This window comes from Myotis daubentonii, chromosome 2, assembly GCF_963259705.1.
Source record: "Myotis daubentonii chromosome 2, mMyoDau2.1, whole genome shotgun sequence".
Lineage (NCBI taxonomy): Eukaryota > Metazoa > Chordata > Mammalia > Chiroptera > Vespertilionidae > Myotis > Myotis daubentonii.
Window position 1 is genome coordinate 205,254,607 of NC_081841.1, and position 60,948 is coordinate 205,315,554.

Genomic DNA, 60,948 nt, shown 5'->3' on the forward strand with positions numbered 1-60,948 from the left:
TAAGGCTATTTTTCCCACTGATTTTTCAGAGGGAGAGGGAGGTATGGACGCAGAGAGAGAGGAAGAGGGAAACGTTGATGTGAGAGAGAGAGAGAGAGACATCGATTGATTGCCTCCCACACTTGCCCTGTGGGGCTGGCCAGGGATTGAACCTGCAACCCAGGTACATGCCCTTGACCATGGGGAATAGAAGCTGCCACCCTTCAGTGTTCAGGCTGACATTCTAACCAGAGCAATACCAGACAGGGCTACAAGCTGGTTCTCAAGGGCATCCATTTCAGACGAGGGACAAGTGGAAAATCCTGTTGGGTTGGATTCCCCAGTCTCTCTGACCGGGCACTAGAAACGCTTTTTGAGTCTTCTAGCTGAGACCTTCCATTATATGTGATGAGAACAATGTTAACTTACCCTTTTTTCTTATTTGTCATGGCCACCAAGAGTCACGGAGATGTGTTTCAGACCAAAATATGGGAGACTTTATTGCCTCCACATTTTGCCGTCAGAGATGAAAGAGCTAAACATATGGCAAAAACACATTGCCAGTTTAATCATTCTTTTTTATTTCCTGAAACACAAGAGTCAAATGATCCTGAGTGAGCTCACACACAGCCCTGTAGAGCTCTGTGCTGGACTTGTACAGAAGATTCCAGTCCGATGGCTTCTTGTTCCAAAATTACTTTAAAGCTTTAAAAATGGATGTAGTGGCAACTTCATGTGGTGAAATAACATGGGTATGAGACAAGAAATGTAAGAGTGATTATGAATTATAATAATATTAGCCACCATGTAGTAGCCTTACCAGGCTCCAGTTTCCTACTAACTGCTTTGTATACCTGCTCCCCAAGCCAAACCTGACGCTCAGTCACAGTGGTTAGCTGGTCTCAGGGTTAGCACATCTGCTTCTCCTCATTTTTCTGCTTGCTGTATTTATTTCTACTTTATTAGTCTTAACACATATGCATGCTTTATCCTAACCCACTTCCAATTTCTCTTAGAAAGAGGCAGCATTCTGATTCATGAAATACATTTTCGGAATGCTTTTTATAAAGAGTGGTTAAATAAGAAGGCTTCAGTCTGTCTTAAATTATAAAGAATTAGAAGGAAGGAAGACAACAGCCCTTCTTCCCTCTTGGCTTCTAAGCAGTTAAACGATATATATTACGCATCTACAATGGTGCCAGCCAGCCCTAAGTCAAAAGGAGACGTTTTAGGCACAGTTACAGGGTAAGTTGGAAGACCTAGAACCATTCTTTCATCTAATAGGCTGAGACACATTATAGGTGATTAAGTTCTAAAAATCTGCTGTGTTAACAATGAAGTACATTTACCCGGAGATAAGGGACACTCTGGGTAATCTTTAAAATGTGAGGTTATCCATTTGCAAGTATGTGAGCCATTGGCAAGTGTTGTGGTCCAGGCAAGTCATTGCCCCACACCCATGTCTGTTTGGCAGCTCCTGGATTTTACTGAAGGAGCTCTCTTCCCCCATGTAGTCAAAATCTGTAGTTGGTCAGTTAAAGTAGGGAATCTCAAAATTATAATAAATATCCTTACAACTTCATTTTTATTTTAAAACATACACAAGTCCATTCAGCCATCTTTCCTTTGATACCAGGCTAAGGCCTTTTCTTTGAATGGGGACTGCACATAAGACCTCCCTTAACACAGCAAGGAGCATTGTTCACTTCAGCTTCAGTGGGGTGAGGACTTGAGATGCTTGTAGAGCAAACTGCGGGGAGAATTCTAGATTTTGTTTTGTTTTGCTTTGTTTTCAAATGAGTTGATTTAATTCCAGGTGGTATAGAATTCGGGATAGAACAAATCCCGAAGAACACACTTTGCCAGGACTCTGGGCTGGGTTTACTCTGACCTCACAGCTAATGTTGAAATGGCAGAGCGAGAAGAACTGAAGAGATGAGCCACTGCATGATTATTATTAATCATACAAAGTTCATTCTTAAGTGTGTAACAGGCTCCAAGACAACACGTTACTCTAGCTATAGGTGACAAGAGATGTTACGACAGGGAACCCAGACTTTAAAACGGGAATGGAACTAAGGGTCACCATTGCCCAGGCACAAGGAACAGCTCACTTTTTGCCAGATTTCTTCATTCTACCTGTGGCCAGGAGGCCCTTCCCCTGGGCCTTCACTTTTAGCTCCTCGGTTTTCTTCTGCTCCACTTTTTGCTTCTGCTTGAACGTTTTGTCTCATCCATCCCCTTGGCCTCCTTCTTGGGCTGCTTCAGGGGTTCTTCTTGCCACCTTCATGGCCGAGCATGCCACCTGCCGCCCCTTCCCCAGACTCTGCCAGGGAAGCTGACAGAATTCTAGATTTTCACAACCCTGTCTCGGCCCAAACTTTCACGTGTGTCGACTCATACCTAATTCCATAGCCTTTTTCTTTTTCCCTTGATAAAGAACTGGTTTTATCATGTTGTCTCCAAGCATTCAACTTATTTTCATAGAGATTACCATTCTCTTTATACTCATGTTTACATGGTTTTGGTAATATTGACTTAAATTCTATAATAACTAAATACAATTTGAATGAACAAGTTTGGGAACAAATAACTGACTTTTGGAAAACACACAATTCAATTAGGGAGAAAAGTAGTTAAGTCATCAGGAACTGGCCTACTTCCTAGTTGTAAAAATTGGGTGGGCCTCGAGCTACAGGCATATTATTCACACAGAACAGAGAGTGGTTCAAAGGTCTGAACCATAGGAAAGGTGAGTTCAACAAAAAATTTAAATTCAGCACTCAAATGTACATGAAGGTAGTGCTGAAATTCTTCTAGGAAGAATGCTAACAAAAGGATTTGAAGGAACCCTTCTTTGCTGAGTCTCTAGTACAGCGGTTCTCAACCTGTGGGTCGCAACCCCTTTCGGGGTTGAACGACCCTTTCACAGGGGTCGCCTAAGACCATCGGAAAACACATACATAATTACATATTGTTTTTGTGATTAATCACTATGCTTTAATTATATTCAAGTTGTAACAATGAAAATACATCCTTCATATCAGATATTTACATGACAATTCATAACAGTAGCAAAATTACAGTTATGAAGTAGCAACGAAAATAATTTTATGGTTGGGGGTCACCACAACATGAGGAACTGTATTAAAGGGTCGCGGCATTAGGAAGGTTGAGAACCACTGCTCTAGTAGGACCAGCGATGCTTCTCTGTGGGAGGGTGTAATGCCTGAGCCTCCATGTGGATATGATTAGTGTCACTGGCTCTACTCCTGGTAAATGCTCTAAAATATTAAAATATATCTCCCTTTGAAGGAGGCAGGGAAGGAACTGTTCCTAGTTTGTGTTTAATAAAATATCGAAGCCTAAAGTAGCCTTAATATGGGTCAGATTACTAAGGATAATAAATTTCCAAAAGAACCCATTTGCTAACCAATAGGGGAAATCCTACCCTGTGTCCTGGGGCTCTCCTGTGGTAAAACAGCAGGTCTACATTGGGGATTTCATAGCTGTAAGATTAAAGTATCTGAAGAGATCTTCATTTACCTTCGTTAATGGTTGGATTGCACACAGAGAATTAGCCACCAGAATGATAAAAGTGGTGGTGCTTTGAGGGTGGGCCATGGAATTAGAAATACTTCCTCCCCACCCCCTAAAATGATCTAAAATGAAATTATATTACTTTTAGAAGTAAAAACAACAAAAACCCACCATAATTTACCTCCACAGTTCATTAGTAATAATACACAGAACCAGTTTAAAGTTTTAGGCAGAATGACCTATAGCCTCAACAGAGGACCCCTTGGGGTAATTCTTATTGAATTCAGTGGGAACACCAAACAATTCTTTTACAATTTTCCTATTGTTTTGTCTCATGCAATTTAAGAACTTTAAGAGAAGCAAAGACAAAGCAATGCAAATCCTTAGCTCTTTTCCTAACTACCATTTAGGAAGCCCACTGAATTATGGAATCTTTAGCTTAAAAGGTTTCATGAGTCTTCCAAAAGGCAGAATTGAATGGGGTTAAAACCATGAATGCTGGAGTCAAAATGCTGAGTGGCCTTGGACAGTTACTTAACCTCTCTGTGCCTCAACTTCCACATCTATAAAATAGTGATAGCTGACTGTTAAGAGAATTAAATGAGTCAATGTGTAATTAATAAGTTATGTATAAACTGCTTTTAACAGTGCCTGGCATGCAGTAGGTTCTATACAAGTTTAATGAAGGGGTGCAAATTTTAAAAATATCAGTAAGTTTATATATTTTAGCGTTAAGAATAGTTTTTGTATTATTTTCAACATTCATTTAGCATTCTTATCCTTCAAAATTTTTACTTATAATAATTGTAACTAAGCTGAGTTAAACTGATGCTTAATGAAATATATACAGGGTGTCCCCCCAAAATGTATACACACTTTAACAGCTGATAGGTTAATTCTGAAAGTGAAATTTAATAAACATTGCCTTTACAATTAGTGTGTATATACATTTTTGGGGGGACACCCTATATTTAGGGGGGAGTAATATAGGTTTTTAAGAAGATAGGGTTTACAGGTTATAAGATGAAGACTTTTGATGATATCATGGGCTATGCCCATTAATAAACAGCCCTCTTCCTGTGTGGAGACCCCTAAGAGATGCCCACAGTACACTGGGAGGAACCCAGTTAAATGGATGTATATGCTAGTGGTTTTAGAATATGAATTCTTGGATGCATCTCCTTTCAAAAGGTGAAGCCTAATCCCCTCCCCTTGAGTGTGAGATGGACTTAGTGACCTGCTTCTAACAAATAAAATGAAGTGGAAGTGATGGCGTGCAACTTTAAACACTAGGTTAAAACCTTGGATAGTTTGGACCGGAAGCTACTTATTAGCATATCAAAGCTTGCCCAGACATAGTGTTTTAGAATTGGCATAGCATTTCAAAGGCAGTTTTGTAATTTCGGATCTTTTATCTAACATAATTTTCATGATCAACAAAATCCTGAGTTGAGCACCAGGAACTGAAAATGAATAAATACCAGTTATCAAAACTAGAGTTTTATCTGATGTTCTCCTTTTTCAGACACTGTATATAGTCATAAAGTTTTCTAACTTGAGTCATAAGTATTCTTAGCAAAATCAATTCATTCAAATTTGGAATTAGGCTAATTTGTACCTGTCAGTTTCAGAAATTCAAAAATAGGTTTTACTATCCACATTTAAAGATTAAATGTCAAGAGAAAATTTCTTAGTATTTAATAGTACTGGTAAATACCTATTGATTCAAAAGTTGAAAAGTATGTTTCATTAAATGTGTGCACTTGAACTATTAAAAATACTTGGAATTACAACAAAATCTTCACTGTTTTTCCCATTTTGTAATTAAATAGAATTATTATGATATAATTAGTAATATGCCAAAGTAATTTCATAAATATATCAAAATCTCTTTTGGTTTCATTGTCCTCAGAAAACTAAGAAAACTATGCAATTAATGGTCACTTCTCATTTTCATCAGACATCATTCTTTTTGACTCTGCATTCTATTGAATACTATATCTTTTCCTGACCATTTTTGTTTTGCTAAAAAGAAAAAAAAATATTTTTTTTGGAAACAAAGTGAATTAATTAAATAGTTGCTAAAATTTCACCTGAAATTTTAAAAAGCTACAAATCCACCAAAGGAAAAGGCAAACACATTAGCTTTAACACAGCCAGTACATAATAGAAATTAAAGGAGTTATTTGGGAAAGTTAATGTAAACAGAACAATTGAATAAAATATGCTCACTAAAAGTCCTGTCATCAACATTTTTTATTTAGTTTAGTATGTGGCAGAATATAAATACATAACAATATGTCGTTTCTTATTGCGGGTAGTCTTTTGTGTAACTAAAATTTGTAGCTAACATTTTATATAACAAAAGAAACAAAATCTGTAAATTATCAGAAAAGGAACAGGGATATAGGAAAATAATACATTTTAATTAAATTATAGAGGACAGTTACAATGAAAATCCATCAGTTTCCTTTCTAAGTTTGTTTCACAAAATAAAATCAACCTGTATTATGCTGTGACCTGCTAAGAGGGCATAAACACTGTGGCCCTTTCAAAAGACAGTGGTCAAAGACAAAATGTTATCTTGATGTCACAGCTTGTTCTTAGTTTTTAACTGGAGTTGAGCTTCCTTTCATAGTCTTCTTTAAGTGGTGATAGTTTGGCAAGATTTTCATCAGGAAATCCAGCTGTAGTGTCTGGGGCTGAAATGAAAAGATCATTAAGAACTAACAGAAAGCAAAGTGAAGAGTACAGATAGAAATGATGACCACCAGGTCATGGAATTAGAGATGATGATCACTGACTTATTACTGCTTACCCCCTTTTTAAGAAAATTTACAATGAACATATATTAAATTTGATAATTAGAAAAGCCAAAATATTTTATATATAAGAATATGTGTATGACTCAGTTTTCAATGCTGGCCTCTAAAATGTTAAAAAATTCCAGTTACAGAAGACAACATAAGTAAAATACCCAGAGTACACAGCTTTCCACAAGACCTACATAACACACATCTGCAATACTCATCTGAGCTTCACTCTTCATATGCTAGCTTTGCCCAAGCTTCCCTGTTGTAGAACTCCCTAGGGGTACTTGTGAAAATATGATTTTTTTAGGCCCTTGCCCTAGACACTCTGATTCACTGAGTCTGGGAAATCATTTTTCAATGAGGACTTCTACATGATCTTTATGATTACTGAAATTTGAAAAACAGTGTTGCACACCATTGTGTATTAAATATCAGATATTCTTACTCAATTCTAATCTCCCTTCCCCAGCTCCAGCTGCATTTCTCCCTCTTTAATCATTTTTGCTGTTCTGTAGAAAGATAGTGAAAAAATATGAGATTGGTTCTTATTTCCTTTTTAGTCTACAGAAGTAATACTTGCTTCTAATAATAATCCTATATAATAAAGAGCTAATATGCTAATTAGACCGGACGGCAGAATGACCTTCCAGAATGACCAGTGGGCAGGGGCCGTGGGACCACAGGGCTGCAGGGCTGCGAGGCAGCCGGGGCCATAAGGCAGCCAGGGCTGTGAGGGCCGAGCCCCTTGCACAAATTTTGTGCATTGGGCCTTTAGTAGTAATAATAAAAGCCAAACATTACAGAAATAGAATAACCCCAAAACACTGGAATTTAAATTTCTGATAAAATATGGCTAAGAATCAGAGGCAAAGTGATAAATATCTTAAAAAATATTTTCTTTTGGAGGAGTGGAAGGAGGTTGGGTAACTAAAAAAGTATATTGAGTATGCCAGCCAATGAGGCGCCAGATTTAGATCAGAATGCCTTCTGTCAAAAGGAAGTTTCGCCGAAACCGGTTTGGCTCAGTGGATAGAGCGTCGGCCTGCGGACTGAAGGGTCCCGGGTTCAATTCCGGTCAAGGGCATGTGCCTGGGTTGCGGGCAGGAGGAGGTGTGCAGGAGGCAGCTGATCGATGTTTCTCTCTCATCGATGTTTCTAGCTCTCTATCTCTCTCCCTTCCTCTCTGTAAAATCAATAAAATATATTTTAAAAAAAAAAAAAAAAAAGGAAGTTTCAAATGCCCTTTCTTATGCATCTACTACTCTAACAAGAAACTCCAAATACATGCTCTTCGTTATTCTTGATTATTAGGAGGGGATAATTTCTCATAAGCCAGGAAATTATCCAAACACACCTGCATATTCACAAGCTGTATTTATTTTCAACCTCTGTTAGTAAACTAATCGATGGACCCCAGCTGGCTGTCCAGTGTAAATTCAGTAGAGTCACTCCTAACCCTTGAAGATTGATTTTTTTTAGGCGAAATCAATACATTTTAAGATTTCACGATAAATCTTCAGTGAAAATACGTAAGAAAATACATTCGGGAATAACATCTCTGAATTTTCTTTTCCTATAATCAGCTTGTCATTGTCATATTGTGCATATTTTTTATATTAATTAAAGAGTGACTATTTTCACTGCAGATAAATTCTAGTTTTAGGAATGTTTCTATGATGTTTTGTTGTAATCATGTGCTTTTTTAAATAGTGGACTTGCTGTCCCATTAAAACAATTATGTGGTATTTTGGGGAAATTAGCAGCTAGAAAGAACTCTCTAGAAAGAGCCTGTAGTACCTGCGGTCGCTCAGTCTGCACCCGACGAAGGCAATCTACACCATAGATCACTGTATTCTCAGGGATGACTTCAAATGTATTTAGGTTGCAACAAGCCCCAATGATGCAACCACTTGTCAATATTACGTTTCTGCCTACATATGCTGCAGGAAAAACAAAGGAAGAATTACAATTTAAGACATCAACTGACTAGAACACTCTTTTTTTCTATGATGATTTAGGTATAAAAATGCAAACTGGCTTAAGAAAAAAATTAAAGAAAACACTTCATTTCAGAATTTGTGTAACACAGAGGCAGGTAGCAGACTAGTATTCAAAACCAAGTTCTGCTGCTGATTTACTGTGTGACCTTGGTCAGTCACTGTAAATTCTCTGATCAAATTTATCAATAAATGGAAACTTTTTCATTTTCATTTTGTTGTAAGAAATAAATGGGATAGTAAATGTATAGGGCTGAGCACAGGTTTGACACATAGTAAGTATATAATAAATAGAAAATGACAATGACCATGGTAATAATAATTGGCAACCAAATTAAAATAAAACCACTAAGTAGAGTCACAAAAGTCTAATTTCATTATTTAAAAAGAGAAGCATTTTATTTCATGTCAGTGAGAACCAAGGAAGAGAAAGCATTATTCTAAAGAAGTCTCATTGTTCAGGGTCTTTCTGGACCTTCATGGGACAAGTTCTTGGAGCTGCTTCCCAGTCGTGGTGGTGGCTTCACATGAACCCCTGCCTAGCCCCATTTATGATATGTAGCTTAGATTTGTTTCTGATTGGCTAGGGTAGATGGCTAGGGTAGACCTGAAATTACAGAAAGCTATGGCCTGGCTAGAGTGGCTCAGGAGGTCACGGTTCAATTCCCAGTCAGGGCACGTGCCTGGGTTTCAGGCTCGGTCCCCAGTGTGGGGCGTGCAGGAAGCACTCAGTCAATGATTTTCTCTCATCATTGATGTTTCTCTCTTTCCCTCCCTCTCCCTCTCTGAAATCAATAAAAAAAAATTTTAAAAATTTAAAAATAAAGCAAATGGCTAGACAAACTGATTTTTTTAAAATTTCTTTATTGGTTAAAGTATTACAAATGTGTCCTCATCCCCCCATTAACCCCCAACCTCCCCCCCTCCAACTCAAGTTCTCATCCCGCTGTTGTCCATGTCCATTGGTTTGGCTTATATGCATGCATACAAGTCCTTTGGTTGATCTCTTCCCCTTACCCCCACCCTCCCCTACTTTCCCTCTGGGGATTGATAGTCTGATCGCTGTTTCTCTGTCTTTGGATCTGTCCCTGTTCATCAGTCTATGTAGTTCTCTATATATTTTAGAGAATTATATAGAATTTTAAAAATTCTACAATAACATTAACCCACTAAATTATCATTGACATTAGTGCATTATTTAGTAGAAATCTTTCTCCAAACTTTCATTTAAACTTTCCATAAAGTTCAATTCTGATTTAAATATACACAGCTGAATTTTTAATTTAATGTATTAAATGCATTACTAGATTGGATTCCTTAAAGGCGAAGAGTGGAATTAGTCTCACAGCTATTTTAGTCCACTTCCATGCATACCACTTTGCCATAGTTTGTATAGGCAAACCTTGAAAATATTGCAGGTTTTGTTCCAGACTACCACAAGAAAGCAAATATTGCAATAAAATGTCACACAAAATTTCTGCCTTTCTAGTGCATATAAAAGTTATGTTTATACTATAATGTAGTCTACTAAGTGTGCAACAGCATTATGTCTAAAGAAAAAATGTGCACACCCTTAATTAAAAAATACTCTATTGCTAACCATCATCTGAGCCTTCAGCAGGCTGTAATCTTTTTGTTGGTGGAGGGTCTTGCCTGGATGTTAATGAAAACCCATTATCTAGAAAGCGCAATAAAGCGAGGTCTGCCTGTACTTAGGTTGCATTCCAGATACCACAAAGAGAAAGGAGGTAATCACTTTTCACAATAAAACTGCCAACATAGCCTACCTTTTGATTCAATAACATTATTATCTCCCATTTTCATGGCTTGGGAATCTGTAAGCCAGAGTTAAGTAAATATTAAATATGTTACCCCCACCGCCACCCCCCAATTCACTATAACCTTATCCTGTACTGGGACGGAGGACAGGCGTGGGAAGGGCCATGCAAACTCAGCCTGGCCAAAATTCCTTGCTCAGGGGTGACTGAAAGTAACGTTTTAATCTTTCAATATAAATATCTTTAAGTATAAATAAATGACTTATATGTTTTTTAAAGAAATGAGCACCTCATGCCCCAATTCTAAGAGTAACATACTTCCATAATTGTTTTAAAAAAGTTAAATACCTATAACACAATAACTTAATGATAACACTGTTGATAGTTTGCTGTATCTTTATATAATCATGCATATTTCCCTTTATATAACTGGGCATCAAACTACAAAATCAAGCTGGATAAACTTTTGCAGTTCACTTTATTTGGTCCCTTTAAATTTATGAGCATTATTATATACCATTAAAATGGTTAAAAACATAATTTTAAGTGACTGCTTAATGGTCACAATAGTCCATTTTATGTTTTATGTAAATATTTTGCTATTGTTAAACATTTAGCTTTTTTCCCTCCCAAGTATTTTCCATTATAAAATAGTATTTTGCTGACAACATAAAAAATCTTTACCATCTTTTTGAATACAAAAAAATCAAGCGAAAGAAATGCTGACACTGGGGGGGAAACAAAGAATGAAATATTTTCATCCCCATCTACCATTTCCTTGCCTCAGACAATGTACTGTCACCCTAAAACTATAGAGGAGTCAAATGGACACAACTGTGGTTCTTAAATCAGGACAGAAGCCAGTTTTACTGTTTCCGTGTCTACCGTCACTTAGTCATTGCTACCTGTCAACAAGTTACAGGAACAGATGGTGCCTTCAAAAGGCTGAGCTAAAGGTGTGTTTGTGTGTGTACACCTGTGTAAAGCACATCTGAAAATGGCATTCTTCCTTTACTCTCCTGGGTCATTCAGTAGAAAAGGAGGAATCATTTTTCTCATACACTGCAACTGTATCTTCTCAAAGAACTGGATAGTGAAGCCCGAAAAATGTAATTAATATACACATAATAAATATATTTGATAGATAAACTATGACAATTTCTACAAAGTCTTAGGAATTAAAAAGCAGCCGGGAATGGTTTATCCTAAATTATTGTAAAGGATACAACAGCCAACTTCAAACACGTTATTGGTGCCAATGATCATAGGCTTGGGTTCCACATCCTCAGTGTCAGGGGTGATATTATCAGGGTGACTATAAAAAGAAGAGACAAATTATCAAGTCAGTCATGGAACGTGTACTTCTCCAGTTTTAGAATTTGGGTTCATTCTCTCAATTTTACCTAATCAAGCTTAAAACAAGTAACTTCTTAATCCAAGTGAGTTATTTATTCCTTATACTTAATTTGGAGTTAAAAAAGAAGTACTGAAATGGACAGAAGCCACAGGTGTATATACAGGAGGACAGCCTTCCTTTTATTTTTTAAACTCAAAGCTCAGAGGGCCTTCTCCAGGACAAGGTAAGAAAGATACCGGCTATGACTTCTAGCTTGTTGAATTGGAATCAAAACCATGCCTAAGTTGAACATTTTCCATTCTTAATACTCGTTCATAAACAGATATTCACATAAAATAATTACTTTATGCTGTCAGGTAGTTAGGTGAAATACTGGAACATAACATGTTTGTGGTCTAAGCCCTGGTCACCCGGGTGGCTCAATTGGTTAGAGGTTTCGGGTTTGGTCTTGGGTCAGGGTGCACACACACATGCACAATTTATGCTCTAAGAGGAGGAAGTCATTTTAAAATGGTGATTTATCCCTGACAGCTGAGTTACTGCAGAATATAGCTATTGTTAACTGACTCATGATAAAGGTGCCAAAATATATTTTAAAAAGAAATTGCTTAATATAGTAAGAAACTCCCAAACCCTAAGTAAGCTTTAAGACGCCCCCGCCCCTTCGCCCCAATCTCTTTATCAGTTAAATATTTTCCCAAGGTCTTTGTTAAAAATTCCACACATTATTGCTATATATTAGGTATAAGCTTGAATTTCCTGCCAAGATTTTTCTAGAAAGCTTTATAAATGCCTATGAAATTTTCATAGGTATTACAGTCTAACTCACTAAGATCATGTGCATGTTCTAATATTTTATTATTTTTTTAATCTTTAAAATTGCCTCTAGGACCCCAACTTTTTCAAATATAAATAAAACCCCTACAAAGAATATGACGATAACATTTCAGCTAGAACCAAGAAATCCAACCAAAGGACTCTCTTCAGGGTGGTCAGCATAGCACTTGGACCCTGGAGGTACTCAGGAAATGTTCGCTTAAGGAATAGAGGAGGTAGTGATATGGAAGGGGAAGATTATCAGATTGAGAGTCTAGTAGCTCCAACCCACCAAGGAGCTACCTCACTTCGGACCAGTCTCTTCTCTCTGGTCTTTACTTTCCTCATTTACTAATCCCTTGTGTTGAAAATGATCCTTAATGCTTCTCTAGTTCTAAAACAATGGGCTTTCCAGAAGTCAGTCATAAAAGGTTCCTATAGTTAGCGGAAGTTAATAAAAACACTCTCTGTGGTACTCGTTCCGAGTATGTGTAAGGGTCTTACTCACGCATTTATGATCAGCGCCTGTTCTTCTATTAGGTTACCTTCGCCGATCACTATGGGTCCGGCCTCCGCAATGATTCGTGCTTTAGGGTGGATCACTGTCCTAGGTCCTGTTAAAAGTATGGTGGGAAGAAACGATCAGTGGAGCCTATGCCTCAAGCAGCATAGGAGGGAAGGGAGGAGGCCGCTGGGAGGAACATTCTCTAAAGTATGTGCCAGGCACCACACAAGGCACTTTGCAAATGTTATCTCCTCAGCTGTTATCATTAGTAGTTAGTGCCAAATCTCAAACCAAGGTGAGTGGAGACAGCCCAGGCGTTGGAGCCAGACAGCCCTGGCTCGCCTCTCTATTTTGAAGCCCCTGTTATCTCAGTGGCGAAAGGGAGGTGGTGAAAATACCAGTCTTGCAGTTTGTTGTAAGGATTCAATGAGATAATGCTTGTACTCTGACACATAGTTGGCAATAAAAGTTAATTCTCTTCCTCCTTTCCTTCATAAAGGTGAACCACCTGACACTTTATAATACTAGTGTACTACAGGGTCAGTCTTGCTATTAAATGATGAAGAGGGAATACGGGTGGGATGGGAGTCAGAAAATATGGAAACTAACCTTAGCTTTGTTACTTTGCCACTATCCCCATTACAAGTTTACCCATGGGGAGGAAGCAGAGCTCCTGTTGTCTGCTCTAGGACATGGTTTTTAACCAGTAAAAGGCTGGAGGGACACAGTGCAAGGAGCCAGATGTGATTACTGGAGACCTGTACTCTGACACCCAGAGACCTGAGGCGGTGACTCCCATCTCAAACGGCAGGAAAGGGCTCTCACACATCCACTTCCCCACCAGCTGGTGGCCGCAGGCACCGCCCAAGCAAGGGCTCTGGAATGCCAACACACGCCCTCTCCCGGCCCTCATCTACCCACAGTCCCCACATGCTGACGATAATGAAGCCACTGATGAGCAAACAACCTCATTTTAGCCTCTCCCTCCAACACCCGCTCTACCCATCCCCAATTCCAAAGCTATTTTTATTGGTAAACCAGCAGACAGGAAGTAACGGGTTCTGAGAGTAAAAGAGAGAGCAGAGAATTGACAGAAAGTGGGGAGGGAGACATTGGCCATGAAATTCAATTGTATAAATTGCTAATTTATTCAATAATCACTATCTGCTTGTGACAGGCAAGATTCAGTGCTGTATGTTATGGGGAAACAAAAGGACATTTTATTTTTGCCCTTTGAGCTTGTCATCTTGAAAACTGGGAGCACTTCACACACTCACTCACAAGTGTCCTAGAATGATGAAGGTGCCCAAAGCCTGGGAAGGAACCTCAGCGCAGCTTACTGTTTCCCGGACAAGGAGGAGCTGGAGGCTGATAAAGGGGTTGGGGGAGCTACAACAGGATGCACAGTCGGGCACAGGTCTGGTAAGACACAACATGAGAGTGGCTTTGCTATTTCTGTCACCCCGTTATGGGAGGAAAATGTGGCCTGTCTCCCCCGTTGCTAGTGGGAGTGGGGTTCTTGGGGTTCCACTGGAATAATCATATCCGGAGGCCCCCACAGGAGGATGAGATACCATAGAAAGCTTTATTTCCATGGAATTACACCTGTGGGTTTCCAAAGTTCCTTTTCCCAGTCCTGGGAGATGTGCCGCTAAGGATTTAGTAGAACTAAAACCACAGCCAGCTCTGGCCAGTATGATTCAGAGGTTAGAGCAGCCGTGGGCAAACTACGGCCCGCTAGCCGGAATGAATAAAACTAAAAAAAAAAAAAAAAGACCGTACCCTTTTATGTAATGATGTTTACTTTGAATTTATATTAGTTCACACAAACACTCCATCCATGCTTTTGTTCCGGCCCTCCAGTCCAGTTTAAGAACCCATTGTGGCCCTCGAGTCAAAAAGTTTGCCCACCCCTGGCTTAGAGTGTCAGCCTGGGCACCAAAGGGTCATGGGGTCAATTCCTGGTCAAGGGCATGTACTTGGGCTGCAGGTTCAATCCCTAGCCCTGGTTGGGGTGCGTGTGGGAGGCAACCAATTGATGTGTCTCTCTCACATCAATGCTTCTCTCTCTCTCTCTCTCTCTCTCTCTCTCTCTCCCTCCCTCCTCCCCCCTTCCGCCCTCCCTTCCTCCCTTTCACTATCCCTAAAAATTAATGGAAAAACTATCCTTGGGTAAGGGTTAAAAAATAATAATAAACCACAGCCAGTGTCCAGAGTTTTCTTTCCATGGTGGAGCTGGGTCCAGTTCAACATCAGGCTAGTTATAGTCCATTAGTCCATTGTGTGTGGGGTCCACATGGCTGTGGGTCATGTGGGCGAAGGCAGGAAAGCAGGAGCAAAAGAGCCCCACCAGCACAGAGTAACACGAGTCCCAAGAGAGCCAAGAGCAGTAGAGAGTGAACTCCTTTTTCAGGAAATGAAGTATCCCAACTCTTCGCACACTTGCTGTGGCCACGCCCATTCTGGTCAATGACCTCTGATCCCAGGTGTGACTGACACAGCACCTTCCTTGTCACCCCAACTTTACTGGGCAAGTGTCTATCTCTCCTTTGCCCAGTCCCAGTGGTTTGCAGGGAATGTTCCTATAATGTCTGGCCTTCCCTTTGCTTCGTTCCAGTTGTTAATAACTCGCTAATTACAACGGTATCAACCCCTGGCTCCCCAAATCTTCAGCTGCTAAAGTAAATTTCCGTATTCAGGATAGAAGATGGCGTCTCTTAGATCCCTGGGAAGCTTCTCAACTTGACCATGATTGTGAACATGTGAGCCTTTTGTTGTTAAAAAATACACACAATCTGGTTATGAGTTTGATCCTCAGTGGGGGCATGTATGGGAGGTATTTGATTGATGTTTCTCTCACTTTCTCTCTCTCTAAAATCAACAACAAAAAAACATATTCTTGAGTGAGGATTAAAAGAAAATACACCCAATTTATTAAAGGAATACATGCTCATTACAAAAAAATTCAAACAAAGCAAAGAGTGCAAAGATCCTCTCATGCTAATCCCATTCCTTAAAAGTAACTATTCTTAAAAGTCTGAGGTATATTCCAGACTTAAGTACTATTGTATATAAACCATATCTCGTTAGACAGGTAAAAAGTAAATTCAGCTGGAAGGAGGAAAAATATGGATTACTAGCACATACTTAAAAACAACAACAAGGAATAGTACTTATTCTATAATTTGCTTTTTTCACTTAATAAGTCATGGTCATTTCCCATATAAGTACACCCAAGTAAATATTATTTTTAATGGCTGAATAGTATTTCACATCATATTAATATGCCATAATTTGTTTAACCAATTCCTCATAATGGACATGTAGATGTTATCACTCTGGGCGAAGAAGTGCTAAACGATGTTGAAACAAACACAGGGTCTCTTTGAAATGAGATATTCCAGCTGTCTGAACCAATTTAAACATGTAGTTTGCACAATCCTAGATTTACATTTTACTTCAAAATGCTCTCTGGTAAAGGTAATATGGTAAACACAACCTATTTTGAATTTCCTTTGTAATTAAAGCCCCAGCCAGCACCCCACCCCTTGTCTAGGAAGTCTGGACTCTAGCCTCTATCACTTAAAGGCTATGAGCTTCATCTCTCAAAAGCCTGTTTTCCCATCTACAAAAAGATGAGATCTACAACCACATCATGGGGTTGAAGTGTGAATTACTGGAAATGCTGTTTGAAAGGGAGATCATGGGGTCTGGTCAATCGTTCTTAAAAAACTGAGGTTCCATCCCTATCTGACACTGAGAGCTAGCAAATCGCTTCATCATAGTCAGCAAAATAACTCCTGGTCAGGGACACAGAAGCAAAGGGTCTGTTCTACTCCCTTACCCTGGTCATCAGGGCAATACCTCCTTTTAACCAGGAGAGAAATTTCTGCCCCTTATTTTAAGATAGTAAAAAAGTTATACAGGTATCTTTACACCAGTATTAAAAACCGCAGACAGGACGAAGAGATCATCAGGACTGTGATAAAAAGCAGATCCTTTGCCGCTCTGAGATAAGCAGCCGGAAGCACTGGATAATCATTCAGCTGGCCCTCAAGTGGTAGCTTCTGACAACAAGCAGGCTTGCAAGAAGATTCCCAAGAATGGACTAACAAGACAAAGGTACCACTGGGACCTGTGTTTCTTTGGAATTTGCTTTTTCCCCTTTCAAAGATTATATAAAACATGCTAATTACACAAAAAACAAGACCGAGAAACACAAATTTTTTAAAATTAAACTAATCCCATCTCATGTCTTCTTCTTACACGGTATTTGAAAATAATGCCTGAACTATTTTAGCCAGGTGTTTTCTTATTATGATGTTTAATCATTCTGACTAAGTTAGTAAATAACTGGAAAGCTGGTTTTAAATCTGAGAGCCTTGCCCTGGGAGTTGAGCTTTATCAAAAACTTGGGTGAGATCTGTGCTCAAGACACTACCTCCACCCGGCGGCAGCACTGACGAACTACAAGTCCTGGTGCTTCAGGACTGAAATAACATAAAAGGTCAAACTACCAACTTGGTGTTGTGAAGTAACAGCAAATGTCGTGGGCCACAATAAACTGAACAGTTCCCCTAAGCCTCTGGTAGGTCTTTTGTGGGCAGAGATTAGGAAAGTTAGAATACATGAACTTCCGTAAAAGTGACTGCTAAAATATCAGATTGGTGAACTTCTTTAATTTTTTACTGGCTGTATGCACTTATCGTATTTGGGAAGAAAACTTAAATGGTCTCTCCTGTTTTGAAAGAAAGTCCAAATTTGCCCATGTACAACATAATTTGCATGGAGCACAGGCCCTGTCTCTCCCCTACCCCCCACCCCCAAAATAGGCATGCACTAGTGAACACTTCAGGTGTCAGTCACCACCCCTTGTGTTACCAGTTCTGCAACGTCTGTGCTCAGAACTGTGGAGCCAGTCTGTGTCTGCCCTGTGTGGCATGCCCAGAGAGCAGAGCTCTTGCATGGACTGTGGAAGGCCAGTTGGAGAGATGGACTGCAAACGCAAGCATGAATTTACTGTTGTCCAGTACATAAGACTGTTTCCTTCTCACCAGTCAAACCCTGGGCTCGTGGGCGTTTCTATTCCAGCTGATAAACTGATAGCAAATATGGTATCAATTACTGTAGTACATTCGGACCAGTGACGACATGTTGGAGTGGGGAACTTCTTAAAGGAACGCTCTGACTCAGGTGAGTGATGCGTCCAATGCAACTTTGTCCCCGTGTGGTTTTGTGCTGGAGGCTGGCACCCCGACAGCGACAGCGTGCTGAACTGTGGACACAGTTCGCTTCATGCTTTTCTGAATACAAGAAGCACTTTTACCTGGAATGGGTCTGAATTCAAACCAAGTTTAAGGGTCTTGAGGTTAAAATGCTTTAAAAATAAAAATCTGTCACCATGGAAAGTTTTGGGTTTTTTTAAAACTGTTGTGAACCTTCTTGGGCTCTTTTTGGCAGAGTAGTTTGTCTATTTTCTTACCACATGTGGTGAAACCCTATTTGGCTTATCTCCTTGTTTGGATAAACGTGTCTAGAGTTGGAGCTGCCCTACTGGCCGATGAAATATTTTTCTAAATGGTTGGCTGGGCTTGATGCAGCATAGCCAGAAAGACATTCCTTGCATCAAATTTCCATTCTCCTCATATGGTTAAGGACATTTTTCCTCTCTATCCTTGCCACAGAAAGCAATCTTTGAGTTCGTTTTCATATGTCAATAAATAGCTGAAAAAGCCACAAGCTTTCTTTTGAAAATTAAAATGATTCCTTTGACCTGTAAGCTGAAGTACCTGTAAGCACTGCTTTGTAGTCCATGAATTTCTCAAGTCAAAGCCACTGTTCTGCCTTATGGAAAAAGATTTCCACAATAAAAGGGAAGCTTTTGATCTAAATTAAAAACTATAATGAAGAGAAAGACAGAATAAAGTGGGACAAAGTGCTTCCATCACAGAGCTTTCCCACTGTGCCAAGTTCTGCCTTCACATGATTATGTCCCAACCAAGCCTGGTCCTGACCCAGGAGATGGCCTTTCACCCTATCATGGGACTACAGGACTGTGCCTAGTGGTACTTTTCTGAAATATTTTCATCATTCAAAATAAAATCTACAGGAAATAATGCATGGCCCATAAATCAAGGCAGCCTAATTAAAAACAGGCTTGGTGTTATGAAACCTTATTTACCCAAATTACAATTAACAAGAGAGCTGTTATTTTTCCCAAGGTCTGTTCCTAGCAGCCTCTAATGAAGCAGCTCCAGAACAATCTGGAGTCATGGGGTTTCTGGTTAAGGAAAACACTTCAAAGCTTTGGACTAGTTTCTTTGTTTAACCAAATACCTGATTTTCTAGGGAAATAGAAGATTGGGTCCTACTACACTGAAACATAGCAAAGGAAAACAACTTTTTCCCCAAAAAACATTTCAGAATGATATAATATAGTAAGAGTATAACCAACAAGGGGATAAAAAGTTATACACTGAGTGGACAGATTATTATGACCACCCCATCAGTACTTTGTTGGGCCACCTCTTGCCTTCAATACTGCGGCGATTCTTCTTGGCATTGACTCCACGAGATGTTGAAAGGTGACGCAAGGAATCTGACACCATGCCTGATGAATAGCACTGTCCAGTTCTGTGAGATTTGATGGTTGTAGAGAGCTGCCTGATGGCTCTTTTTACTTCATCCCACAAATGCTCAATTGGATTGAGATCTGGTGATTGTGGGGGCCACCTAAGCAAGGTAAAGTCTCCCTCATGTTCTTGAAACCACTCCTGCACAATATGAGCACCGTGGCATGGCACATTGTCTTGTTGGAAGAAGCCATCTCCATTGGGATACACCATCAACATGATAGTATGAACCTGATCAGCAATGATACTTAGGTATGTTGTGCTATTCAGACATTTATAATGATCTGGCCCTCTAGCAACTTCAGCACGAAATTATAGCTAATTTGCCTACTAACATCAGGTGATCATAATAATCTGGCCACTCAGTGTATATAACATCCTGAAAAATCTATTAGTTAAACTACACTTAAGTTTATTGCCACTTTACCCAGAAAGCAGCTGTATTAAGTGCTCAAATCTCCATACCCACAACACAACAGAAAAAAGACAAACTAATTCTTCTGGAAAATTCTTCTAACAAAACAAAAACAATAAAAGCCTTAAAGTGAAAAATAAAACATGGCAGGGAAAGCGAGTTTTAATTAGATAACTTATCTCTACTCTGTGCTTTGCTTTAACTCGATAATTATAGCAGAAGCCAGGTGCACGGATTCATGCACCAGTGGGGTTCCTTGGCTTGGCCTGTAAGAATCGGCAGAAACCGGCTCTCCAACATCCCCCGAGGGGTCCCGGCTTGTGAGAGGACAGTTCTCGGGTGATGCACCCTGGAATCAGGCTCCCTCCTCTCTGGTTCCAGGTGTGTCACCCAAGAACTGCAGCTGCCAAGTCACCGCAGCTCGGCAGCTCCTGCATTGAGTGTCTGCCCCCTGGTGGCTAGTGTGCATCATAGCTAACAGTTGGAGCATCTGTCCCCTGGTGGTCATTGTGCATCATAACTACCGGTTGGACAGTCGAACGGTCGGATGGTCGCTTAGGCTTTTATATATATATAGATTGCCCAGGAGCTTTCTAATCTGATGTGTTATATCAGAAAGATGAATTAATAGTAGCTAAAGGATGCCCTGGCCAGCTACCTCAGTTAGAGCATCGTCCTGATACGTCAAGGTTGTGGGTGTGATCTCCTGGTCAGGGCATATACAAGAAGCAACCAATGGCCCTGACCAGGAGGCTTGGTTGGTTGGAGCATCCTATACACCAAAAGGTTGAGGTTTGAATCCAGGTCAGGGCACATACCTAGGCTGTGGGTTTGAACCTGGATCGGGCACATATGGGAGGCAACCAATCGATGTTTCTCTCTTCCTTTCTCTCTCTCTAAAAATCAATTAAAAAAACATATCCTTGAGTGAGGATTAAAAAAAAATTTTTTTAAAGGCAACCAATGAATGCATAAATAAATAGAACAACAAATCAATGCTTCTCTCTCTTTCTCTTTTCCTCTCCCCTTTTTTTCTCTCTCTAAAATCAATTTTAAAAATTATTTAAAAAATAGTAGCCAAAGGATGAAGATATTTTATTTTATTTATTTATTTATTTGGTTTTTTTTTAGGATGAAGATATTTTATACCAAATATAACAATGATAGAAATGACTATCTAAATATCAATTATGGAAAATTTCCATATTTATATGTACAATTAAAGGTAAGAAACACGTATAATGAAAATGAGACCAGAATTGTGGAAGATAGGACAATGGGTAACTATATCACTTCTGAATCTTTTCCTTAATTTTTAAAGTAGATATATTTCTATAAAGTATTTGAGCAAACTTTCTTGTTTTAAAAAAGTGGGTCAAAAATAAACACAACAGATATTAACTTAGATCCATTTTTTTAAAAATTATTACTTCTTATGTTATAATCCATCACTGAAAATCTGTGTTGAATTGTCATTTTATATTTTAACCATCAGAGCTGTACCCTATCAGCTAGTGGTCAAATATTGTATGGAAAGATTTAATCACTGTATTGACTTATATAATTTCAACCTTTTGGGGGAAGTAGGAGGATAATAGGGATAAAGAAAGGGGAGGAGCACAAAGTAGCAAAAGAGAGAGGGAGAAACAGAAGAGGGAGTGCTGACTCCTGAGACCCTCATGCCCCAATCCTTCGCAGTGGTCCAGTGTTGACCTTTCCTTTTCATGGGATAAAGCCTCTACTGCTATTCTAGAGAAGCTTCTGCAAAAAATAGGAGTTATTTCAAACATGAAATACACACACAAATATATATAGGCATACTTGTCTGTGCATGTATGCCTGTAGAGATATCTATAGACAATAGTAGATACTGTATACTTATTCTTTAAAAATTTTTTGTGTACTTATTCTTTAAAATGGACAAGTAGAATGAAAGGAAAAGTTTATACAAATAACTACATTATTTTAGTGTTATTGTCCTCCTAATTACAGAATATCTTGTGAGTTAATATTAGATGTTATTCCTCAAATCATGATGAAACCATAAAAATACCAGAATAGAAATAAAGCAGAAGAGTGTTTTCATAAACATATGGCCTCATAATTTTTCCTCATACAGAGTTTGCAGGTGGTTGAAGAGTTAACAAAGCACTGAAAATAAACAGGGTCACCTTCTAAACTTTGAAATTCGGTCAATTTAAGATAAATCCAACCTGGCAAATTCCTAATGATGTTCCTTAAAACTGGTACAATCTTTACTAGTTTTATACGACATGATGCCTAAATTGGTTGAAAGATTAATCTTACTAAAACTTATGGTTTTTTCCTATTAAAGAAATATACTGTTACTATAAGGGAAAAAGGCACATTTTCTTTCTAAAAATGTACTTAATTCACGTTACCTCTACTCTGGGGACCATATCCAGTAAAAACATGTAAAAGAACCTTGGGGAACTTAGTCATGTGCGTATAAGTTGTCACAGGTTGAACTGTTCATTTGTTTTAATTTTGGAATTGACCTCTAGCAAGGCTACACTGATAAGATTTATCAGTTTGATATGTTAGCTAACTTTCACTGAGTGCTCACTATGTGTTAGGCTCCAGGTAATTCACTTGCCCAAATATTCTCTTATTTAATCCTTCAAAAGCCTAGGAGGTAGGAACTCCTATTCTGCATGTGACAGTAACTGCTAGTTGCCACTGGATATCCATTCTTCCCTTTTCCTTGTAACAGAATCCTGTTTTATTAAGGGAAGCAAAAGGATGAGTTAAGACTATATTCCCCAGCCTTCCCTGCAGCTACATGTGTCCATAGGACTAAGTCCAAGGCATTAGACCACAAAGAAGGGTGACCTTTCAGAATGACATTTTAAAGGGAGCTGACTCAGCTGAGAGGTACACTCTTTTGTCTCCACTCCTCCCCTTTCTTAACGTCACACTTGATACTTTAAGTCATCACATCCTGGCCTGCAAGGCTGGGACTCCTGGACAATCAACTGACCGGCCCTGAATTGCCTACCTACCTCTCGATGTTTTTGTTTTAATCCTCACCGAGGGTATGTTTTTATTAATTTTTAGAGAGAGAGAAACATTGATGTGAGAGACATCGACTGGTTGCCTCCCATAAGCACCCCGAGAAACCTAGGTATATGCCCTAACCGGGAGTTGAACCCGCAACGTTTTTGGTATATGAGACAACACTTCAACTAACTGAGCCACCCGGTGAAGGCAAACCTTTGCATGTTTAAGCCACCCCTACACGCAGCTGAACCCCTTCTGAGACACACATGTGGAAAATGAAGGCTACTGAGGTTAAGTAATAAGTCCAAGTTAACCCAACAAGTCAAGTGCAAGGATGCTCACCCAAGTCTGTCACACTTCATGGTTCACACGTTAATAATCACCCAGTAGAATGTAAGCTCCAAAACCGGCAGTAAATTTTTCTGCTATATTCATTGCTGTATCCCTATGCTAGCACACAATAGATGTAAACTGAATAACTTAAATTGCTTCATTAGTTTATCAGATAGAAGTTTAAATAGAGACTCCATCACATTACATTCTTTTAGAAACATAAAACACTTAAGGGAGAAAAGACATTGTTTTGTCAAAAGTAGGACATCAGCGAAACAAGACAAACTACCAAATTACTGTAAAATACTGAAATTAAATCACATCACTTCTTGAGAAACAACACTAGGAAACTATTTTCTTACCTATAGTTACATCGCCCCTGATTTCACTTTCTACACACACAACTGCTCCAGGAGCAATCTTCACACTGAAGGAAGAAAAAAGGTAACATTTAGCATGGATAAGGTTTACAAATATTGTTATAGAAGCCATCCTGACACTGTGATGAAAAAAGGCTAAGAAAAAAATTGATAGATAAATGCAAAGTACATTGTAAGAGGGTAAGGTTTAATATATTATCAACTTTTCAGCTGGCATACTATACATTAGGCTAAAATCATATATGAGCCCTTATTAATTACAATGCTTGAGAGAAAAAGAGACTTTGGATCCTTTTCTTTCAACACCAGCACCAAAAATCTGAAAACATAGATATCTATTAGTAGGGGGCTGGTTAATAAATTATAGTATACTATGGACTAATATATAATCATTAAAAAGAATAATTCTTTATGTAAAGATTTAAAATTATCTCCAGACTAAATGAAGTAAAAAAATGCAAAGCCAGCCCTGGTTGGTTGCTCAGTGGTTAGAGCATCAGCCAGCAGACCAAATGGTCTTGGGTTCGATTCCCAGTCAAAAGCACATACCTTGGTTGCAGGCTCCCCAGCCCCGGTAGGGGTGCATGCGGGAGGCAACCAATCAATGTGTCTCTCTCTCCCTCCCTCCCTCCCTCCCACCCTCTTCTTTCTCTGAAAATCAGTGGAAAAAATATCCTTGAGGATTAAAAAAATAATAATAAAATAAAATAAAAGTTAAAAAGAAAAGCAAAGCCAGAAAATGGACAGTTTATATGCTATGCCACTATTTTTGTAAAAAAAGGGGAAAAAGAATGTATATTCAAATTATTTAACCAGCAAGGTAATATTAATATAAAAATCAGTGTAATGCATAAATGTTCCTATTTATTTTCTAAATGCATATAAAACTGCTTATCAAATGATATAACTTATAGTTCAAACTGTTTAAAACAAATATTGATATTCTGCCCTGATCTTTTGTTTGACACAGCTGAATCTAGCTAAATGCTGCCCTAGCCGAGTCTTGTGCTGATATAAACTGCACCAAATGACTTTTCCATTAAATTGACAGTCATTAAGTAGCTTGTTCACATTATGCAAGGAATTTTTCTTAGTGGCAGTGCTATTATTCATGGTATTAAATCTACTCTCAGCTTCTGTGAAATAATACCATTTTAGATACTAGTATTTTGACTTTAGAATTCTATTTGGATTTTTCAAAATTTTGATTTCTAGTTGTTCATTGCTAGTACGTTATAAAAATACAATAATTTTGTATATTGACCTTGTACCCTGTGACCTTGCTAAACCCACACAATTCAAGTCGCTTTTCTGGTAGGTTCTCTGGAATTTTCCATGTAAAAACTTTTGTGTTTGGTGCATAGGGACAGTTTTAGTTCTTTTTCCAATTTGTATGCATATTATTTCTTTTTCTTGCAATTTGTATGCATATTATTTCTTACTGCTCTGGCTAGGACTTCCAGTACAATATTAAGAAGGAGTTAGGAGACCAGACAGCCTTGCCTTGTTCTAGCTTCATAAGACCAACAAAAGCTATTAAATTATCTTCTAAGCCATGAATTTTGCATTTTAAAAAATTATTAAAACCTGTATGTGAAACCATTGAAGCTTTCTTGACCAAAATGTTACTGCCTTGATTTATAAATTTTCAAAAAGTTCTTTTCTCATTTCAGCAAATATTTTACCACCAGCAAGGACCAGAAATCTAGATTGCAATGAATCACTCATTTCAATATTATTTTATAAGTTCTATAAATATTAATGTATAAGCATGCAGGGTGCAAACTCTTTAACATGTCTCTCCATTATTCATATTACAGAGTCCCCCCAAATATTGCAATATAAGTGCAAAGTAACACCAAAAATATTTTAAATCACATCAACTTCCCTACTGATGATAAAGAAAGACATACACAAAAGTTTCTTCTACAAATTTCAGTGAACAAAACTTTCTGCCAGCCCTGGCCGGTTTGGCTCAGTGGATAGAGCCTCGGCCTGCGGACTGGGGGGTCCTAGGTTCAATTCCAGCCAAGGGCACATGCCTGAGTTGGAGGCTCGATCCCCAGTAGGGGGAGTGCAGGAGGCAGCTGATGGATGATTCTCTCTCTTCATTGATGTTTCTATCTTTCTATCCCTCTCCCTTCCTCTCTGAAATCAATAAAAATATATATTTTTTTAAAAAACTTTCTACCACAAAATATTTTTAAAGCTCTAAGCAAAAAAGTCTATATATCAAACAAAAAAAACCCGAATAATCCCTGGGTCTAACTTCAAAAAGTGTTGGTGAGATAAGGCACAGCTACATGTATTTCCATCATTTGGACATACACTGACTTTGTACAAGGCTCAAGTTAATGAAATTTGAAAAACGATCTATCTGGGTTACTATGTGCCACTTGACTCTGCTGAAATCACAGAAAATATAGAAACTTTCCACTGAGTAAGAAAGAAAAACTTCAGTAACCTAACTCAGAAAATAATCTCCCATTTTGCAGATGAGGAAACTGAAACCCAGAGAGGAGACATTTCTGGAAGCAAAGTTCACTGGGGGGGCATCATTATCCTGGCACCAATCACCACTTTCCTGTTGAAAGTTTTCTGGAAAGAACCTGTCGTGTTGGGTATTTTTCCTTTGAGAGGCGTGATCCTTGAATGTATCACCATTTGTAAATGGTAATTCTCTAATGCCTTTCATTTAGAGTGGGTTTGTGTGCTAAACTATGTATTTGATTAGGCCATGGTCAAATAAATTAGGCTTTATAAATGCCTCTTGTTTTAGAGCTTACTTCCCATTCCAACTTTCCATTCCCTCAGCCTCCCTCTATCATTTCTTATGACAAGAGCATTATCTAACACTGGATTTGTCCTGGACAAGTCAAGACAGGAGCAATTCACAAGTCCCCCTCTGTCTTCAGTTTCATGCCTAAGCGCCCCAGGTGAAGTTTGTGTCACAATCAGCATACTTCTCTGTGCGGCAGGAAGTAATTAAATTCACCCTCAAATCCACTAAAACAGGGTCCAAACGTCTCCGGGTGGACACACTGCCCCTGCGTGGCGGGGCAGGGGAGCAGCAGGCAGCTGGGGGGAGGCTGAGCCACGATCTATTAAAATCAGTCAAGAAGAAACACCTGCATCTCCGCCGTACACTGCTGTATAGTAACAGTCGTAGATCTGTTCCTCTGTAGCTCATGAAAAAAGTTAGTTACCTGCGTAAGTAGAAGAACAAGCTACATTTTAAGTCTGTCGGCTTTCTTTTCCAAGAAGAGTCAGCAGAGGCTGCTTTTGGACACAGTTTAACCCGAGCATTGGTCGCACCCAAGCTGCTCCCTTCCTGCACCGGCAGCTCCTAGCAACGCGACTGCTGGAGACGCCACAATGCCCGCCCCCCGCGTTTACAAAGGAGCTGATCCACGCGGGGCGGCACGGCTCAGCTCTCGGCCGGGCGCGGGCCCTTTCGGACGAGTGACCGTGGACGGGTTTACACCAACACACCGCCCACGACAGGCAGGCGGGGCCGGGGTGCGGCCAGCGCCAACGTGGGCGTCGGCGAACACACACCCGAGAAGGCAGCCCCGAGCCGTCGGTGATCGGCGGCCCCAAGCGCAGCGGAAGGGAAGAGGCGACCCCGCCTACGCTCACGGCCCCCGCCGGCCTCACCCACGCCCCACGCCCCACGCCCCAGGCCCCGACCCCTTCGCGCAGGCGCGTGGAGGAGGGACGGCGAGGTGGGCCGGGGATGGAAGAACCGACCCTTCCCGACCCCCTTCCGCATCTCTTCCCAGGCCTCCGGATCCCTATTCGGTCGCCTCCTCCGTCCGCGGAAGCGAGGCCTGGGCTTTAGGAACCAGCCAGGCCGAGTGCCGGGGATAAGACTCCATCTCAGTCCCCGCCACTGGCGATCAGAACAGGTGCCATCTCTGCAGAGAGCGGAGAGCAGGCTCTTCTCAAACAGCAGACCCACCTCTTTTGAGTTTTCTCCGCCATGGTTGGGCCCCCTCTCCAATTGGAACCCAGATCGACACAAGCGCCTGAGAAAAGCGATGATCTCGACAAGCGATTGGATAGCCTGGCAGGATTGGAAAGTGGCGGGGCGGGGCCTGCCCGCGGGGGCGGGACGGGGGCGGGGCCTGCCCGCGGGGGCTCGCCCCTCTGCTGCCTGGGTGAGTCGGCTTGTTCTGGGAGGAGGTGTATGGTCACCCGCTGATTTCAATTCAATCTAGGGATCGATAGACTCAGATTTAAAACGGTCATTTAATCCAATCCAACAATCATCATTATGACCTCATTATACCCCACCATTCATTTTCAGTCTTCTTTCCAGTTTCCATTCTTTAAGATTCTTCCTGCTACCCCTTGGGCCCCTTTCTTGCTCAGTGAGTTTACCTCTACCTCGACGAGGTCATCAGTCCTATAAATTAAGTACCTTTACCTGCTGGCTTTCTCGGGTTAATCCTTTACTGCACTTCACGCCTGATTATTCAATTGCCTACTGCCTCAAAGACTTATCAAACCTGAAAAGTCCAGAACGGATTTATGTCTAGTCCTCTCTTCAACCAGTTGGTCCTTTGATCTCCATCTCAGTAAAGCAAGCATGTCAAACTCAAAGGCTAACACGGGCCAAATAAACAAGGTTTAAGTTTATGTGGGCTGCAAAAAACCAAAAGCTTCAATTTTCATAGAAACGTAGGTTTATTTCAATAGAGACATGCTAAATACAAAGGACTGAAATAAATGAGTAATTGTTAACATAAAATAATAGAACGTTTTAATAAAAAGTAATATTTTTCCTTGAACATTAACTTACCAGGCACTGAATAGCTGCACAAATTAATAAGCATAACGCAAGTAAACCAGTTTTCTTGTTCTCCGAAAACGAAATATTTCCTGTTGTGCACACCAAGCAAGTCAGTACAAGACTAATGAGGTGGCAATTGGCTGCTAAAATATTTGCTGCTAGTATTAGTGGAGAGAAATGGTGCGCCTGCGCAGAAGGCACAGAAGGGAAATGAATGCAATACGATCCTAGTAATCGTCATTAGCGAGCATTGTAGTTCGTTATTAATTATGTATAACAGGATATTGTAAAAATTAAGTTGTGAAATTTTTATTAAAATGTTTCTTACATACCGTTATATTGGCTGGGCCTCAAAAATACTCATTGTGGGCTGCATGTGGCCCGCGGGCCACGAGTTTGACATGCTTGTTCTAGGTATGCCTCACCTCTTCATCTATAATTCACCAGCAAGTTCTGCTGGTCCTATATCTGGTGTCTGTCATGCTTCTACTTTGCATCATTTACTCTATCACCTCTCTAATGTAAGCTCAGCTCACCTATTGTCTGCTCCTTCCACCCTTCACCTTTAAAGTCACCCCACCATGCCTACCCACACCCCATCCAAGCCTGTAGTTAAAATGATCCTTTAAAAACCAAATCCAAATCCAGCCAAAACCGGTTTGGCTCAGTGGATAGAGCGTCGGCCTGCGGACTGAGGGGTCCCAGGTTCGATTCCGGTAAGGGGCATGTACCTGAGTTGCGGCCACATCCCCAGTAGGGAGTGTGCAGGAGGCAGCTGATCGATGTTTCTCTCTCATCCATGTTTCTGACTCTCTATCTCTCTCCCTTCCTCTCTGTAAAAAATCAATAAAATATATTTAAAAAAACAACAAAACAAAACAAAACACCAAATCCAGTTTGGTTTTTACTTCCTATTCCTTTTAAAATCCAGGCCAGCCTGGGTTGCTCAGTGGTTGGGCCTTGACCTATGAACCAACATGATTTGATTCCTGGTCAGGGCACATACGTGGGTTGCAGGCTTGATCCCCTGTGTAGGGCATGCAGGAGGCAGCCAATCAGTGATTCTCTCTCATCATTGATGTTTCTATCTATCTCTCCCTCTTCCTTCCTCTCTGAAAAAAAAAATTAAAAATAAAATCCAAACTTCTTTCCATAACCAATCTCTGGCCTAGATCCTACACTTGCCTACTTCTCTCTTCTTTAATTTCATGTTCCTCTTCCTCTTCCTCTAATCACACTTTCATTCTCAAAGAAGCCAAGCTGACTTTCCACCCCAGATGGCTTCCACCTGTCCTTTGCCCCACTCCCTTTTGACCCTTTATGTCTCAGATGTCACATACTCTGTGTTTCAGTTTTGGTTTTTTTTCCATTACAGTTGGTGTCAGTAAAGTGGGATTTCCTAGAATCCTGGACATGTGATTTGGGAAGAGAAAGTATAAAAGGGTGGGGGATAAGGAACCTTTGACCCCTTATGGCTACTGTCAAAGGTAGTTGGTACCAGTTCAAAGCCAACAGGAATCCTCAGTTTGGGGTTCCGTGAAGAAGGAAACCTCATGGAGCTCCAGGGCAATACAGCATGGCTGTTCCAGCAAAAACAGCACGACCGTGAAACAGCTAAGTAGTACAGCCAGGTCGTGAGGCTGCTTCGGGGCCAGGAGGCCCTGCGGTCAGGCCCCCTTTCAGCTAGGCAGCTCTGCTGCGCTGCACCTGGAGAAAGGTAGTCTTCAGTGAAAAATGAAACCCTGGAGCCAGAGGGGAGCTGGCTTATATAGACACAAGTCCCCGCCCCTGATCAGAATGGAGCCACTCTGATTGGTCAGAACTGTGGGACAGTCTCAGTCTTATTGGTTGAAACTGGACTGGAACTCCTCTATAAGGGCTTGCTCAGATGGCAGAAACAGTGCAGGCAGGTGGTTTAACGCAGAAGCAGACAAGTTAGAGCAGTGGTTCTCCACCTTGGCTGCACAGTAGAATCACCTGGGAATCTTTTTAAAACCCTGATTTCTGGGCCCGGATTTTAAAAAGATTCCCAGGTGATTCTACTGTGCAGCCAAGGTGGAGAACCACTGAGTTAGAGGCTTCTCTGCCTTTTTATTTACAAATATTTACTGGGTACATAGTATGTGCCTAGCATTGTTCTATGTGCTGGGGATACAGCAAGAAGCAAAACAAAGGCTTTTCCTTGTAGGGCTCACATTTGTAGCAGGGGGACAAGCAATAAACTGAGAAGTAGATTTATAAGGGGGTGGTAACAGATACTATGAAAAAAAAAGAGCCCTAGCCGGTTTGGCCTGAAGACCCAAGGGTCGCGGGTTCAATCGGGTCAAGGGCCCTACCCCGGATGCAGGCTCCATCCCCAGCACCAGTCAGGGCGCATGCAGGGGGCAACCAATTGATATGTCTCTCTCACATTGATGTTTCTCTCTTTCTCTTCCCCTCCCTTCTACTCTCTTAAAAAAAAAAAAAAATCAATGGAAAAAATATCCTCAGGTGAGGATTTTAAAAAAAAGAAAAAGAAAAAAGAACATAAGGAGGGCAGTGGGAGTTGGGAGGGGGGATCTTCTCACTCTTTGAGAACCCAACTCCCTTCCTCATACTCATGTCCTTGTTCCCCTTCCCCCAGTCTGCAGAATTGTCTGTTCACAATTGGAAAATAAGATTTTTCCTTAACTTAGTGAAGAAAATATGACAGTCAGATGGCTGGAAAGACAAATACTGTGATATGTAAACTAAACAAAACCAGAACTTTTGAAAGCAGTGTTTTTAGTACATGTCATTATTAAGTAATATAACCACAAATAATGTTTTGGTTTCTATAGTGCAGTTCCTTTTATCAGAAAACCGACGTTTATGCTGTTACCCCTAGTGCTTTTGTTTGCCTTTTGCTCACCCAGGCCTTCCTGTACCTTATAAAAAGATCAGAGAGCCGGGTTGAGGATTCTGCTGCAGGAAGGCACCAGTTAAGGACCCTGGAAAGGACAGTGTCTTCGGTGCCAGTTCATAATGGGTTGGCTTCGGCTGTTTTTCCTCCATCCCGTCTCACTTTACCAAGGGACTGCTTTTCCCTTTGCACTTCTATTTAATTGTCTCTGCAGCACGGATTCATTTCCCACTCATGCCAGGTAGGTGTGATGGCTGATTTTGTCCATACATCTGTGAATGTTATGGTAGGTCAAATAGCATAGATCGCAGTGCAGATGTGAAGGTCTATCTTATAAAAACCCAGCAGCCCTAACGCCATAATGACCAAAGACTGGGGTAGGTGGGTGGGGCTGCACAATTTCACGCGCTGGGCTTCTAGTTAAATATAATCACACTTTTTTATTATTGATTTCAGAGAGGAAGGCAGAGGGAGTGAGAGATAGAAACACCAATGATGAGAGAGAATCATTTTTGCACTTTAAATATTTTTTTATTTTTTAATTACAGCTGACATACAATATTATATTAGTTTCAGGTGTGCAACCCAGTGATTAGGCACTATATAACTCACTAAGTTAGAACCCCAATAAATCTGGTACCCATCTGACAGCATACATACTTATTACAATATTATTGACTATATTCCCTATGCTGTATATCCCAGGGTCACTAAAGCAGGAGTCAAGATTGATCTCCTGGGGTAATCGTTCACAAATGGACTCTGGCTCGTTCTCCCGTGGTCCTTCCCTTCAGAAGAGCCAAAGGCAGGTTTGGGAGTGATAACAGTATGACTTCTTTAGGTGTTCTGTGAGGCCTGCTTCAGCTGAGTCACCCAGAGTGACTGAAGCGGCTCATGTGTCGCAGTGTTCTCAGTCAGTCTCACGGGCTGTCTGTCCTTCTTTCAGGCACCTCTTTCTCCTGGCTGGAGGAGGGGCCCTGGCCTTGGCTGCTATGGGTTCCTTTGCTGTGCTTGTCTTCATCCCTGCTCTGGGCACCGTGGTTCTGATCGACTCACTCTGCCCACAGGAGGCCCACAGGTGGGCTTTCCTCTTTCAGATGAGCTGGCAGACGCTGTGTCACCTGGGCTTGCACTATACTGAGTATTACCTGCAGGAACCTCCTTCCACGAGGTAAAGCCGTTCAGCCATGTGCTTGTACTGAGCGGTCCAAGGGGGTTGTTTGCACTGTGGTAGCAGAACTGGGCGTTGAGCTTGAATCCAAATTCTTCCACATTTGAGCAGTGTGACCTCGAGCAAGTCAGTTAACCTCTCCTGGCCTCAGTTTCTTTTTCTGAAGAAAAAAAAAAGTGTGTGGTGGTGGTGGAGTGTAAAAAAAAACCTATCTTGCAAGAAAGACCCTTTCTTATGTTAGAGATAATGAATTAAATGTAATTATTTGACTGTTTTTTTTATATATATATTTTATTGATTTTTTACAGAGAGGAAGAGAGAGAGATAGAGAGTTAGAAACATCGATGAGAGAGAAACATCGATCAGCTGCCTCCTGCACATCTCCCACTGGGGATGTGCCCGCAACCAAGGTACATGCCCTTGACCGGAATCGAACCCGGGACCGTTCAGTCCGCAGGCCGACGCTCTATCCACTGAGCCAAACCGGTTTCGGCAATTATATGACTGTTAATAACTACCATGTGTCAGCTATGAAGCACAGTCTGGCACTTAGCAGTAATTACCATTGTGCCAGAGAAGGAGGCTGACCCAGGAATCCCAGGGCACACAGACGAGGCTGCCTGGAAGTGACTAAGCCCAGTTTGCTCACCTCGTGTGGGTGGTTTAGACACGCAGCCAGCAGCCTGCCCTCCCCTTTAGCCGGACAGGGAAGGTAGAAATCCACTGTAAACCTTTGCTGCCTTTCCCATGGCACCTGCTGTGCAAGAGTTGTACTGTCAGTGGGACTCACCTTTCCATCCTCTCAGAAGAAGGAAAGAAAAAATCTAGAAAAGAAAAAATTGGTGCTGATTACAGCCTAGAGAAGCGTTTTCATGAGTCAGTGACGTCACCAAGATTAGGGGGAAGAATATCGCTGCGCTCTTGAGGCCTATTTTTCGGGCTCCCTCTGTTAGCACAATCGATATGTGTCCATGGTCAGTCAGAGAAATGGGGCGTTAACCTGTCGAGGTGGGTCACCTCTCTGATTCCAACCTGTCATTGATCCACTCACTTTGCCCACCCTATCAAACTCAGAATCCTTTTCTTTATTTCTGTTTTTCCAAAGCCTCAGGGTTTGCTTCTCTGAAGAAAAGGCAAGATGGCAGGTGGATGGGGGGGAGGGGGTGAAGATACTGATGGGGGTGTGATGGAGTAGGATTTCAGTAGGAGGAACAAGTTGAGCAGGATCTGGCCCGACAGGAGCAAGGCTGGGCCAGAGTGGAAATGGGAAGGTGTACTGGTTTGCTCTGACTGTCATAACAAAGTACCACAGACCGGGTGGCTTAAACAACAGAAATGTATTTCCTCTGGAGGCTGGAAGTCCAAGATCAAGGTGTTGGTAGGTTCAGCTTCTTCTGAGGCCTCTCTCCTTGGCTTGCAGAGGGCCACCTTCTCCCTGTGCCTTCCCATGGTCTTCCCTCTGTGTCTGTGTCATAATCTCCTCTTCTTAGAACAGTGGTTCTCAACCTTGGCTGCACATTAGAATCACCTGGGAATCTTTTTACAATCCTGATTTCTGGGCCTCCTCCTCTGGAAATTCTGTTTCTTTGTTACTAATGTTGTGGCCCCACCCCATAACAAAGAAACAGAATTTCCGGAGGAGGAGGCCCAGAAATCAGGATTGTAAAAAGATTCCCAGGTGATTCTAATGTGCAGCCAAGGTTGAGAACCACTGTCTTAGAAGGATAACAGTCATATTGGATTAGGGCCCACCCTAATGACCTCATTTTAACGTAATTACCTCTTTAAGTACCCTACCTCCCAAAACAGTCACATTCTGAGGTGCCAGCGTTAGGACTTCAACATGTGAATCTGTAGGGGACACATTCAGCACTTACCAGAAAGTGAGTGAACAGGGGTTGGTGGCATTTGGAGGCTACTTGGCTTACTGTTAGGATAAATCAAATGAGGCCAGTGGTCCTTAAATCCTGACACACACATAAAAACAACAGTGATTAGGAAACATGCTATTTTCTCTCCATAGGACAGCATTCCTGATCGTCAAGTATGTCACTTAATTTTCATTTTCTTCACAATAATCTTGCCAGTGGGATCTTCTCCACTTTGTGATGGTGAAGCAGGGACAGTTCAAGTGATTGGTTAAGACAGTGATGGCGAACCTTTTGAGCTCGGCGTGTCAGCATTTTGAAAAACCCTAACTTAACTCTGGTGCCGTGTCACGTATAGAAATTTTTTGATATTTGCAACCATAGTAAAACAAAGATTTATATTTTTGATATTTATTTTATATATTTAAATGCCATTTAACAAAGAAAAAGCAACCAAAAAAATGAGTTCGCGTGTCACCTCTGACACACGTGTCATAGGTTCGCCATCACTGGGTTAAGAACACACCTCAGTTGTTAATGACTCAGCGCACACACTGAACCTCTAGCTCGAGTCACCGTTCCTCAGCACAGATCGCCAGCAAAAGTCAGGGATTGACCTGGCCAGTGTTGCTCAGTGGTTGAGCATCAACCCATGAACCAGGAGGTCACTGTTCAATTCTGGGTCAGGGCACATGCCTGGGTGGCAGGCTGAATCCCAAGTAGGGGGGTGTGCAGGAGGCAGCTGATCAATGATTCTGTCATCACTGATGTTTCTCTCTCTCTCCACCTCTCCCTTCTGCTCTCTGAAATCAGTAAAAACATATTTTTTAAAAAGGTCAGGGTTGTTTCATTTTTACGATCTTCAACTTTCTATATTCTTTTCACTACTTTTTGTTGCTTCTATGGCAAATTTCTCCCAGGCCCCTGGTCCTAATCTTTATAAGCCATTCTTAGAAATATTGTAATCAATACCTCCCCACAATATTCCTTGTCATTCTCTTATCTGCCTCTTTGACTGATTAATTTCTCCATTTATCTTTTGATTCTTCCCAGAGTAGCTTGTGGTTCTGAATTAACTCAAAAGTCTTTGTGGGGGTATTCCAGGCCATGAGATTGGTCTTAATTGTTCAGAACCCCCTATTTGCTTGTGGGGTCATGTGTGAGGGGCTGGAATGGGATAAAATATATGTGGAATGTTTTTTACATGAAAAACGTTATCTCTTTCAGGTTCTGCATCACTCTTTCTTCCCTCATGCTCTTGACCCAGAGGGTCACATCCCTCTCTCTGGACATTTGTGAGGGGAAGGTGGAGGCAGCATCACAAGACATCAGGAGCAGGAGCTCTTTGTCTGAGCATCTGTGTAGGGCACTGCCCTATTTCAGCTACTTGCTCTTTTTTCCTGGCCTCCTAGGAGGCCCTCTGTGTTCTTTCCAGAGATTTCAGGCTCGTGTTCAAGGGTTCAGCTCTGTGTGTCCCAGGTACTCTTTCTGGGCTTTCACCTGGAAGGGTCTGCAGATTCTGGGACTGGAGTGCCTAATGGTGGTCATGAGGCGGGTGGTGAGTGCAGGAGCCGGTCTGGCCGACTGCCATCAACTCCAGTGCATCTATGTCATGTGGTCCACCGCTGGGCTCTTCAAACTCACCTACTACTCCCACTGGCTCCTGGATGACTCCCTCCTCTATGCTGCGGGCTTTGGATCTGAGTTTGGCGAGAGCCCTGGCGAGGAGGGATACCTCCCTGATGCGGACATTTGGATGCTAGAAACAACCCACAGGATATCCCTGTTCACGAGAAAATGGAACCAAAGCACAGCTCGGTGGCTCAGACGCCTCATATTCCAACAGGGCAGGGCCTGGCCGTTGTTGCAGACATTCGCCTTCTCCGCCTGGTGGCACGGACTCCACCCAGGACAGGTGTTTGGTTTCCTTTGCTGGGCTCTGATGGTGAAAGCTGACTACCTGATTCACACCTTTGCCAATTTGTTTATCAGATCCTGGCCGATGTGGCTACTCTACAGAACCCTCACCTGGGCCCACACCCAGCTCATCATTGCCTATATAATGCTGGCCGTGGAGGGCAGGAGCCTCTCCTCTCTCTGGCTGCTGTGTAATTCTTACAACAGTGTCTTTCCCATGGTGTACTGTATTTTGCTTTTTCTATTAGCAAAGAGAAAGCACAAAGTTAACTGACATCTTTCCCCAGCCTTCATTTTATACATCCATGAAACAGAATTTAGAAAGTGCCAGATGGTTGTTGATGATGCAAATATTTGAATGTTTTCATAATAAAAGTTTTTTTAAAAATATTAAATAAATATACCTGATGTCTTGCTATAGAAATTGTGTATCTGCTTTAACAAGCTATAATAATGGATCCACAAAAGAAAAAGCTATGGTTTCTCCCCTTAGGGTTTACGGTTTTGGTGTGGGAGCAAAGTTAAAGCAATACATAAAAACATAAGGTACTGTGAGCTAAATGGCAAATGGTATATGCATGGACATCCAGAAATTGAGTGCTATTGGTCTGCTTGATCCTGGAATGTGAGTTTAGCAAGACAACAACAAAACAGTATCTAAATCATATCATACTGATTTGTCCTGACCGCTGGTCTCCCACCTTTTATCAGCCAAATTACCCTGAAGGGTTTGCTAGGGAACCTTAGAGACCCACAAGGGACCTCATTAAGTTGTTTAAAAGTATTGTGTGAGATTTTGGAGATTAAGAAATCTCTGAAAATGGGCCCAGCCGGCATGGCTCAGTGGTTGAGCGTTGACCTATGAACCAGGAGGTCATGGTTCGATGCTGGTCAGGGCACATGCCCAGGTTGCAAGCTTGATCCCCAGTGTGAGGCATGCAGGAGGCAGTCAATCAATGATTCTCTCTCATCGATGTTTCTCTCTCTCTCTTCCTCTCCCTCTCTGAAATCAATAAAAATGTTTTTTAAAAAATCTCTGAAAATGGGACAAGCCATATTGAAAGGCTCAGAATGCTAGCAAGGGTTAATTAGAAAACATTTAACAGAAAGTCATAAAATTTGCCTTCCTAAGAGGACCAAGGAACGACAGAGACCACTTGTGTTTGAAATGGCACTGGCAAGACAATACTTTCAGGGATCATTTCTGTAGTCTGAAATGGCATTACCTAGTAAATGTTCCATGAAAACTTCATGTCATCTCGACCTATTACTTTGGATAGGCCAGGCTCACAGGGCAGCTCTGTTTCCCGATGCACAGAGAGCCACGTGCCAGTGCTGGCCTTACTCTGTTGGCTGCCACTGTGACCAAGAGGCAGCCAGTGGCTCTAAATAGGTAGTCCAGGCTTAGTAATCCACCCCACCTGTTAAACTTCTCTGAAGGAGGCAATCCATTCGTGTGTTTTTTCTACCCAAGTGGTTTTTATAAAGCAAACACAGGGAAAGTTCACCGATACACATCCAGCCTGTTGACTCATCAATCCTTGTTCAATTCCACAATATGGAAAAGGAGCCTCAGAGGGAGAGTTTTGAGTTTGTCCTGGCAAGTGTTACATCTTCCAACCAGGGAAGTGCCAAGAAGGCCAAGTTCTACTTCTGCCCAAAGGATGCTACTCAGCCCAGGTGCCTGATCTCCTGGCAGCAATGAGCTGTCTCTCTGGTCACCTCAGAGGCCCTGGCAGCCAGCTGCTGAGACCAGTTTGGTGGTGAAGCAGGTTCAGTAGGTGTCAAAGAACAGACTTGACACTGTACTCATAGGAGCACTGCAGAGGCCCATAGATTATGGGCATTGAAATGACCAATTGCTATAAAAGGACAAATGGCAATCATTGGTACTTAAACCAGATTAAAATGCTGATTACTAGACTGTAGATTCAAGTCACTTCCAACAGACTCTTCTTTACATGTTTGTAACAACAGGTGGTGTGGAAAACTTGGTTCCCTACCATTTCAGGGTTTGGCGCTAAAAGGTGAAGGGGCAGTGATTATATTTATGTGACCTTTCTCAACTTTACCTATTTCCAAAGCATCTCAAAAGAAATGCTCCAGTAAAATGCGTACTGCCACGTCAGTATTTGATCCCTAATCACTGTTGATTGTGATGCTAGCAAGGCAGCCCTGTGGTGAAGTGGCCAGAGCACCTGTCCAGGAGGCAGAGGGTGTGGTTTAGTCCCAAGCTAGCACTAAGCAGCTGTGTGACCCCAGCTATCCCCTCTCCAGGCCCAAGTTTCCTAGTGTAACCACACAAGAGGCAGATAAATACCAGCCTTTACTCTCAAACCCAAAGGCATTATGATTATGTATGTGCTTTGTCAATTTTTTAGCACAGGAAAGAGTAAAGCATTTTCCTCCCAACTTGCATTTACTTAACCAGCAAGAATTTTACAGGAAGAAATAAACTTGCTGAGTGCCTAAGGTCTTTATAAACAACTGGCATATTAAATTTCTTACACTTATTTCCCACCATATAAAAATAACAAAGTCATATTTTTGTGGCTCATTAAAAACCTGAACATTTCTCTAGTACCAATAAAACACCATTAACTACTCTTTCTCTTCCTGAAAAATAGTTTTTTAATTTCTCAGTCTATATTTGGCAGATAATTGTTGAATACTAGTAACATTAATCTGCTTTGGGCCTCATGTCCTGGAACGATGTGTAAGAATAGCTCAAGATGCCGGATTATTTCTAAGGAAGTATCTTTGCCTCACTTAGTTTCTACTGCATCTATTTTTTTTAGAACTACCTGTTAAGCTATAATTGAGAACCATATATTTATGTATATAATACAGGTGTTACCTTAGTTTAGTTGCATGGCCAACCTGAGTTATGTTAAATTGAGTGACTTAGATGAATTCACTAGTGTGAAGATATACGGGTGGCATTTTCTGGCATCCTCAACTTACTAATGGGATATTTTCTCCAACTTTGCCTCTAAATTGTTTGGAATTTAGATTGCATTTTCCTATAGAAAGAACATTATGTTGACTCCTACTGGGTGACACTCATTGTAATGATCTGAATTCAAGGACACATTGTTCAGGATAGAAGGAAAGAACAAAGATAAAATCCTCCTCATTTCTTAAATTATAAGTGAACCTAAGCACCTTTTATTTCCTAATTTTTCCTATTTATACAGTTATGTAAATGTGTGGGCTTTGTTTGGATCCTGATTCAAAGTAGCCAACTATAAAAGGGCATTTATAGGGGAAATTAGAACACTAACTGGATACGATAGCATTATTTTTAATTTTTTCAGGTGTAATAATATTTGTTAAAAAATGGTCACATTTTAGGGATACTCACAGATGAAATGATATCGTGGATTTGCATTTAAGTAATCTGGGGTATGGCAAATAGGGGACACACAGATAAAACAGACAGGACACGTTAAAAATTGTTGAACCTGACTGATGGAGACATGGGAGTTCAACATATTCTACTTTTGTGTAGGTTTCAAAATTTACAGGTAAACAAGTATGCAAAAGACTACTGGGTACCAATGGCAGAGGAATTTCCCTTCCCCAATATCTTATGAAAATAATAAAAACTGTAAAAACCACTGTGATGAGCATCCTCTAAGATAACCCCCAATGTTCCTCTTCCTGGAATTCACATTCTCCCACATCCAACCAACACTGGTCCGTGTGACAAATATTACATGACAGAGGTGATGGTACGTCAACTCTAAGATTAGTTCACAAAAGATAATGCAGTTTACCAGTTAATCTTAGCATCTTCACCTTTTGACATTTTCTTCACTGCAGACCAGTTATATACCTCTGACCTACTCTCTATCTCCCCAAGACAGTAAGTTTCTGAGCTTTTAAAAATTGTTCTTCCATCTAGAATGTTCTTGCTCAGATCTACATGTGGCCACTCCTTCACATAACTCATGTCTCTGCTCAAGTGACACCTCACCAGGGAGAACCACATCATATAAAATAAATGCCCTCACCCTAGCTGGTTTGTTGGCTCAGTGGATAGAGCGTCGGACTGCAAACTGAGGGGTCCTGGGTTCGATTCCGGTCAGGGGCACGAAACTTGGTTGCAGGTTCAATCCCCTGCCCTGGTCAAGGCTCATGTGGGAGGCAACCAATTGATGTGTCTCTCCCACATCGATGTTTCCCTCTGTCTCTACCTCTCCCTTTCACTCTCTAAAAATCAATGGAAAAATATCCTCTGGTGAGGATTAACGACAACAAAATCTATTGTTTATCTATAGTTAAATAAAATAAAGGCCTGGATAGAGTTTCCTAAACAGGAACAAGGAAAGACATGGAAACCATGCAAACATACTTTGTACTTTAGGTGTGAGACAGAATATGGTAATATGGCACCAGAAAAGCTGAAACATTTAGGGAATAGTAAAATGACTATAAGACCTGTACAGTAAAAACTATAAAATATTTGCTGAGAAAAATTAAAAACCAAAATAGATTGAGATATACCGTGCTCATCAACTGAAACACTCACTCAATATGTGGCAGATTATACTTTTGAAAGATGGATACCATAATATATTCCCTTCCATATGCTTTTTTACAAAATAACATTGACACTTTCCCCATTGAGTGTTTATGGCTGTTTCCCTTGAAACTGGGCGAGGGGAAGGTGACTTTTTGACTAGCTTGACCAACAGATTATGGCAGAAGTGATGCTATAAGTCTTCCAAAGTATGTCATAAAGCTGTCATACACTTATGAATAGTTTTCTTGGGACATCTGTTCTAGTCTGGCCATCATGTTGTGAGGAAGCCAAATGTCCACAGAGAGAAAGTGAAACAAAGGCGCCTGGCCCTCATCCTGGCTGAGCTCCCCGTTAACAGCCAACACCAATTTGCCAGCCACGTGGGTAGCCCATCTGGGGAAGATGATCCACCAGTCCCAAGTTGAGCCACCTCAGCTGACCACATGGAGCAGAAATGAACCGTCACTGTTAAGCCCTGCCCAATTTGCTGATTTGTGCGCTTTAGAATTGGTTGATTTAAGCCAATAGCTTTGAGAGTGGTTTGTTATGCAGCAATGGTTAAGATTTTAATTCTCCTCCAATTTGATTGGTAGATTCAATGCAATCCCAATCAAAATCCCAGAGGTGCCGAAACCGGTTTGGCTCAGTGGATAGAGCGTCGGCCTGCGGACTGAAGGGTCCCAGGTTCGATTCCGGTCAGGGGCGTGTGCCTGGGTTGCGGGCATATCCCCAGTGGGGGATGTGCAGGAGGCAGCTGATCGATGTTTCTCTCTCATCCATGTTTCTAACTCTCTATCTCTCTCCCTTCCTCTCTGTAAAAAATCAATAAAATATATTAAAAAAAAAAATCCCAGAGGCTTTTTAAAAACAGAAATTGACGAAGCTAATTCTAAAGTTTATATAAATGTACTAAAAACTTAGCATAAATAAACAATTTTGGAAAAATTGAAGAATAGGCAGGCTTACTAAAAAGCATCAGTAGGTTCACACTTACATGGCTAATTTTTTACAAAAGTGCCAAAGTGCTTGAAAGGGAAAAGGATAGTCTTAACAACAAAGTGATAGAAGTGAAAATTCATGTGGGGAAAAAAAGGAGCCTCAACTCTTATTTCATACCACACACAAACATATCTTGAAATGAATCACAGGCCTTACTATAAGAGGTAAGTTTATAAAACTTCTAGAAGGAAACAGAAGAAAAATCTTCATGACTTTAGAGGTAGTCAGAGAATGCTTAAAGCAGTAACAATTTTTAAAAGAAAAAAAATTGGTAACTGACTTATCAAAAGAAAAAAACATGCTTTTTAAAAGACATTATGAAAGCAAAATACAAACCTCAGAATGGGAGTAAAATATCATAATACATATAATCTGACACAGGACTTTACAACTCAGTGAGGCCATACAATAAAAATGTGCAAAAATTTGAATACACACTTCACAAAAGAACATACTTCACTTTTTAGCTATTATAAATAATTCATGTATAAGCTTTTATGTAGGTATTTTCAGTTCTCTTGGGTATATATCTAGGAGTGAAATTGCTGGGTCATATGGTGATTATGTTTAACTTTTTGAGGAACTGCAAAATGTTTTACACAATAGCTGAGTCATTTTAAACCCCAAATAATGTATGAAGATTCCAATATTCCTGCATCCTCTTATTATCTGTCTTTTTCACTCTAGCCAGCCTAGGGGATGTGAAATGGTATTTATTGTGGTTTGCCTTTGGATTTCTTTAATGACTAATAATGATGAGCATCTTTTCATGTGCTTACTGGCATTTGTATCTTCTTTGGAGAAATGGCTATTTGGATGCTTCCCATTTCTTAATTGGGTTGTCTTTCCACTGTTGAGCTATTTATAGATTTTGGATGTGTAATCCTTATGATATATAACTTGGAAATATCTTCTATCTGTAGGTTGTCTTTTTACTTTCTTGATAGTGTCCTTTGAAGCACAAAAGGCTTACATTTTTGATGAAGCACAATTTATATATTTTTCTTTTGGCTGCTTGCTGCTTGTCATATCTAAGAAACCATTGCCTAATCCAAGGTCATGAAAATTTATACTTACGTAAATCTCAGATTTTCATAGTTTAGCTTTTACATGTAGGTTTATGATTCATTTTGAGTTAATTTTTTAATACAGTATAAGGTAAGGTTTCAATTTCAATCTTTTGCTTGTGGATATCCAGCTGTGTCTGTACCATTTGTTGAAAATACCATTCTTTCCCCCATTGAATTGTCTTGGCACCTAAAGTTGATTTTTAAAGATAAAAACAACAACAACAAAAAAATCATTGCAATGCTTGGGGGAGGCCTCCACTAGAAGGGCCCCATACCTGTACCCCGGAGGTCAGAAAGTTTCCACTACCACCCCAAGGTCAGGAAGGCACTGCCAAAGTCACAAATCTCCAATATCTCCTACGTCTGGTTAAAAGCAGTGGAATGCAGAATCTTGTCCACCCCTGAAAAAACTCACTTCTGCCAAAGCCTGTTCATCACTGCCGACAGACGATGAACATCTTTTGCTTTTGTTCAGGTTTCCAATTAGCAAATGATAGTTCTTTCCTTGGAATGACAGAATATTAGGAGGCTCGTAACAGAATAAGAGCTTCCTGGTCTTTACTGAGAGAAAGGGCAATACATGTTTATATGAAAGAAATATGAATGTCTATGTCCTACCAATTTTATACATCACAAAGCATCCTGAGATCTAAAACACACATATCACGAAAAGTAATGCTGCATGGCTGCTTTTTATATTTGATGTGTTAACTAAAAGTTATATGAGACTTAGGAAATCTAGTCAAATTTATATAAATATTCTAGTTACTCTAGAAATCTGGATTATTCTGACAATACCTCCAAATCATATTAGACACTAAGAACCTATAATCTGAACATTATAAAGTTTATAATAAGACTATAATTAGGATAAATTGGGACAAGACTTAATTTTGATAAAAGAGAACAGTACTTTTCTCTGTTCACATTGTACTACATGGATTAATTTTTTACTTTTAACTGTTTGAAATGTTTACTAAAAACAAAATACTCTAATAGTAAGTGGTAACAGAGATATTAAAACATGCAGTCATAAAAGCGTTCTGAAAATTTAAGGCCAAGTACAACATTGACTTTAGATTATCAGTAATCTTTTCATGTCAACAAAACCTTCTGTTGCTGTTTTTGTAAAAGGGTGGGTAAAAACTCTACTTCCCCAGGTTACCAATCCTCTTACTACAGCTCAAAATCATAGGGCTTCATTGTAACACTTATTACTATGATTTCAATTTAATTTTGGAAGTGAAACTTCTGTAAGTCTAATGTTGTAACTAATAGTGCTTTATATTACACTATTAAAATGGATAATGCACTTCAGAAACTGAAGTGTGTAGTACATTTTCATATCAAAAACACCCACAAACTAAAAAAGATATTTAAAATCTTTATTGTTTCATCATCAAAAGTTTTCTTTCCATAGAATAATGGCAATGAAGTATCAGTGCATGTTCTATGGAAAATTCATACCTCAAGTAACTAGCTTAGAAATCAAAAACAGCACTATGTCAAGCTAGTGTGCAAGATCAAAGACACAATGCCGCCAATGCAATCAGTATACAGAAAGAATATGCAGCTGTCAGAAAAGGAGTCTATGGCCAAGTGACTAAAACAGTTGCAGTGCACTGTGCTGACATTCTAGAACAGAAAATGGGGAATGACTAAAGAATGTACTTCCTGCCGAAAAAAAAATCGAGATTACAGGCACTGAGTTCCCAACGGTTTCACCAGCTAATTCATGTGAAGCTGTACCTTCCTCTTTAAGGCTACAGCACCACTGCAAGCCATCTTCAGCCTACTATGTAAATGGGACAACCACATGCAGATATTTCATTCTGCTTCCCATCTCACAGCTAAAAGTAACAACTTGGGTGCAGCTGTATAAACCTGTGGCCTTTAGGCATCTTTAGTAAAAAGATGACCAAACCTAAAACTTGTTCCCATTTTCTTGAAAAACTTATAAAATAACAAAAGATATCTGTCATGATTACTCAGTTTTGTCTGAAGGCAAGACAATTTTTTATGAAAGTATACTGAATGATTATACAAACAAATGTCCTCAACAAAATACTGTCAGACCAATTAAAACATTTTCATAACTAGCTCTTGAAAAAAGTACTGATAACTGTGAGCTGCAAATAACCACTACAATCTGATCATGCCAGGTTACTGGGAATTTTCAGGTTGGGTTTGTGTCTGAAGCTGGATTTGGCTACTTTGCATTAATTCACACAATAAATGCCATTTAAAAGGAAACAGCAGCTCTACTGTGATGAAATAAAAATGAAAACAATTGAGAGGTATACAGGAAACTTGTCTTAAATAGTTTTAAATTACATATAACATTAGAGAATAATAACTACCATTACCATCGTCTAAATGTTAAAATTGTTAATGCATGAATTATCTGCAGGATTAACAAGTCACTTGTTAATCATGCCAAGGCCTTGTGGGGCAAGGGGCACTCTGAATGTATGGCATAGCAATTTCTTTCCAGGTGAGTTGAGTTAAACACCTCTGATTTAAAGTGTTATTAAACTATATTTGAAGTTATTTTACTTACTATATTCACTGTATAAAATAAGTTAAAAGGAGGGAGCAGGGAAAGGTTTTCTGTATATGTGATGCAAACATCTTTCCCATATCAGTAGTAGTTCCACAAATGTCCATTTTACCTATGGTAAAATATGAAAGGCTAATAAAAGACCAAAAATTTCCCTTATAAATAGAAACAGGACTCAAAAAATGAAATTTCAACATCGTTTCCTTCCACAATGCAACTCTTTAACTATCATAAACATAAATAAAAACCACATCTCAAAAATCTGTTTTTACACCCTTACCTTAAAGTTTAACAAAAAAATTCTTCAAACAATTGAGAAGAAAAGCACTCCTTTGTAGCAATTCCATAAAATAATTTTCAATTCACAAAACATCTGCTTACTGGCAAAACCAGCATGGGCATCAATGCTTGGCCCTTCTGAGGTATAAATGCAGCTATATACACACTGAGTATATAGTCTATAAGGTATGCCAACAGTCCGAATGTTTGCATAAAATTGGGAGTGATGTCATCCTGACTGATTGAACTTACTTTTATAACTTTTTGTAATAATGAAGGTTAAATAATCTTAAAAGATATACTTTAGCCCAGTAATACCCAGCAGAAATCTAATTCCTAACCAATGAGAATGATTATTACATTTATAAAAATTTTAACACTGCCTATTAATAATAAAAAAAACACACAAAAAACTGAACAAGAGAAACACATAAATATTTAAATTCAGCAGGACACCACAGGAAGCATACTATATAGATAAGTGTGAAATCAGTCAAGCTTTTTTTCCAAAAGAGAAAATCCTTTTAATCCTTTAGCAAGTCTCTGTGAAAATAGTATGCTTACAATAAAAGGGAAAAGGGAGTATCTAGAACACCCCAACAGGCTTGCTACACCATTCAGCATTGCTGCCCCATCTCCTGTGTGCATGGATGGCCAACAAATCACAAGAAGTCCACTTGATAATAGTTCAGTAATTTCTTTCACCACTGCTGCCAGCTGAAGTCGTCATTGCTTCCAAAGACCAAGAAAAAGCCCAGTATAGTTGCAAAGATGACTGTGTTTCCTGTGAGAACAAGTGCACAAGCTCCCCACGCAATCTATGGAAATAAGATATAAACAGTCAGTTAATAGACATATGAAAACACAAAGAAAATGAAAAGCAAATCAAGGCTCTAGTTGTGTGCCAAGCATGATCTAAAACACTACTGAACACTTAATAGTACCTCTATTTTACTGTTTGTATTTATCTCTAGTTCCTTTGAAAAGACAAAGTCATGGAAAGATGAATAACTATTCAAAAGAAGCTTGTTGCCTTCTGGGCTATGAGGAGGCAGCATAGAATTCTACAATTTTCTGTTTATAAAGAAATGTGCTCCAACTCTTCTTTAGTGAATCTAAAATTTTATCTAGAGAGATTAAAAAACAAAAACCAACAAAAACCCCAATATACAGAGAGCAGATTACATTGACAATATCAGAGGTGAAAACATACTCATGTACAATCCTTTAAAAGGGCAGGAGCAGTATGAAAGGGTGGCCAGTCGCCATCTTTTCTGTCTTCTCCACTTCCCCAGAGATGAAAGAGTGAACCTATGACTGGGGAGTTTGGGAGGAAGAGCTGAGTATAGGTAACCCAGCCTTCTCTTTGTACTTCCCCACCTGCAAAGAACACAAGCTCTCCTTGGGTCTGCGGTTGTTCAGCACCTGGTTGATTAGCTTTTGTGCCCAATTCTGACAGCAAAGTATCGGTGAGCCAACCATGCTGCACACCTGAGCCATGCTCTCCGATACCATTTTTATCAGTTAACAACAAAAGTACGTTTCTAAAATCTCTATCCTAGAGGCTCCCTTGTCTCATCACTTTTTCATGTCATTTTAACAAAAATTTTTTCCTGAAAAAAACTTTTCATTAGTGAAGAATGTGTTCACTTACCAGGTGTGCTCTGGCAAATACAATAGGGAGTCCGAAAGCTGAGACAACAATGCCTGTTGTAAGAAATATGGCAAGTTCCTTACAAGCGTTACTCATAGCATCTGTATCATCCACTAGTCTTCTTGCTATGCAGTATGGAATAGGTGAAAGGATGTAAAAAAACAGAACAAAGAGGGGCCAGTATTGGCTAGAAAAAGAAAAAAATAAGTTAAGGTAGTTTTGCTATTTATGTCATTTTTCAACACATAAAATATGCTTTTTAAAAATGAGGACCAAAGGAATAATATTGCAATGTACAAAACATGACACAACTTAAACATAAGCTATACCCTGAACACCAAAAAGAGGAACATTCAGAATCATAGTATTCCCATTGTTCATTATGATACAATTAGTAAAATATTTCTTATATTAAAAGAAAATGCTTTATAAATTAAAACAGTTGGAATCAAGGCCTAAAACTTAAACTATATTTTATTTTAGGTTATAAATACAGAGGCATACGGAAAATGGGAATGTTATCGCAGTGATTTTTAAATTCAAAAGTCATGCCCTTGACTTCAATGATATCCTGCCTCAGCATAGAGCTGGAACACCTCCAAACTTTTTTTTAGGTCACTAGGAACTCCTCAAATATAAAAAATCAAAGTAGAGAAAATGAACTGAAAGTAATACTGAAAACTTTAAGCCAGAATATAGAATCGATTACAATAAAAATAGATTGCTTTTAGCCTATAGTTCTGTATTGTCATTTTCTGGTTATAATAATAAAATTATAGTTATGTGAGACAGTATCACTGAGGGGAAACTGTGTGAAGGGTCCAGGGGACTGTTCTGTACTATTTTTGCAAATTCCGATAGTCCAAAATTATTTTAAAATACAAGATTCATTCATACAGGCTTATACTAAGCAAAGATTTATCTATGTTTTTACTAAAAATCTTTTCCTAGATATTTTGAGACTAGAAAAAAATTACAAATGAACATATGCTTAAGAAAAAAACTCAAACAATACAAAAGCACAAAAAGAAAACTCAAAGTTGCCCACATCTCCTCTGCTTTTTCCTTCCTACTCTCCTATTAAGCTTCTTGTGGATCCTTCCATCTTTCTAGTTGATAAAAACTTTAAAATTATGAATGAATCGCTGCACTCTTCCATTTAACAATATATCTTGAACTTTACATATTAGCAATTACAGCTCTTCCTCATTCTTTTTAAGATGGTTTCTCAGGATTACTTCTACAGCAGTAAAAACAATTTTCTTGAGCTTTAAAAGCAGAAAAATGTTATTCTTATATATGCAAAAAAAACCCACAAACATTTTACATACTTGTATATTGGAAGGGCACATCCAAGCATCAAAAACATCAGCCCAATTGCTCCTCCAAAGGACAAACTAATCAAAGCTGCAAAGTAAATAAAAAGTCAAGTAGAAATAGTAATTAAACTAAATCAATTATTATTTTTATTATTATTATTAGCAGTCTGAACATTACTTGTAATCCCAGAAGTAAAAAGCAAAACAATACACACAAAACCAAATGTACTGAAAGTTACCTTTCAAAGTGTAAGTTACCTAGTCACACAATATGTCTTCTGTAGCATCTTCAAGGCAAAATGAAGCAATATTGATTTTCAAATTGCTAGCACACCACTGAATTCCCTGGTTCCCTTCTCAATCTACAAGATCAATGCTCCTCCAGACATTAGTATTATATTTACCCCACAGATCACTATAGTTTTGAAAAGCAATTATGTGGAGAAACTCCGCACTGTCAGCTTTACTGGACTTGTCCTCCTCTGGGAAAATCTGTCTGGCTCAGCTTTTGCTTCTTATACACAAATGTACACAAAACTGATAAGATAGTTTCTAAAGTTATACACACATACTTATACAAAGCATTGTATTTTATAAAGGGTTTTCACATATATCAGTAAATAGAAAGAACTTTCTTGAATAGTTAGTCAATGGCCTAGAATTAAGCAAATAAATAAATGATCAATTTATTTCCAGTTCTATATAACTGGTATTTCTGCAACTATGTGCCTAAAAGAATAACTTATGTCTTTTTTTTTAGTGATGTAGTTAAAATTCCAAAGATTTGCAGAAGGCCTAAAAGTTGTCAAGACAAAAATTTAACATATACAAACCAAAATTAATTATAAAGGGGTTAGATGTTGCCAAGTACTACTGATATACTTCTCTGAATTAAAGTGAGCAAAATCAAGGAATCCCATGAACGTGGTAGCCTAGCACATTTAGTTTTCATTTAGATCATTGATGTAGGGCAGTGATGGCGAACCTTTTGAGCTCGGCGTGTCAGCATTTTGAAGAACCCTAACTTAACTCTGGTGCCATGTCAATATAAAAATTTTTTGATATTTGCAACCATAGTAAAACAAAGATTTATATTTTTGATATTTATTTTATATATTTAAATGCCATTTAACAAAGAAAAAGCAACCAAAAAAATGAGTTCGTGTGTCACCTCTGACACGCGTGTCATAGGTTCGCCATCACTGATGTAGGGCATATCAACCCTGAACACATTTACTTAGTCCAGTGGTTCTCCACCTTCCTAATGCCGCGACCCTTTAATACAGTTCCTCATGTTGTGGTGACCCCCAACCATAAAATTATTTTCGTTGCTACTTCATAACTGTAATTTTGCTACTGTTATGAATCGTAATGTAAATATCTGATATGCAGGATGTATTGAGGCGACCCCTGGGAAAGGGTCGTTCGATCCCCAAAAGGGTCACGACCCACAGATTGAGAACCATTGACTTAGTCCTTAATGCAATAATATTTTCAGCAACTGAAAGAAAAATTTGCATTTTAATTTTACAGTAAATGAGGAAGTTTACAAGGGAATGCAATGTAAATGATTAGGGAAATACTGAATTTACCATCTGTTTTGTTCAGTTAAATACAGGGCTTCATAACCTGTCCTGTTTTTGTCCCCTGCATCCATCACAACAGGCTGCGCACCCTTGCCCTCTGCACTCCGGTGACACTGGCCCTCTCCTTTTCTGGGAATCAGCAGGTTCCCTGTCTATGTGGTCGCTGCACGTGTTGTCTCTTCTACCTCAGACACAGCTTTATTCATTCATTTCATTCAAAAAATATTCACTGAGCACCAAATAGGTAACAGGGGCTGGGATATGTTAATAACTGAGATAAGGCCCTTTCACACTCAGGGAGCTTGCATTCTTGTCCTGCTACAACTTCCTCTTTCCTCCAAGTTAATTTCTACGCTTCCTTCAGGTCTCAGCTCAATTATTTCTTCCTCAGTAAAGTCTTTCCAAACCTCCTAACTATTATATTCATTCATTCAAGAAGTATCTATTGAGCACCTAATGTATGTCACACACTGTTCTTGATTCTGAAGATAAAGCAATGAAAAAAATCAAAGCTCTTGCCTTGGCCAGTGTGGCTCCGTCGGTTGGAGCAATGTCAGTACACCAAAAGGTGGTGGAATCCATGGCATGTGCAGGAAGCAGCTGACCAATAATGTCTCTCTCTCTCTCTTTCTCTCTCTCTCTCTCTCAATCTCTCTCTGCCTTCCTCTCTAAAATCATTAAAAAAAAAAAAAAATCAAAGCTCTTACTCTCATGAAGCTTACATTCTAGCAGGAGAATAAATATTTAAAAAGCCAGCCAGCCACGTCACTGGTTGGGTGTCAACCTATGATCCAGGGGGTCACAACCTATGAACCTGGCCGGGGCACATGCCCAGGTTTCGGCTCACTCCCCAGGGTGGGGCCTGCAGGAGGCAGCCAACCAATGATTCTCATCATTGATGTTTCTCTCTCTCTCTCTCCCTCCTCTCTGAAATCAATAAAAATATATTTTAAAAAATTAAAAAGTCAGCAAATAAATGTCAAGTGCTATGAAAAAAATCAGTTAGGGAAAGGGGAGGGAGTGTTCTTCCAGACCCAGAGGCCCGGGAAGGCCTGATGAGGTGACATTGAGTAGACACCTACATGAAATGAGAAACTGGACCCTGTGGATATCTGGGGGACTCTGCAGAGGGACATGCATGTGCAGACTCTCCTTACTCCAAGCATGTCAAACGCAAAGGCTAGCCTGGGCCAAATAAACCAGGTTTAAGTTGATGTGGGGGCAAAAGAACGAAAGCTTCGATTTTCATAGAAACGTAGGTTTATTTTGATAGAGACATGCTGAATACAAAGGGCTGAAATAAATGAGTAATCGTTAACATAATAGAACATTTTAATAAAAATTAATTTTTTCTTGAACATTAACTTACCAGGCACTGGATAATTGCACAAATTAATAAGCGAAACGCAGCCCTAACCGGTTTGGCTCAGTGGATAGAGCATCAGCCTGCGGACTCAAGGGTCCCAGGTTCGATTCCGGTCAAGGGCATGTACCTTGGTTGCGGGCACATCCCCAGTGGGGAGTGTGCAGGAGGCAGCTGATCAATGTTTCTCTCTCATCCATGTTTCTAACTCTCTATCCCTCTCCCTTCCTCTCTGTAAAAAATCAATAAAATATAGAAAAAAATAAGCGTAACGCAAATAAAGCTATTTTTCTTGTTCTCTGAAAGTCAAATATTTCCTATTGCGCACACCAAACAAGTCAGTCCAAGACTAATGAAGTGGCAATTGGCTGCTAAAATATTTGCTGCTAGTTCGGTGGAGAGAAATGGTGCGCCTGCGTGAAAGGCATGTAAGGGAAATGAATTCAACACGATTCTAGTAATCAGTCATTAGAGAACGGTGTAGTTCATTATTAATAGAGGCCCGATGCACCTCAGCCAGGCCTGCGCCCTCTTGCAATCCGGGACCTCTTGCTCCTAAACCACCCGTCTGCTCAACCACCCGTCTGCTCATTCCTTACCCCTTGGCTCGCTGCTCCTTAGCGCTGCTGTGGAGGCAGGAGAGGCTCCTGCCACTGCCTCTGCGCTTGTCAGCTGTGAGCCCCTCTTCTGGTTGAGCGGTGCTCCCACTGGGGGAGCGCACTGAGGGGGGAGCTCCAGCTTTAAGCGTCTTCCCCCTGGTGGTCAGTGCGCATCATAGCGACCGGTCATTCTGGTATTTCGGCTGTAGATTATGTATAACAGGATATTGTAAAAATTAACGCCCTAGCTGGCTTGGCTCAGTGGATAGAGCGTCAGCCTGCGGACTGAAGGGTCCCAGGTTTGATTCTGGCCAAGGGCACATGCCTGGGTTGCGGGCTCGTTCCCCAGTAGGGAGTGTGCAGGAGGCAGCCAATCAATGATTCTCTCTCGTCATTGATGTTTCTCTCTCTCTCTCCTTCTCCCTTCTTCTCTGAAATCAATAAAGAAATATATTAAAAAAAATAATTAAGTTACAAAATTTTTATTAAAATATTTCTTACATACTGTTATATTGGCTGGGCCGCAAAAATATTTGTTGTGGGCCACATGCGGCCCGTGGGCTGTGAGTTTGACATGCTTGCCTTACACTGTACACCTCCCCTTTGTTCAGTATCACAGCTGTACTTTACATTGATTTGTATTTGTCTTTCCTTTTAAACTGTTGGCTCCACAAGAGAAAATGTTTTTCTGTTGTTGATGCTCATGTCCCAGCACTTAACACTCAATAATAAATAATATCGGTAGAATTAATGAAAGGAATGAAAGGGGTGGGCGGGAGAAAGGGAGGGAAGCAGATGAGGATGGAGGAGCAGTAGAGGGGAGTGGGGGGGAGGACCGGGAGGAAAGGCGAGGATGGGGGGGGGGGGGGGAGTTAGTGTGCCTGATGTAGTAGGGTAGATACAGCCCTTAACTGAAAATCAGAAGATGCTGGGTCCTATCTCCTATCAGCCTCCTACTAACTGTCTAAATACAGTGATTACATCTGAGAGTCAGTAGTTTCTCCTATGAGAGTTGGACTAGATCTGAAATGCAAATAATTCTCTGGACACTAGAGATACTAGTTATAAGATATGCTGAGGAAGTAAAAAACCATTTCTACTTTTTTTTAAATTTAGTTGCCAAACACCTAAGTTCACCACTATAAATACTATATAGGAACACCTTATTTATTCAGAAGGCAATTTACCCAGAATATATATAGCTTAGAATCCTGTAGGAAACAAAGGTCAAAATATATGTCACAAAACTCATACACTAAAGCTAATATTCTTTTTTAAAAAATATGTTTTTATTGACTTTTGAGAGGAAGGGAGAGAGAGAAAATCAATGTGAGAGAGAAACATTGATGGGCTGCCTCCTGCATGCCCCCTACTGGGGATCCAGCTGCAACCCAGGCATGTGCCCCTGACTGGGAATCAAACCAGTGACCTTTTGGTACATAGGCTGATGCTCAACCAACTGAGCCACATCAGCCAGGGCATAAAGTTAACATTTATTATAAACAGACCCTTAGGCTCTTATTCAGAGGTTATTTATTCATGTTTTAATAATACAATTACTGTGTGTGAATTTCGGCAGAATGAAACATTTTTATTTTATTTTTTAAAAATATATTTTTATTGACTTCAGAGAGGAAGGGAGAGGGAGAGAGAGATAGAAACATCAATGATGAGAGAGAATCATTGGTCGGTTGCCTCCTGCACACCCACCCCACACTGTGGATGGACCCACAACCCGGGCAGGTGCCCTGACCAGGAATCAAACTGTGACTTCCTGGATCACAGGTCAATGCTCAACCACTGAACCACACTGGCTGGGCAAAACATCTTTATTTTAAAGAATCACCCAGGCATGTATGTTTTCAACAGCAATTCATGTACCCAGTGAAAAGATCAGTTACATATATCTTGTGACATAAAATTTTGTAAGTTTGATTATCTTGTTCCCCATGTTAAAACAAACGAGAAAGAGGAGGTAGAACTGTTTATAAGCAAGATCTGGCCTCTGACAGGAGGGAGGAGACTGAAAAAAAAAAAAAATCAGGGAGAAAAATTCTCCAAAAGCATACCAGTTTTCTGTCATCTTGGCCAAGGGGCAAGTAGTCTTAGGACTTGGTCTCTGAGGGTAACTCTGTTCTGTGACAGAACAATTATGTTCTTATCAAAAAATAAAATCTAAATTCTTTGAGTATACTCTTAAAAACTTAAAGACAACTTTTAAAAAAAAATCAAGGAACAAAAATGAGATATGATTCAGGTATCAAAAAAAATTTTTGTGATATATCATCTCTTAGTCATACTGGTTAAAAGCCAATGGGATTTAAATAAAGTGCTAAAAAGCGTTCCCCAAACTTTTAAAGTTTCTCCAGTATTATGAAATCAGGAACTAGGCTGATTTATATACAAATTTCATCATTTGTGTATAAATGGTTGTCCTAGATGACATCAACAAGACAAGAATTTATACTGTCATTGAGTGATGCAACATTTGGAAGCAAAACTTAGAGGCGTCTGATTTCTCTTCCCAAAGCCTCCACAGTAGTGATGGATAGAACAGCCCAATTATCTAAACTCTATCTAGAGACAGAGTGCTGGTTCTGTGATTACAAAGAAATTAGAGTAGGAGAGGGGACCAGTTCCCTAATCTAGCAGTTACCAGAAAAAGCCAATATATAACAAAGCAACAGGCAAGTGGCACAAGAAATAAATAATGGGTTCCAATTATTATAGCAACACTCCTCTTTAATAAAATAGGCCAACAGGAAGAAAATATCCTGATAACTAATCATCATCATAACCATCAGAAAATCTTACTGAAACAAAAAATGTTAAGTACAATTCCATCTGAGCCACTTTCACCCAGTTAATATTTACCTAGGTTTACAGGAAGAAATTAGTTATTTTAAGAAACTCCTGCATGAATGACAATGAAGAAATGGGGAAGAACAGGGAACCTGGCAACATCCTAAAAACCACACCATTCTACCGTAACTGCCCTTCACACAAGCATTTAAAAGGGTCTATTATGGTTCAGAAGGAGATTATAAAGCAGTGGTTCTCAACCTTGGCTGCACATTAGAATCACCTGGGAATCTTTTTAAAATCCTGATTTCTGAGATTTTAAACCACTGTCATAAAGGCTCTCAGTTGCTCAGATGACAACGTTTCATATGGGAAACAAAATGTTTTCAAAAATTAAAAATAAACAAGAAACAGTAAAAAAAACCCACACACGTGACTCTGGGAAAGAAGCTCAAAGTTGTCCTTAAAGGAAACAAAATACAGAGAAAAAACACTGGCTATCAAAGTTCTTCACTTCCTGCTCTGCCGCCCCCTTTTCAAAGCCGCAGGTCAGGAAATCAATGAAGTTCATTGTCACGTTGAAAAACGCTGTTAAGGGTATCTGCTTCTAATCACATGAACAAAACCACCAGTCGGGGAGAATGCAACCTTCCTATTTCTAAAGAGAAGCTACAATCAAACGACTCATTTCCCACTAAGTTTTAAACTATTTCATCTTTTAAAAACCCAACTAAACACAAACGCTGGCATGTGGAAAAGCCTCAGCCAGCGAGCGCGGAGAGGGCGGAGAAGAGGAACTCTGCGAGCTGCCGGCAGGGTCTCGCCTGCGGCTCACCCACCGCACGACCGAACACATCAGCCCCAGGAGCGAGGACAGCTCGGAGCCCGGGCCCGAGAGGACGCGGCCGCCGAGGTTTCGGAAAGCGCCGGCTTCACCCTTCCGGGGCGCTGCGGGGCCACGGGGCTCGGCTCAGCGCCCCGAGATCGCGCTGGTGCCTTTCAGTGGGAAATGACACTGATTTTCCGTGCCGCGCATCTCTCACGGTCTCAGCCCCCTCAAACGCACACTCTGCCCCCCTCTCTCCGGGATGCGAACTCCTGCAAAACGAGTTGCCGCGGGACTTTGAACAGACCGCGGACCACTCCGTTCTGGGTACGGGGGGCGATGGGTGGGGAGAGAGGGGCTGCGGGGACGAGCGGAACGCGGGGGCTGACCGAGGAGCCGGGACCCCGGCCGTCCGATCTGGGAGGTCGCCGCGCCCACCTGCGCCCCGAGGCTGGGAAGCGGCGAGGGAGGGCAGAGGCGGGGGCGGGGGTCCCGGGTCGGCCTCCGGCGCTGGGACCCCGCGGCGCGCGCTGCGGCCGGGGTGGTGGCGTGCGGGGGCCGAGCGGGGCACCCTCCCCCTCGCTGCGGGCGGCCACCCAGCCCTCCTGCGCCCGGCGCCCCAGGCCCACCTTTGATGCCAGCCATGGCGGTGACGTCGCTCCTGGCTCCTGGACCCGAGGCGGCGGCGGCGGCGGCCGGGAGACCAGAGACGCGCGGCGGCGGCGACCAGACAACACCCGGAAGTGCGCGACGCAGTACTTCCGCCGGCCGCTCGCACTCGCGCGGGGAGCGCGGGGGACGCGGGGGGCGCGCGGGCCGGGGACTAGCGGGCCGACCCCTTCCTTCCCGGCTCGGGTCCTCGGCAGATCGCCGCCCCCGGAGGCTCTCCCTGCAGCCCGTTTCCGGGGCGGGCCGGCGGCGGCCCGCGGTGCTCCTCGGGTGGCGGAAGCCCCGTTCCGAGGCTCCTCGCGGGGACCCCGCAATGTTCCTTCTTCTTCTTCGAGGAGGAGGAGGAGAAGGAGGGAGCCTCGACGTGTGGGAGGCACGGTGTGATGTCCCTGGGAGAGAATTTGCGATCTTCCAAGCGCACCCATGTCTCCTCCCAGCCTTGTAATAAGGGAGCAGTCAGGCTGGTCTGCACTCGGCTCCTTGGGTTCCGACCCCGAACTAGGGTTCTGCGGGACCCATCTCCTGAGACAGGAGCAGCGGGACCTCTTGGGAGTCTGTGAGAATCGCCGTGTTGTTTTTTGTTTGCTTGTTTGGACTAACAGGGCTAGAAAAGAGAAAGCGGCAGAGGTACAAATACACTTAGTTTAGTCATCGTAGAAATGTGTTGACCATTTACTGTGTTGGGAACAGGGCTAGGGGTTGAGGTCAGCAAAACTAGGCACGGTTTCTGCCCTCCAGGAGCTTAAAGTTTTGTGAGAGAGACAGACACAAAAAAGCGTGAAATTTCGACAATGATAGTGCCAGGAAGATGGGTCAATAGTCCTAGCGAAGCCTTCGATTTAGATCAGTCAGTCGATTTCCCAGAGGAAGGGACAATGGAGGAGGGAACAGGTGTGTAACTAGGGAAGAGGGAAAAGCATTCATTCGGAGGGGGTTGTGTTGGTGGAAGGGGTGGAGGTGACGAGCTTGGCCAGCAAACTGGGAGCCTGGAGAAGAGAGAAAGATCAGTGGGGTTGCTGGGAGTTGGGGTGGGCAGTATGGTTTAGTGGTTCTCCACCTTGGCTGCACATTAGAACCACCTGGGAATCTTTTTAAAATCCTGATTTCTGGGCCTCATCCTCCGGAAACTCTATTTCTTTGTTACTAATGTTGTGGCCCCACCCCATAACAACATAAATTAACTTTGCTTTCTAGCTGCTTGAATAATAGAGGACATAAACTTGGCTGTCTGACTTTATAGGCTAGTCATAACGTAGGTCCGGGAAAACCCTTATTTGGGAGACAAAGGGGGGCGAGGAAGATATAAATAGGGAAAGCTTCCTCCATGTTTTGTTCAGAAATTTGGGAGACATCTCCCTCTGGGCCCGCTGGCGTAATAAACAGTGTATCTCCATTTCTCTGGGCGTTGCTTGGTTTTTCTCCAGTCTTCTGTAAGCATCATTTTTTCCGTAACAATCAGACCAAGATAAAGTGGCATATAAGACCTTGTTGAGTGCATGGTTAGAAGAGGTGTTTCCAACATGCTTTAAAATGAGAGCTACTGGGGACTAAAGGTACCCTGCTTGCCTCCACTACTTTCTGGGTGGAATACTTTCAAAATAAAAAATTTAAAACATGTCTCTTCTTGAGGCTCAATGCCCCAAATAAACCTAAAGGTGTCCCGTGGAGGAGAATTTTTTTTCTATTCAAGTTAGCACAAAAAGTTCTGTCATCTTCTGCACCATGAAAAAAGAGTTTCCATTTAAGGGTGGTGGTAGCAAAACCACAAGGCACACTTGAACAGACGTTGTGGAAATGGTACTGTTTAGACAATTTGTGAACCACTAGCTTTGTTTTCTAAACTGAAGCCGACATATGCTCACCAACCATCTTGAAAGGGGTAGGTAGAATGCCTAGAGAAGTAAAGGATTCCATCCTATATACACAACCACTAATACCTTTTGTTTTGTGTTGGGGGCCAGATGTAAGCTGGCAGGGTCCTTGCACCTGAAGGGGCTAGCAAGGCTGGGACCCTGACCCACACAGTTTTCCCAGACTTGTTTGGATGGTGATTATCAGTAGAATAAGAGCAACCTTTGTAGAAAGAGAACAGCCTTTCATGGCTTACCAAGAAATCTGTAACTATTTACTGAGATATGCTGTACTGAGAACTTGTCCTTCTGTTCTGTCCCTCCCTTAGAGATTAAGAGGAACAAAGAATACATTCCTCTTGACAGACCTCCTATTCAGTGTGTTGTGTATAAATAGGATTGTGTGGCTAACAAAGTTGCTTTAGTTCCTCAAGAACTGGAGTCCTCCCGATCCCGCTTTCCTGTCTTTCTTTCTTTTCTCATTTCCCACCTCCCTACTTCAGCCCGGCTCAACCTGTCAGGCTGGCCCTGACAGTTTTGTTCCACAGTATTCCGTCCTTGAAAGCAGGGAAGGTTGAGAGAACATGGCAGAGAGACAGCTGATCAGTGGTGGGGTATTAAGAACTGATAAGTTCTCATCTCATAGGCTCACGGCCTGGCTCATGGAGAAAGGTCACATTTTAGGAAGCCTTTTGGAGCCTCCAAAAGCCCTGGTGGCCAAGTTAAATGCTAGTTTCCTCTTGTGAATATAATGGGTTGGGCATTACAGACATTTGTCCTTGATGACCTTTATGAGCAACTGCGATTGTTCTTTAGGTTAGAGCAGAGGTTCTCAACCTGTTGGTCACGACCCCTTTGGGGGTCGAATGACCCTTTCACAGGGGTCGCCTAAGACCATCGGAAAACATATATAATTACATATTGTTTTTGTGATTAATCACTATGCTTTAATTATGTTCAAGTTGTAACAATGAAAATACATCCTGCATATCAGATATTTACATTACGATTCATAACAGCAAAATTACAGTTATGAAGTAGCAACAAAAATAATTTTATGGTTGGGGGTCACCACAACATGAGGAACTATATTAAAGGGTCGCGGCATTAGGAAGGTTGAGAACCACTGGGTTAGAGGGATCTTTTGCTTCCATAGTCACTGAATCCTAAGAGTTTGTGTTCCTTTGACTTTTGCATGAGACCCACAGAGACCCTAAGGACTATTTTTGGTCTACAGATGTTGCCTAGAGTTACTTGAGACCGTAAAAACAGTATGTTCAATGACAATGAAAACACAACAATCCAAAACCTATGGGACACATTGAAAGCAGTCCTGAGAGGGAAGTTTATAGCTCTACAGGCCTATCTCAAAAAACAAGAAAAAATGGTAGTAAATCATCTAACGCTACAACTCAAAGAATTAGAAAGAGAGCAACAAGAAAACCCCAGAGTGAGCAGAAGGAAGGAGATAATAAAGATTAGAGCAGAAATAAATGACATAGAGACCAAAAAAACAATACAGAAAATCAATGAAACCAAGAGCTGGTTCTTTGAAAGGATAAACAAGATTGACAAACCTCTAGCCAGACTCACCAAGAAGCAGAGAGAGAGGACCCAAATAAATAAAATCAGAAACGATAGAGGCGAAATAACAACAGACCCCACAGAAATACAAATGATTGTTAAAAAATACTATGGACAGCTTTACTCCAACAAACTAGACAACCTGGAGGAAATGGACAAATTCCTAGAAAAATACAACATTCCAAAACTCAATCAGGAAGAATCTAAAAATCTCAACAGGCCAATAACTATGGAAGAAATTGAAGCAGTCATCAAAAAGCTACCAGCAAACAAAAGCCCAGGACCAGATGGCTTCACAGGGGAGTTTTACCAAACATTCAAGGAAGAACTAAAACCTATCCTCCTCAGACTACTACAAAAAATTCAAGAGGAAGGAACACTTCCAAGCTCATTCTATGAAGCCAGCATCACCCTAATACCAAAACCAGGTAAAGACAACACAATGAAAGAGAATTACAGGCCAATATCCCTCATGAACATAGATGCCAAAATCCTCAACAAAATCTTAGCAAATCGATCCAGCAGTACATCAGAAAGATCATACACCATGACCAAGTAGGATTTATCCCAGGGATGCAAGGATGGTACAATATCCGCAAATCAATAAACGTGATACATCACATAAACAAATCGAAGGAAAAAAACCACATGGTCATATCAATTGATGCAGAAAAAGCATTTGACAAAATTCAACACCCATTTTTGATAAAAACTCTCAGCAAGGTGGGAGTAGAAGGATCATACCTCAACATAATAAAAGCCATATATGACAGGCCCACAGCCAACATCATACTCAACGGACAAAAACTAACACCATTTCCCCTAAGAACAGGAACAAGACAGGGATGCCCCCTCTCACCACTCCTGTTCAACATAGTACTGGAAGTGTTAGCCATTGCAATTCGGCAAGAAGAAGAAATAAAAGGCATCCAAATTGGAAAAGAGGAAGTAAAACTGTCCTTATTTGCAGACGACATGATATTATACATACAAAACCCTAGAGATTCCATCAAAAAGCTACTAGACTTAATACATGAATTTGGCAATGTAGCAGGATACAAA

The 60,948-nt window shown here is 40.7% G+C and overlaps 3 protein-coding genes across 3 annotated transcripts; 1 reads left to right on the top strand and 2 right to left on the bottom strand.

Moving 5' to 3' along the window:
- Window positions 1-5,757: 5,757 nt before the first annotated feature.
- On the bottom strand, window positions 5,758-27,654 carry DCTN6 (dynactin subunit 6). The gene is made up of 7 exons (XM_059685500.1): window positions 27,528-27,654; window positions 23,549-23,613; window positions 12,789-12,894; window positions 11,334-11,422; window positions 10,117-10,164; window positions 8,130-8,272; window positions 5,758-6,221 (listed from the first exon to the last, which is right to left on the bottom strand). The coding sequence occupies exons 1-7, from the start codon at window positions 27,548-27,550 to the stop codon at window positions 6,123-6,125; spliced, it is 573 nt and encodes a 190-aa protein (XP_059541483.1). The 5' UTR covers window positions 27,551-27,654; the 3' UTR covers window positions 5,758-6,122.
- A 2,638-nt stretch (window positions 27,655-30,292) lies between these two features.
- On the top strand, window positions 30,293-36,589 carry MBOAT4 (membrane bound O-acyltransferase domain containing 4). The gene is made up of 2 exons (XM_059685501.1): window positions 30,293-32,413; window positions 35,509-36,589. Exons 1-2 carry the CDS (start codon window positions 32,235-32,237, stop codon window positions 36,470-36,472), a joined length of 1,143 nt encoding a protein of 380 aa, XP_059541484.1. The 5' UTR covers window positions 30,293-32,234; the 3' UTR covers window positions 36,473-36,589.
- A 7,577-nt stretch (window positions 36,590-44,166) lies between these two features.
- On the bottom strand, window positions 44,167-56,738 carry LEPROTL1 (leptin receptor overlapping transcript like 1). Its single transcript, XM_059685505.1, has 4 exons — window positions 56,413-56,738; window positions 48,620-48,695; window positions 47,289-47,475; window positions 44,167-46,452 (listed from the first exon to the last, which is right to left on the bottom strand). The coding sequence occupies exons 1-4, from the start codon at window positions 56,426-56,428 to the stop codon at window positions 46,336-46,338; spliced, it is 396 nt and encodes a 131-aa protein (XP_059541488.1). The 5' UTR covers window positions 56,429-56,738; the 3' UTR covers window positions 44,167-46,335.
- Between the last annotated feature and the right edge of the window lie 4,210 nt (window positions 56,739-60,948).

Excerpts from the sequence above, each read along its gene's own strand:
- DCTN6 (XM_059685500.1), bottom strand. The coding sequence starts at position 27,550 with ATGGCGGAGAAAACTCAAAAGAG. Across the intron at positions 11,423-12,788 it reads CAGGCGCTGATCATAAATGC|TCACCCTGATAATATCACCC; the intron begins GTGAGTAAGACC and ends TTCTTTTTATAG. Across the intron at positions 6,222-8,129 it reads TGCAGACTGAGCGACCGCAG|CCCCAGACACTACAGCTGGA; the intron begins GTACTACAGGCT and ends TTTTCATTTCAG.
- MBOAT4 (XM_059685501.1), top strand. The coding sequence starts at position 32,235 with ATGGGTTCCTTTGCTGTGCTTGTCTTCATCCCTGCTCTGGGCACCGTG. Across the intron at positions 32,414-35,508 it reads CAGGAACCTCCTTCCACGAG|GTTCTGCATCACTCTTTCTT; the intron begins GTAAAGCCGTTC and ends TATCTCTTTCAG.
- LEPROTL1 (XM_059685505.1), bottom strand. Across the intron at positions 47,476-48,619 it reads TGTGCCCTTCCAATATACAA|CCAATACTGGCCCCTCTTTG; the intron begins GTATGTAAAATG and ends TTCTTTTTCTAG. Across the intron at positions 46,453-47,288 it reads TATTTGCCAGAGCACACCTG|ATTGCGTGGGGAGCTTGTGC; the intron begins GTAAGTGAACAC and ends TTATTTCCATAG.